The sequence below is a fragment of the Corvus moneduloides genome, chromosome 1 (assembly GCF_009650955.1).
Source record: "Corvus moneduloides isolate bCorMon1 chromosome 1, bCorMon1.pri, whole genome shotgun sequence".
NCBI lineage: Eukaryota > Metazoa > Chordata > Aves > Passeriformes > Corvidae > Corvus > Corvus moneduloides.
The window spans coordinates 131642354-131714442 of record NC_045476.1 but is presented as its reverse complement, the minus strand read 5'-3'; the positions used below and the strand labels follow the sequence as shown (position 1 = coordinate 131714442).

Below are 72089 nucleotides of genomic sequence, written 5' to 3'. Positions count from 1 at the left end.
ATCAACTAGTTTACAGGTGTGCATCACATTTTTTCTACTTTTTCAGGAGTTCAGATAGCCAACAGATTTGCAAAATCAAACTCTGTTAAAGTGCTTTGAGCTCCAACACATATACTTGCATCCAGTGGTTAAAATTGCATATTGAAAAGTATTTTTAGAAGACTCTCTAAGGAAAGAAGGTCTTCATATTCTGTCTTATTTCCTCATCTATGAAAGAAGCTGGTTAGTGTTCTCACATATGCCAGGCCATTTTTAACCAACATTTGTACATATGCAGCCAGCAATTACAGAAAGTTGCAGGACATCCAGAGACACATAAGAAAGCCTCTGCCTCTTCTGGTAAAGCAGAAATGGACTCCAACAAACAAATATTTATTCAGATCTGTGAGTCACAGATGCTTTAACGTCAGGTTACAGCTTCGTCTTCAAGCCTGCAAAGTTCATCCAGTTCATATTTGCCAACTGCAGCACTCTGCTGTGTGTGCTCTTTTGCTTTACTCCAAAAGCAGAAGCTCTATGACCTGATTCCATGTCTCTTTTACGTAAAGATATATAAATCACTGTTGCAGAGAATTTGATGATCATTTAAGAATGTAGTTAGTTTTTCCAATATACAAGATGAGGAAAAAAAGAAAGATTTGGCCTAGTTGTTATTTTTGTGCCTGATCTGAATTTGACATATTCTTTCAGGAACTTATCCAATACCTACTGAAGGTAGTGGAAGGATTGTGTTCTTTTTCCATAATAGATGCTCTCAAATTACTTTATTTATGATGTGCTAATGTAAAATATTTTTTCTTGTGTTCATCAACAAACAAGAAAATTACTATACATGGAAACAAAATTCTTAAAATGTGACAAAATTTAAAATTCATAAACCCCATCTTTTCCAAGGCAATTTGTCTACACAATCTTCAAAAAATTAGTCATTTAAAATACTCAGATGGTTCAGAAGACATGACTGTGTTCACAGGGTATAATTTTTGGTGATGTGGTATGAGAGTTGCTGTCTACGGGGTGTAATGATCTGTGACCATAGACAAACTGACCCCAGGATCATCAGCCAGCCACAAACACAACACTGGGATTTAAATGTGGCTTCCAAAGCCACAGACCTCCACCCAGTGGGCTAAAACAGCAACTCTACTAGATCAGCTAATAGAGGACTGATGAGCAAACACACGAGGAGATGCATCATGTTTTCACTGCAGCACATGTGTACTTCAGTGATCACATCATTAACAGGTACCAGAAGGTTAAGGAAAATAAAAGCTTCTCACACAGAGACAGAGGCTGTACAGAGGAAGACCTATATTTGACAGCAGCCTTGGGATATGCTTGGTCCCTTTTGAAATAGATGAGCATTCTTCCTGGCTAATGGCTCCTTTGGAGTCTTTTCTCAGCCCTGCCTAATTCATAATGGTTCAGTGTTTTCTGTCTCTGTAACTAGAGGTGGAGTACAGTGAGAGCCAAATAAACAGGAAAGCAATGGGTGTACTGTAGAAAACTGAAGATTCAAAAGGCAAAGCAGCAATGCTGCTAAACCCATGACTCTTATCTGAGGGAAGAAGGAAAGAAAAAAAAACTAACGAGGGACAAAGGTTATAATTTTCAGTATGTTGTACAACATTATCAGCTCCAACAAAGAACTCCTCCCCTGACAGGTTTCCATAAGAGCATATTAAAACTGGAGAAAGCAAAATGCTTCATCTGGGCAGCCTTCATCAAGAGCCTTTGTCAGACTTAACTCACTTCTGGAACTATTATAATCAAGTTACCCAAAGACAATATTTACAAATATTCAACATCAACCTTAAATATGAAGTGAGAACGAAGGTGAAAAACAAATCCTCTTTGTTGGAAACTTTGAAAGACTAAAAGTAAATTATGCCATGATATTGCAGAAATGTGACTGGCTGGAAATTTAAAAATATGAAAAATGTACTCACATTCTCCCTTGATATTTATGTTAAAAGCTCTAATCCCAAAGGATTTGCAATGAGTCTGTTCATCTTGTTCAATTAGCTCTGTGCTTAGTTTTATTGAGACATCTGTGTTCCTTAGACACATTATTTCAGAAAGCTTTCAAGTAATTTCAGTGAAAAACATATAAAATCAACAAGTAATAGCCAGATCTTCAATGGTATAAGATCAGAACTCCATTGATCTTGTCATTCTGGATCAGGCAGAACTACTATTAAAAAAATAAAAACAACTCTAGTTGTTTTTTCTCCACTCATCCCAGTCTTTTGACTGCCTGTTAAATTGTTATCTGACCATTAGACATTCAATGGCTACTTAAGCATCTAAGTTCTAGAAAAACTTTATTTCAAGTCAATTCTGGCAATCACAAACCTAGGACTACCAAAACTTTCTTATTTGGAGCCTGTATTTCCATTGCTAATGTTGCTATGGTACCAAACCCCTTTCTACTTGGTATGTACATATCTGCCTGCAATCTGACAGCAGTAAACTTGAGTTCTTCTCTCATAGCTCAACTCCTTCAGGGCTCATAAAATGCACATTCCTCCACTTCTCCCAAAATACCATTTGATTTGGTAGATGATCATACTTATCAACACTTGCCCATGTCCCCCCTTCCCACACATTCCCAAGCTAGCTGAAAGAGTAATTCCTGTTTTACTCAAGAGGCCAGTCATAAAGGTTCTGAGTGATTTTAACATTTTTCATCCCTCCTTCACCAGAAGTTTCTTCCCAGTCTATAAACAGCCAGGCTGTGGTATATTCTAGGGTTATCTGTGTGTCACTATGGCAGAGCCTTGCACTAAATTCTTGCATTACCACAGCATCCTGGAGCTGAGGTTTTAATTGCCATTCAGGCAGGGGCAGGGACTAGACTTTGAAGCCAGTCACAAAACAAGGATACTGAGAAGTGACATAGATATCTATTACTAAAACCATATCCTGATCTGGTGTTTTGGAAAGGACTGATCTGTTCACATTATCCACATGGATTAAATATCAACCAGAAAAGTCTTGAGAATTTATAACTTTGCCTCCAGTTTATATTTAGAGTCAAGTAATTTATTCCAGTAATAATAATTTTTTTTCTGGCTTATGGAGTTAAAAAAGACTATTTTTTCTGATTTGAACCTTTATAAAAATAGTCAACTTATTAATTTATTTTGGATTTTGTTTTTGAATAAAAGCTTCTAAATCAATCACTGAAAAATATGCACTAATATTTTATATACATAGAGTAATATACTTAATGTGTGTATATTGTAACAAAATAGTTCTCTAAAGCATTAGACACAGGAGGAGAAAAGGCAGAATTATTTTTACATAGAAACATAAGTTTTCCTACTGAAATAGTTTGGGCCATACTTTGCTTCTGGGTTAGCAGAGGAAATAACAACAAAAACATTCCTTTGGAAGTTTTGAATGATACCTGAGAAGTTCCAGGAATTTGCTATCAAATACATTCAGTATCTTCTGAAAGAAATTAGTAACATAACTCCGAGATCAAAAGTCTTTCTCCCTCAGGAATGGTCACTGCCTAGTCTTAAAAGGCTAATAATTGTGCTAAATTCTGCTTTTCCACCTGTTAAGCCACAAAAACATGACCATAAAACTCTTCACTAACACCGCTGTAATGAGACACTGTAGTTCAATGCCATGGAAGGTTTGATACCACTGATGGTTTCCTGCCCCTACAAAAAGGTTTAGAGTTTTTTCAGTTGATGGAAGTTTTTTCCCCTTTAATGAACATCATGTTTATGATGTCCTTCTGCTAGCTCCAGGGAATGAAACAGCTACAAATTAATATCATGTTCTCCAACAGAGGTGCTGGAGTAATATTAAAAGAAGCTGTCTCCTATTCACCACTATAAATGAAGTTACATGGTAGAACTGCTGGGCCTTTTCCATATCTTGACTTCCTGGAGTTCTCTTCAGTCTTGTGGTGAGGGTATAAGGCAATTGCCAAGGAGCTAATGATCTTGAATACAAGGGGAAGGGCCAGTAAAAAAAAAAAAAAAAAAAAAAAAAAGGAAGTGTTGAATTAACACCTATTTAGCTTTTATAATAATTCTCAGACATAATTATACTGCCTGGTGATAGACATACGTGTCTCATTAACAGCATTATATATATTTATGTATGTTTTGGCAAGAGAGACTGAATCCTAGAATTTTTCATAATGACAACCTTGCTGTTGTTAACTTCACCCTACATTCTTGTGATGGCACTTCATTCCAATATTTTCATACTTTTTTTCCTACAAATAACTCGGTTGGAAATACAAGACTGTTTTGAAACCAACTGCTATTTTCTGTTGAAAATAAACATCTCTTTGCATTTCTCAGTAGGAGTCATGCTTTGAATTTACTCATGGTTTTCAAACTATTCCTTCAGAGTGCCTCAGGTCCAAGCTTTCTCTGCCTGCAGCTTGATCCTCAAAAAATGGAGCACTTTACGAGCTACACCAAAAACATGCAGTTTCAGATTCCTACTGCAACTGCTATGGTACGGCAAATTTTCCCTACAAATCCACATGTGCTCATATGCAATGACTTCTTGACAGAGCTGAGCTGATGCTAAAACGTCCTTATGATGCTTTTACAGTGATTTCCTAATTCTGTCCCTCGTGACTTCAACAAGCCACTCATGTAACAAGCAACCATGAGAGCAAACTTTCAGGATAAAGTTTAGTGTAGAACACTGGTGTCAAAGAAAGAATTATCCTTGCTCATTTTTTCTCAAAGGTCCTATAATTAGTCAGATGGAATGTGATGGGTGAGAATTTCATTTACACTGCCTGCTTAAGGAATTTCAACCCTGACTAAGCTCTTCTGTTCCTTAATATTCTAGGATGGGTTTTTTGCCTCTTATGTTAACATTTCTGGAGGACGTGGTTTAGCAGTAACATGGTAGTTTTGGAACAATAGTTAGATTTGATGATCTTAGAGGTCTTTTCCAACCTTAGAGATTCTATGATTCTCTTCTCAGTGAATATTTTGGTTCCTCACCCAGTACAAGCCGTTTCACACTCTCCATGCACCTCCTCAAATGACTGAAACCAAGGCCAAAAATTTTTCAGGCAGGACGTTAAAAACGCTGCAGTGCCCATAATCAATACAACTCAACTATTCTAGTGGGTTCTCAGTAAATGGGAGCACAGGGTCAAGAGTCCAAGGATGTGAAATATTCCAGCAGTAATTCCCATATTATGTGGGAAGAGAGTAGAGAAACAACCAGAAAACTCCATCCCTCCACCCATTTGTGGTGGTACACAGATAGGTCTAGTAGTGGGCAGCAGCAACCATTACACTGTTACACTTCTCCTACTTCCTCACTGCCAACCTCAATGTGCTTCTACACTGCAGAAGGGAGTTGGAGCCAAGGTCCTGCTGCTTCAAGGAGGCCACACTGCCCTCTTTGAGAATAGCACAGCTTTGTCTTTTCACTCACACATGGCCCTTGGCAGGTGAAAGCCTGACAGCTAGCAGTGTTACAGCTGCAGGGTAGACAGGGGAAGCAAGAGTTCCCACATGCTAACAGACTGTGGCTGTCTTCTCTGCTGCAGAGTAGAAGGACTTTGACAGATTGGAGAGATGGGCAGAGAATTACTGTCACAAATTCAACAAAGCCAAATGTAGGGTCCTGCCCCTGGGGAGGAATAACCCCAGGCACCAGCACAGGCTGGGGGCTGATCTGCTGAAAAGCAGCTCTGCCAGGACCTGGGGGTCCTGGTGGACCATAACCTCTCCATGAGCCAGCAGTGTGTCCTTGTGGCCAAGAAGGACAATGATATCCTGGGGTACATTAGGAAGAGCACTCCCTAGTGCTCAAGGCAGGTGATCCTGCCCTCTACTTAGCCCTAGTGAGGCCACATCTGGAGTGCTGTGTCCAGTTCTGGGCTCCTCAGGACAGGAGAGACATGGAGCTTCTGGAGTGGGTTCAGCAAAGAGTGACAAATATGACCAAGGGGCTGTTATAATGAAAGGCTGAGAGAGTTGGGCCTGTTCAGTCTTGAGAAGGATTGACTGAGAGAGGACTCCATCAATGCCTGTGAGTATCTGACGGGAAGGTGTCAAGAGGATGGAACCAGACTCTGCTCAGTGGTTCCAGGCAACAGGACAAGAGGCAGTGGGCAGACTGATGCACAGGAAGTTCCCCCTGAATGTGAGGAAGAACTTCTTTACTGTATGGGTGACTGAGCACTGGAACAGGCTGCCCAGAGAGGTTGTAGAGGGTCCCTCAGTGAAGATATTCAAGAAGCATCTGGATACCAGTCCTGTGCCACATGCTCTAGGATGATCCTGCTTGAGCAGGGAGGTTGGACCAGACGACCCACTGTGGTCCCTTTCAAACTTATTCATTCTGTGATTCTTGACTTCTGTTTGACTGCTTCTGTCAGAAGGATCACCTGGACTTTCACAAAGGGCTGGCAGATAAATTGTTCCTGTAAGGTGTTGGCGGGGAATTTCAAACCAGACTGCTAAAGCTACTCTCATATCTCTTTACTCTTCCTCCCTGTTAACAGAAATTCTGGATTTATTTCATGAAGAATGATATTGTTCTTACAGAATAAGTATTAGGAGTTTTACAGTCTGCTTTTTTATAGGATTTTGCAATACTTGATTATAAGATATGTTAATAAATAATGAGAGGAAATTTAAACTAGTGAAATTTGAAAATTGCAAAACTACAGTGACATAGTCAGAAGATACTCAATCATTAACACTGCAGGAGTAGTACAAAGTAAAATACATTGCATAATCTCAACCTTTTGTTAGTCCAAAACAAATATCGCACAATTACACAGCAATAAAAAATAAATAATATATATCTTGGCTAATACAGCTTCTGAAAAGATAATTCATATATTGTCTGACTTGATGTGATGACAGCTGTAGTACTCTATTTACACATAGTTGTCTAGAACACCTTGTTTTAAGGAAGAAGAGTGGGTGGTGAAATTACCTTTGTTTAGTCATACTGATTTCCACATGATCTTCAAGATACTCACCTCTCATTAAGTTGAGAACAAGAAGGCTCATTATGTGGTGAAACCTTAGTTTAGATACTTTGGGATTATTGTCTTCACATTTTCAACTCATATGAATGTGATAAACACTGTTCACTAAAGATACAGCATGAGAAACTGGCCAGAATGCACAAAAATGGACTTAAAACCCTTTCAATAAATAGCTGTTTTGTTTAAAAGCAGCACATGCATATAAAATAAAATATCAATGTATGCCACACAGATTTTAGTGACACTTGTTTCAAACGTGTCCATGTCCACTTCTCCAACATTATGGCTCTCTTCTTCTCATTCCTATAGTTCCCCCAAAAACTTGAATCTGGCTTTTTAAATCAATTGACTGAATTCAGATTGCAGTGGTTTACAGGGACTAACTCTCCGTGCGCCAGATATAGCTCCTTCTGTCTATACAAAATGGATCTTTTTGCTTTCACTTTTCTCTACATGAATGCAGACAGTGGAGGGAAGGTTATATGTAGCAGACCATGTCTGGATGTCACTGTAATATTGATGACAAAGCTGTCAGCTTCTGCCCTCTGCTTCAAACAAAGCACAGGAACATCACATAGTGAAACTGTAGGATTATGAATTTTCCTCCTTCCCTGAAAATGTTCTTTGGTAGCCCAAACATCTGAAAGTTCAGGTTTGACCTATCTTTTGTTTTCTAAAATAAGGATCCATTGATTCCCTGAAATACTGCTTAAGAGAATGAATCAATCATCTCCTCAATAAAACTCTTTTGACTGCAAATTGCTGTAACTCATATAAGATGTTGAATAAAAGCTGGAACTTGTTTCTATTTACCACTGTCAGTTTCTGAAGGTTGGCCATAAGGAGTTTCTTTGTCCTACCAAGGACATTGACAAAGCCCACTCCAGTACTGATAGAGACGTGAGAAATAAAAAATGTAAGAGGATAATAATGAGAAGTACTGGGATGAGCAAGATATCCCAGACTATAAAAAACATAGTGGTTTTGTTATTTTAAAGTGTTTAATTTTTCAATAATGAGTAACGACAGAGTGGCATTCTCCATGCCCATGAGGCAGGAGAGAATCAGTCAGGACCAGGGGCAGGATACATGTATACTTGAGGCAATGTTCCAGCTGTGGGAATGAGTGGCAACTACTTCCTGCAGCAGGAAAAATGGGTGTATGAGGCTTGACCAAGATGCTGAATATCCTCAGGCCCCAGAAATATGTGCTGACACTGAATTCTGCAGCAAGATCAGTAAGCAGAGATGCAGACAAAATATCTAGATCTTCTCATTTTTTTCTCCTACAGGTGTGGAAACCAGGGACCTTTGTGCTGAAAGGAGGAGAGGAGCAATTAGTGGTATAAAAGTAGTGTAAGATGAGAAAAATGTGAAATGAGAATGCCAAAGTTCCCCTACATTCCCTTTAACAGGAGCTGGTTTTAGGGGAAGGAAGCATGCCAACTGCCTGGGAAAAAGGTGAGATGTCTTAAAGATAAAATTAAGAAGCAATACGGTTGTCCAACATGCATGTTGAAGGAAGCAGAAGCAACGCCTTGTCCTTTTCCCTAGGGGGAGTGGGTATACATTGCAGTCCTACTTTGTCTTCATTTTCACCCTTAGATTTTTTTTCTCACTCCTAGAAGAGGTATATAGAGTAGAAGTTAGAACTCTCTCCCAGCCCAGGCAGGACCAGTCTAAACACTATATAACTTTTTTTCTTTTGTTCAGTACTGTCATGTGCTTCATGTGACCAACTTGTCTTGTACCTTCACTACATTTGGAAAAAGTGTTGTGTGTTGGAACTACTCTGCTGCACTTTTCTTCAGTGCAGTTTGGCTTCTATGATCACTTTTTTTTTAAAAAAGGATGAAATAAATCTCCTTTCCCTGACTGGCTATTAGAGGGCTGAATGTTTTTTGAAAGGAAAAGTTGAAATAACAGTTGTAATGACAGAGTGATATAGAATGTGGGAGAAAGTTTATTTTGGTATGCAAAAGTGGGCCATAGAATTACAAGTTACAGGGATTAAAAATGATTTTAGCAAAAATGGTTTATTTTTGCCAGAAGATAATATAAGCTAGAGGTTTCTTTTAACTGTCACTCCAGTTAAATCTAATGTCCATGTTTCTATCATCTTTGTGTTTATTCTGCCTCTTACTTTTTCTGACATTCCTCCTTCTCTCACTTTCTCTGATTTCTGCCTTCTCTTGGCTTTCTGGCTATATATCTTCTTCATTCTCATCCTTCTTTGTTGATCAATTCCTGCAAATCTTTACTTCTTACTTCTCCTTACTCATATTGACCTACCAGATTCATTTTTTATGCAAAATCTATCAGCAATTTCATCTATGTACAAACAATTCCCAAACCATATTTTTTTTATTTCTTCCTCAGATTCTAATCCCTATATCCAGTCAGGTTTATACCTTTTATTTTGCCTTTAAAACACCTTCTGGTTCAGGGACCAAGTAAGAGAAATCACAGAAAAAAATCAGTAGAATCTTGCTTTCCCTTTTTCAGAATATGTATAATATATGATGACATATGCAGATCTTAAGCTTCTGAAATATAAAGGGAAGCTACTTGCTGAAGGAAGTGGCAGGTGAGTTTTTGATACATATCTGAGCATGCACATGTGAAGTCTCAGAACTGATACAAAAATATGAACAATAAGATTCCTTCTACTAAGTGAGCTAGTTTCTCTTCTCAAATGATGCACAACTCAAAAAGATATTTCTATCTTGGTGAAGGAGCAGGAAACCAGTTATGAAAAAATCTGACCTGAAGATTTTTTGGTAGAGCTTTGTCTGTTTAATTTTCAGTGGACCATGTCAAGAATGAGACCAGCCAGATGCTAGGAACTGTCATCTATTACCTCTTTATCTATGTAAGTTATTTATCCAACAGTATTTCACCCAGGTTGGTTTTTTTAATGCTTTCTTAATGAATGTTCTTCTTTGCAAACTATTTCAGCTGCTAATACTGCCATTATGTCATTAACTGTAGCTACAGTCAGCTTCTACCCTAATTCAAAGGGAAATGACTGATACAAAATTGATTTTTTAAGTCGAGCAAATATACCATCCCATGGTTATGACTAGAAGGAAGAGTAAGAGCACAAGACAGAGAATTGGGTTTGGATCCTGTCTCTTCTAGCCTGCCTTTCTCTCTGTCTCACACAGTTTAGTAGAGAGTAACTTTCTTTCTTCATTACCCCTGAATATAATTGTTTCCTCAGGATATAGACACCCTGGCTTTTTGTACAAAATAGTTTTCAAAAACTTTGATTCTGCCTAATGATTAATTCTGGTGGTCGGCAGTTATTTTTGCTGCCAGAGATAAACTGGCAAATTTTTCATCTTCTTCACAATGTCAGATGTGCTGGTTTTATTACCAGCAGGAAATGAAACACCAAATCAGCCACTCCCGTACCCCCACCCCTTCCAATAATGGAGGGACAAAAAGGAGTGATTACGGGTTGAGACAACAGTTTACTTACTATAAGCAAAAAGCAATGGAATATGGGCAGGAAAGAAGTGTTAGAGACTGAAAAAGGTACTTTGTGACTACACAGTAGCAAGATGGTGGCCTTGCTCTGGACCTCCTCAGATATCGTTAGTGTTTCATTAATGAAAATTCTCCAACTATGCTCTGTCTTCTTATCAGCTTTCACATGCCGCAGCCATGGTGGCATGACATGACAGGAAAAGGAGAAGTCTGCAGTGCTGCTCCCACCACACAAACTGTTGGGCAGAGCTGAACTGACTTCTACTGGAATCACTGGCAAACTTTGCTGCCTGGGATAGTGCCAGATCAGATCTATGGAGCCGAGCTTAATTGAAAGCCATTTAATTTAAAGGATGGGATGGAACAAGAAAGAACACCTCTGGTTATTAAAGCACAAGCAGAAGAAAACTCAGCTGGTGCTATAAATCAAATGGCAAAGAATGAGAATTTGTGTTTTAACTGCAGGAAAACCAAAATCATCCTGTCCCAATAGCTGTTTTAAGAACAATGCTGATAGCACTTGCACTTAGATTTTCTGACGGCGCATTCTCTTCAACATAAACCCTCGTCATGTGTCTGCAGCTTTCATAAACCTAGGTGTCAAGAGTAACAATGGAACAAGCTTCAGTGCTTTCACTGGACAGCTTATGGGTAGGTAGAGACAGACAGAATTATTTTCTTCGGGTTTATCGGACCATGCTTTCATTTGCCGTCATTTACAGAAATGGTTCTCAAAGTGTAGCATGCAGAACACTCACTGGTGGTCCACGAAGAATTAGCTCATCACATAATGCACATTTTGCTGCCTTTCTTTTCCTTTCTTCTCCTTTCTGAAAAGGCAGCTAGTGCTTTGCTAGCGCTCCTTCTCAGGGCAAGAAAATGCTGTACTACTTGCTGGAATGTTACAGGTTTCTGAATGCACTGGTTTAAAAAAGTTTATCAGTCCTCTCCTGGCATCTCCTGAAAGCTAACAGCTGGACCTCCTTAGCTATCTGGCAATCACCTGGTGCACAGCAATAAGAAATTATAATACTTGTGTTCTTTTTTTGAAACATGACATGGAGGCAATACAAAAACAAATCACAGTAATGCACAGTTATTCCAGCCTTGGTTTGTGCACAGTCAGCATGCTGAGGTATTCCAAGCCAAGAGGATTTTTTCCTTGCTTTTAAAGAAAGATTTATTCATAAGGGTGAAGAGGGCAAATTCCCAACATTTCAGCCCTTAGCTGGCTTTTGTCAAGGGTTTCTAATGCACGCACATGGTGAAGCTTGGCTAAGGTGCAGGGGAAAAAAGTTATTAAGTAAATTGTATGGATTAATATATACTCTTTGTAGTAATGGTCAGGTTTGCCAAACTTTTCATGGATGAGGAATGTGAAAGCTTAGGAATATATGCAGATCTGACTATACTTTTACACACACAGATAAATAGCATAGTCTTTGTTTTTCTACAATGACTTTACCATTGTATTATCTTACTTTGCCATTAATCCCACTACATAAAGTCAGTAACCCTTTCAACTACACAGCTGGAATAAAAGTAGCAAAATCTGACCTTCCGGGACCCTAGCACTACATAGCTAACATCCCTCCCTCCCCCACCCTATCTGTAGGGTAAGATCCATGCTTATCAGATGAGGCTTTCCTTCACATTAAATTTAGAAAACATCCAAGGGAGTGCACTCAATATGTTTAAAAATCATTTGGATTTATGTCTACTTCCTTTTTTGAATTTTTTCTGCATGAAATAACACACACTTCAGAGTTTGCTTCTACCTAGTGATTTTGGGGACTTGCCCAGCCTGTGTAAGGCTTTGAGATAAAGTGATAGCCCAATCCTCAGGTAAGACATATACTATTCCATAGCAGGTGGTGGATTCTAGTCTGTGTTCCTTGAAGTGATGCATTTTACATTCTGTGTTTGAAAATAAATGCATAATATTAGACATTTTTGCATTGCATAGTGTTAGACATTTTGCATGCCAAAATCACTGTCTTCAGCAGCCACAGTCCTGTGAGCGGGGGCTGAGATTTGTAACTCCTCTAGTTAGGTGTCCAAACCACCACTTTTGTTTCCCCTTGGGACTCTTACATGACTCTTGTACACCTGGCTGCGCAGCAGTAGATCGTTGCCTACCTACTTTTTGACAATGCTCTTCTGCACTTAAACAAGGCTTTATTTGGGAGTCTACCGGAAGTGTGAGAAAGGGCTTGAATCCCCTCTGGTCAAGGATGAAAGTAACTCTGAGGCTCCTACTTCTCGTATGGGTTATCTAAAAAATAATAGACAGTATGTAAAAAACCTAAACATTTATATAAGCAGCACTTGCTTCCAAAATTTTATCCTCTTTTCTTCTTCCTAGAGAGCAAAAGGAACAAACTCCATGCTCTGTATCTCTTCTCAGCCCTCTGTTTCTTCCCAGGAAGAAGGCTCTAGCCTTCAATATGTAGGATGTCAAAATCCAGTTTCCCTTTTACCCCTGAAAACAGGTGAACATGCTCTGCTTCTATGCAATGTCCTCTATATTATGACATTGTTGGTAGAAAGAAAGAATTAGTAATCACTTTCTTAGATGTAGAGACTTATAGTCTGTCTAAGTAGCTCTTTAAATAAACACATGACTTTCTGGAATTTTGCCTTTTTTACCCAGCTGTTGTACCATGTGGTGCATAGACTATTGTTTCAGTACCTCTCACTCTTTGTGAGGAAGTATGAGATTTTTCTTAATATAATGGTGAGAAATTTTGAAAATATATATCATATCAACAGCATTCTGAACTTCTGGTTAAAACTAATTTAATACATATTGTTTTGAAAGCACATAATTTCTATGAAAATAGAGAGCAAAACATGTACTGCAGTTTTAAGGACCAGTATTTTCTGATTGGCAAAGACTCCAAAGACTGTTTTAACATTGAAAAGGACATACCATAACACTAGTTAAAGTAGAAGAAAATATTTTAAAGTAAAGTTAGAATGTAATTGGAGAAAATTTGTTGAATAAATCTAACACAATTGTAAGAATTTAGAGTAGAAAGTAATTTCTGATATCACTGGGTTTACAGTAAATAACCAGCACTGTTTACCTTTAGAAAATAAGGGCCCTTGAAGAAGTTAATTTTTTACCCAAATCAGATATTTTATTTACATCATCCTTTTTAGTTTAAGGACTTTTATTGGTTCTGTTTCTTCTTAAAATGCAGCTGTCAGAAATAAAACTATTTACATTTAAAGTGAGTTCCACAGTATGACATCTTCAATGCACAAAACCAGCACGTGCTAAAGTAGAAATTTTCAAAGACTCTGAGTTTAAATTATCTTTTCCATTTACCTTGTTTCATTCAGCTGGGGTTTTACTCCTTCTGATGGATTTTCTCCTTTTTCTAACCCTGACCTCTCTGTTATATGCTCATGCACCTTTTGGAGAACAGGTTGAAGCTTGCAGGTATTTTTAAAGTTTCTTCACTGCTGAGGGGAAGTGACACTTCTTAGGATTGTCTATGTGCTGGTTTTGGCTGGAATAATTTCTTCATAGTAGCTGGTATGGGGCTATGTTTTGGATTTGTGCTGGAAATGGTGTTGATAATATATGGTCATTTTTATTATTGTTAATCAGTGATTACACAGCATCAAGGCCTTCTCTGCTTCTCATCCCATCCCTCCAGCAATCAGTTGGGTGTGTACAAGGAGTTGGATGGGAACACAGCTGGGACAGCTGACCACAACTCACCAAAGGGATATTCTATACTGTTTGGTGTCGTGATGAGCATTTATAGCTGGGAGAAGGAGTAAGGGCAGATGTCGGGAGTGATGGTGTTTGTCTTTCCAAATCCCTGTTATGTACAATGGAGTCCTGCTTTCCTGGGGATGGTTGTGGAGTCTCCCTCACTGGAGATATTCTAGGACCATCTGGATACAATCCTGTGTGATGTGCTCTAGGATGATTGTGCTAGAGCAGGGAGGTCAAACCAGATTATCTACTGTGGTCTCTTCCAACCTTGCCTATTCCGTAACTCTTGACTTCAAAAGATTGCTGTTAGAGTCCATAGCTCTTTATCTGTATAGCAGTATGTGCACCTAAATGGCACTATCTCAGAGGAGAGTTCCTTAGAAAGTATCACTACATGGGTCTCTGTGAAAAAGTAATTAGCATCCATGGATACTAGGATACTAGCTCAGAAGAAGAAAAAGAGAAAAAAATCAGATAACATGATCTCTTTCAAGCAGCAGGGAGAAAGTTATCCAATAATATCAGCAAGGTTCAATAATATCACCATCCACAGTGCATGAGCAACAAGCTGTAAAGATGACTCGAAAAAGAGAGGATGTTTGAGGGCAAATTGGTAAGCCAGTTGTGAGAACTGGGGAATTATCTGCCTCAAAAGCTGTATTGGCCACCATAAACCTCTGGAAAACACCTGAAGAAGAGAGTGGCATAAAGATAAGATATTAAAATACCTTTTATGGAGGAATAAAAAGCTGAAAAGAGCCAACAAAGTTGAAAACCTATGCATATATCAGTGACTCCAGACCATAGTTAAAACATTTTTCTGTCACAGAAAGATAATAAATGGATAAAAATAGAAGGAAAGATAATTTTAAAAATTAGCTTCCATTTTTCCTCAAACATTCCTCACATTTTTCTCAGAGGAGCTTCAAGCAATAGAAGATGAGTGGACACAATTCAGGTTGAGTTTATTCCCACAAAAGCATTACATGCCTGGGTGACTAAATTATGGCAATTACAGAAACTTTAATAAAAACTGAGTAAAACATGGCGTTTTTTTAAATTAAAAGTATGTCACCCCATTGGTCTTATGAAGAAACTTCATGCTTTAGAAAGAAAAGAAGCCAAGCAGGTAAGGAATTTGACACTTTCAAAGAGGGGAGGATCCTTCACTGCTGTGCATTCCCATCAGGCTGTCCCAGCAATATAACAGATGCTTCCCACCTATGACTCCAGAGTTGCCATAGGAATTACATTGAGACCTTTAGCTGGAGCTTTATCATACAAACAAGGCTACTTTGGTGCGATGGTTTCATGATATGGCTTATGGAAGGCAGTGAACAGACTCTGGAGATGGAAATGTCACAATGTCATCATGAAATCCAGCTGTGGGGCCCATGTAGACTTGTTTAGTAAGGAAATAAAAGTATTCTATGACTGCCAAAGACATCTTCTGTTCCTGCATCACTCTTGGAGTATTCCTTGCCCTCAGCTCACTGCTCTGTACTGTTCTCAGGCATTAGATTTTGGTATACAGCTCCAGGTGACTACACTGGGATTAGAAGAATGGATAAAACAGATACACTCACTTAAAACCAGTGTGTTTATTTTTGCTTTTGGACATACCCAAAATAATCAAACAGATATGTAGAAGAGGAATATTTTCCACTACCTGTGAGGGGAACAATCCTTCAGGAGATGGCTAATGACAAACATTTTTCCATGTCTGATATATCAGCAGGATTCTGGCATTGCCCATAGGAAAAAACCCCACATGTCTGTGCACATTCGACACACCCATAGGAAGACACTGGTTTTTTGCAGACTGCAATCTCAGTTATGTTTGGCACATATGTTTTTCACTGAAATATAGAAAATGTTGGTGGTATACAGCACACTAAACAGTACAATTTCTACTGGGAGGAGAATGAGATGAGAATGACAACAAGATCATGTAGCTGTGGGAAAAGCTGGAGCTTTTGAGTAAAGCTAAAAAAGTAAAAACCACTTCTGTGTAATAAAAATAGCAAACATGGGGAGAAGTTTACATGGCAAGATCTGCAGGTAGATCACAGTAAGTATGAAGAATTTATCAGCACATCTGATCGTGCAAACAAGGAGGAAATACATAGACTCTTTGAAGAATGGTGCAGAAAAAATGGGGCCAAAATAAAATCCAACTTAAAGCAGCCATCCAAGGGTCCTACAGTGCCTGAACAGACGCAGAAATGTCAAAAGTTTGCAGAACACAGAATGTTACTTAAATAACGCAAATTATTTAGTCGCCTTCTACATATATTTTAGCACATGCCTCTGTGTGTTCTGTTCTACGTTCTAATACAGCCATATGATCAAGTACAGACTCAGCTGCCATGGCTGCTAATGAAAGTGAATTTAAATACATTCAGTTAAAGAGGAGACTTTGGATGTTACCTGGGTGAAAAAAATCTCCCGTCATTATTCAGGGTCCTTGTTGGCTGAAAATACCATCACCTTAGTGTTGCCAATGTCTACAAAATACTGTAAAACAGCACTCCAAGGCTGTAGCTGCAGATGTATGGACTGCAAATTGACCAAAACCTCAGAGAGTTTTGGGCTTACAGACATACTTTCAAACTTTTTTGACAAAAAAATGCAGTGGAGCAAGTCCAGTGCTAGATTTCACAGACCAAATCAAATAAACCTGTCCTGCCTCGGATGAAAAGAGGATTCAAAATTATGGAGTTAGAGCTCAGGATGAAATCCCACAGAAAATGATAAAAGCTGTAAGCACTGCCAAGTTCAGAAAACACACTCTCAATTGCTATTATCTGTTAAGAGCTCTTTATGTTGTTTTTCATTGCATGTTTTCATGATGTTTCTGTAAAGGCCTGTCATATGTGTAAGGAATGCAACTACTACAATGGTCCCCCACTGAAACACAAAGCAGTATATCAAAGACATAAGAAAAATTCGTCTGGAGGAAGAAAATGTTCAGGTTATTGTGTTACTAATATGAAAAAAAAAACAACCTAACAGGAAAAAAATCACCAAATTATAATAATATTAACATCTTTGTTGTCAAAGTCACTGGGGATTTTGGGAATTAGAGATTAAGGCAAAACTTGTTTTAAGTGGGCTCTCAGGCACTGCATGATTGCACAAGAAGGAAGTTGTCTGCCTCTCTCCTAGGCTGTAAATGGCCAGGATGCCACAGTGACTATCTGTGGATACACGGGGTTATTACCCTGTGGACATAAACCCTGTTGGCATGGTAGACACTTTCTCAAAAAACTTAAAGAGAACGCAATCTCCTAGTTTACGAGAGGTTCTCAGCCTGGCCATAATCATTGTGCAATGACATAAAGGTACACCAAACCATGGCACCACAATAACATGTGGACTTGATGCCTCCTGACAAGAGTGATGTCATTCCTCCTGCTGTAATCACAGTTTAGAGCAGCTCATGTTACATCTGAACTGTGGATTCAACAACTGCTTTCAAGCTCCCACACCCCAACTACATCTACTCTCCATATCGGTGTGAAAGCTACATACACATCAGCTTCTCCATGTTCCAGTTCCTGTTGGTGAAAAATCAAAGTGCAAAGGCCTGATGGAAAGCATGATTAGGAAACTGGAAGACTGAGACATGGCACTAACTGGAGATTTTCAGTTATCAGTTCTGTTTCATTCTCAGATCCGGATAAAAGGACACAAACACAGAGGAATAAATAAATAAAAGGATAAAATACAGAGAAAATGAAAAATAGTGTAGAGGATTGATGTGTCTTTCCAAAAACTGCAGACCAATTCATAGATCATGAGAAAAGTGGGAGAGGAGCAACATAGAGAGAAAAAGAAACAAGTCCATTGAGAAATAAGAAATTAGGCAAAATCACATTCTTTTCATCATGGTCCAAACAAAACTAGGCTCAGATCAGGAAGAGACTAGCAACAATGCTGAATATTGTTGTTCAGATACTGACATTTGACATAATCCTATTACAATTGCCAGAGACTGCCAGATTGTGCTGTGTTTATTCATTTGTTCATAATATTAATCCTAAATTTCCTTAAACTTCTACATCAGAAACAGGTGTGATGAAAATCATACAATGTCATTACACAAAAAAATAATATACTAGGGAAAATGCATGGAGGCATTCTGAAAGAATCTGCTCTTCCTTCTATTCTTTCCTATATTCTGTAAGAGTGTGTCCTCCTTGCTGAAACCCTAAATGATATATAAAATAACTGTGTCACAGTGAATTTTAAGAAAAGTATTTCTTTTGTGTCCGGCTTGTGATGGATGAATCAAAGAGAGCCAAGGATTTACACAACGAGTTTTGAATAGCTTTTGTGATGCTAAGTCTTAACATTTTAAAAATGCCTTTTCTTCCTCCCTCTGTTCTCCCTTGTCCTCACAATATAGATTCCTTTTTCTTTTACAAATTTCTGGTTTTTGCTTTCAAATGCAGCTTTTACAGCTTTGGTACCACCTTGGGAGGAAGAATAATTATTCAGGAATGAAGACCTACTCTTTGTCTGACTGTAGCATGATTCTTTCTGTGGAAAATACGTGGCCAATTGACCATCATTCCTCTGTGATTTTCTGTGGCTATCTCCTTTGGTCACAATTCTGATTTTTCTTCTTGGCCAGATGCAAGTAAGAAAACATAACCTGAACACTAATTCTGATGAAGAGTTCCATCTCTCAACACCAAAAGACAGGCTCCTATCCACATAGCTGGATACATGAAGACAGATTTCAAGTACATAATGGAGCTCAGGTGTAAAGCATATGCACTTATACAAATATATTCAAACTGAACGAAAATTCAGTTTAGATCTGTTTTTTACCATCTCCTTGAAAACTTGTCTTCTTCAGGGTACAAATAGAGAAAAGAAACAACAAAAAATTCTCAAAAGAACATAAATTGTAAATATTGATAATTTTACTTTTTTATTTAAATGCATAGATGTTGCAAAATAGATCAAAATGATGCACAGTTTCATAGCATTAGAAGTTAAAACAGGGATACAAATTTATATCTCAGGTATAACATATATATAGCGTCGTATGACAACATGAAAGAAATGATACATTGGTAAGTTCACTGCAACACGTGTTAGACAACAAGCTTTCTTCTCCAAAAAACCAGATACAACCCCACCCACACAATTCAAAAAATCTAAACAAGAAAAATGAAAATATATAATGAAAGGGGGGGAAAGAGGATTTCACTCTATAAACACTGAACATTTTTTTTGACATGGGTTCAGATAAAGAAGCACAGAAATACACTTATTTTCCAACCCCCAGGATTTTTAAGCCTCAGAAAAATCTTTCCTTGTTGCATATGGAAAAAAGCATCTGTAGATGGCTTGCTTCTTAAATGAACCCCGCCTTTAAGCACCGTTTCAATTACATTAGAGCACCCTACATGAAACAAAGCTGTTTAACTCCTAAGAGCTATTGATTCCAATATTACCATTCACTCTTAAGGAAGAATTTTGTTACTTTAAACGTCACATCTAACATACTTCCTGACTTATGATGATCTATTGAAGCTGTAGTGAGTTAGCAGCATGATGAACAGCCAGTGATTTGAATGACAATTGCTGTTGTAAGCTAAACATATAACCTGAGAGATATTCCCCCTCTTTCCTGCTGGCCAAAATAACCCTAAGTATAATTCATATGCATTTTCAGTATGAGGAATTTTAAAGAATTTACAACCTGATTACCCAAAGATAATATGCCAAAATCTTCTTCCACTCTGAATTTTGTCTTTTGGCAGAAGACAAAGAGATAATGAATTGCAACCATTTCAGTCTGGATTTCTCACAGATCACATTCAGGGGAACTCTGCAGAATGTGGATAACAATCAAAACCTTCTACGTGTTCCACTGAATTGTGTGAATTTAAAAATGCATCACCTTGTAATTATTTTCTAACATAAAATAACTCTATCCTGAGGGCAAGTTGGTAAATGAAGGTTAAGCAGAAAGAAAGTATTGAAATTACCAATAGTAATAAATTTTATTTATCATTTCTTGAATTAACCAGATAGGCTGTTGCCTATCTGTTGAACCAATCAGATGGGTAATTGCTATTTTTTCTTGATTTTTAAAATTATTTTCTATTGAAAGAAAGCAGTTTGAGAAGGTTATTGCTATTTCAGGCTTCTATTGACAGAATTTCAACATTCTTCTTGTAAATTTAAACAAGAAGGTTTGTGCACATTGAGACAGTCAGACCAATTATGTATGATTTGAGAACTAGAGTATACAAATTTTCAATTCTGCAGTTTAAAAAAGCACCACAAAAATTTTGTGTGCTTGGATTCCAAGACCGCCTCATTCTAGAATAGGAAAGCAAAAGAGTTTTGTCTTGAAAACTTAGCAATAATGGGCAGATTGCAACAGTAATTTGGGCCTTTAAAACTTTATTAGCGATCATCATAATTTAGTATCTGAGTAATGAGGCTTCCCACACCCTGGTTTTTAAGAACTATATCTGACTTAACACTTCTAAAAATTCTTCTGACATCTGAATAACTCTGTTTTACCGCATACTCATAAAACTTTGTATGTTAGGTAGCCATCAGCTAATAAAACTTCAATTGAGTTCTGTACTTACAAATCATGTAAAACTAAGAAACGGAAGAGTTGTGCACTGCACCTCTTTTCTCAAAGGAAACAAAGTCATGTGTCTTTAAAGTCAAGGCCGAAAACTTTAGATTTGCATTTGTTTTCAAAAAATCCTAAAACCTCTTGGATTCCTATGTAATGAGTAGCAGCATTCTCCACCACGAGAGGGCATCCATGCTTGCAACCTGATCCTCGGAGAGAATACTTGAACACATATATCCACCTACCAATCCATCTGCCTACAGATATAGATATGGATATAGACACAGATATATTTCTTTCCGTGCAGTCACAGTACTTTTGCTCTGGGAGGTTTCCTCTTTCAGAGCCCCATGGTATTTCCCAGTGCTGATAAGTGATGGCACACGAAGTCTAATTTTGCTGTTCATAAAGCCCTCATGGAATCCAATTCTTTCATTCCTGCAGAAGTTATATTAAACCTCCTATGGTTTTCACTGAGACCTGATCCAACTCACCTCAAATTCAGAGGGAAACAAACTGATCTCAAAGAATAGATCCCAAAGATACGTCTGCAAGGTCAAGCCCAGATTTTCTGAAGTCATTTATTTTTCAGAGAAAGGATCTGGAATCACTAAAACTTGCTCAGCATTAATCTGAAGTCATGAATCTCAGAGGTCTTACTCCCCCCATAGCTTGTTCCACAGGCACTTGCCTGCTGTGATGAGGGGAGGGTGCTGTTTGTTTTGGTTTTGGAATACATTTGCCTCTCTGATACACATAAAACTCTTATTAGAGCCTGAAATAACTATAAAAAGGAACCTTGAAAGCAAATCTGACCTAGTGGTAAGTTATATGCTTAGCTGAAAAAGATCTCACAAACACTGGAGTGTATATGGTAATATTTCCACAAAAAATCATCTGTAACTTCAGCACCAGAACATAGAGGTTAGCACCAAAAGGTATCAATTGCTACCTATCATGTTAGATGTTTAATGAGGCAAAAAGTCACAAGAAGATATTATAAACAGCTGCACTCAATAATTAATTATATCAATTTTGTTATATATTTTTTTACTTTTATGCCTCTCACAGTATTTTGACCAAAAATATTTTTTGCCTTAATTTAGCTTGTGCATACTTTTACAATTTTATATTTAGAGCAGAAGTCTGAGCTAATTTCTCCGTCTTTAAAGGCACACCCCTCTGCTGAGAAGAAATTAGTACTTCAAGGCCATCAGAATAACAACTGGAGGTAGTTTGCCTCAGCATGGCCTTGAACTCATCAAGAACTTTCCTCAGCATGTATCAGAGCTGCCAAAGACATCTGAAATCTTCTGCACATTTCAGTGCTTTTTTTGTAGCAGCACTTGGTGTCAGGTAGTCAATCAGGAAACACTGGCACTGGCAATCAAAGTAGAGCTTTACTGGCATTGTTATTGCCTGGCCCAAGAGAAAAAATGATAATAGAAATGGGGGCAATTCAAATAGGCAATACAGAAAGGCCTTCTACTTTAAAGTGGAAGGGGAAATTTCATGCGGCAATCACATATCAGATGATCTGTAATCCTCTCTGTTAAATGAAAAATATTCAGCTAATGCTTGAGTGCTTGTGGCTGCTTTTATCAGGAGCTGCTTGTACGAAATAGCTTATATCCAGATCATTTTTTGCTGCTGTCAATTACAGTGTGATTACAATAGTTAATACCTAGCACCATTATGGGATGTTGTGAAAAAACCTGCATACCTGTTTGTTCAAAGCAAAGTTTTCTATATTCACAGAAAACAAAATATTCCACAAAATCAAGGTATTTGTAGCAACTTAAAAAGTAACAGATATGATAACATATATACCCGTGATAACAATTTCAGCTGAATGACAGAATTATAAATTAATTTACAATGTCTAGTCCTGTTTGGAAAGTGTACCATACAACATACAAGTTGCAAGTTTCAAAGTGCATAGTCATTTATTGTTAGACCTACTGTTGTAGGCTCCATGGCTTAACCTGAATTTTTTCTTATGCTCTGCTTCCTATCTTATATTTTAAAAATAAAAATACTCAAAATGGCTAGATGCACTGCTATAACTGTGCTGTCTTTACCTCTATAGAAGATTTCTTATGCAGAACGAAAATGCATTTTTCACCTGCATCTTTGTCAAAAACTGTGCTGGCTGAGGGGCTAGTGACCCACCAAGTAGTATTGTCTCACTCATTTGTTTCAGTGTGTACATAGATAATGCAAAGAGGTTGTCTTTCACTCCCAAAACAGGACTGGATTTTACTCTGCCAAAGTATTTGACTGATTGAGTACTGCTCAAGTCCAAACTCCTTTGAAAACAAAAGGAAAAATGTTTATATTGTACCTGTTAAAATAAAAGTTAGTAGAATACTGCAAAGTATTATCCTTTTACAACATGGACACATCTAAAGGTAATGTGCCTGTCTAGGTCTTGTCCTGTCAGATACAGAAGTGTCACTAACCAGAAATATCTGAAGAGCCACAGATCAGCTGCTGATGTTCTCTGAGGGATCAGGTTATGGGTAGATAGAGAGGAGCTGCTACATTTCACACATTATAGATCCTGTTCCAGATATCTTGCTGGAGAAAAAGAGTAACTAATGTGAAGAATTCAAACTCTCATCTTTTTATATCACCAATATGTTACTTCATATTCTGGTGACAGACTGTTCTAAATACCTTCAAAAGACTGAATTAGTGACTTAAAGATACATATGCAGCTCTACATATGTAGCTCTAGTGAAATTATCCTCTGTTGTTCCACTTGCTCTACTCAGTATTGCTTTTCAAAGTTCATAAATTTCAGAGGTCTAAATGTAGCAGTGCAAGCAGACTAAACACTTATATTTAAAGTGGACTACATTCTGCCCTGTAACATAAAGCCAAAACTCAAGGCTCTTTCAATGACCTAGTAGTTGAGACAGACAGCTGATTTCTTCCTTTTCATAATCTGTTTTTCAAGAAAAGTACCTGTATAATATTTTAGTTTTAATATCTCTATTAAGCACCCATAAGGCATTCAGGTTTTGGCAGGAAGGTTTTTGGAAGATTTGTTTTTTAATAATGCACACAGGTATTTTCAGGAAACAGCACAATATATATTATAGGATATATATTGCTTTAGAAATTTGGAATTTTTGCAACAAATCTATATGAACTTTTAAAGCTTCCTAATGTCTTTTATTTGGAATTCTTACCTACTTTTAGGTCTGACCTCACCTGATCCTCAACTGAGTTTCAGTCAGAGGGATAACATATATACTGGTAAACTTATAGTGCAAAAAACACTATGGATGTCATGTATTGATGTATATTGCTTTGCAGCAATATATTTCTTCCTGTAAAAGAATAAATATACTCCTGCAAAGCCCCATTATAGAACTATGACTGTGTTCAGAAATACAGGAAGGTACAGTCAAGCTATGCTGTTTTACCAGTATTTTTAAAGTGGTGTAGCTTTCTATCTAGATAAGACTTTAGGCATGTGAGTTAACAGCCACTGCAGCTTGGCCAGTGTGGTTCCTCATTCTCTCTAATATTCCTGTCTGCACACAGACATGTGATAGCAGCAGCCGTGTGCTGAACTCTTGGAACACCATACACGAATTGACGCTGCGCATGAGGTAGGTAATATCCTGCAGTTTCTCTTGCACATATGTCTTCCTCTGCTCAGTGTCCCATTGACATTGCAGGTGAAAGCACAGGTGTAAACGGGAGGAACCATTGGGAGTGTGAGGACAACTTGTTGCTTTGCATGTCACACTCCATTTTTAAAGCACAGTATTAAACAATGACCCTTCTCTTTCTGGAGCTATTATTTTTAAAAGGAAGAAATATTTTATCTTTTGATGTGCTTTTAATATAATCTAATCTTCAGGAAGCTACACTTGATAAGATTAAAATGAGTTTTAACTCATTAACAAAATGTTAATCTAAAAGGGATAATGTGAGTCTTAAATCCCAAAGTGTTAAAACCAAATTATACTGTACTTTGAAAGCTAATTATACAAAAGCATACAAAAAGAAAACATCAGAGTATTATTACAATATCTCTCTATATATAATATGTGCAAAATTCAATACACAAGCTTCTTGTTACTCATCTGTGGGTTTTCTTCAAAATAATGTAAACCTTAACTTATTTAAACCAGTATAAGTAGTTTGATGTTACTCCTGGGAAACAAAGATTGTCAGTACAAGAACCTCCATAGCTTGGAGGACAAGCTGAACATGGGACTCCTACTTTATATGGTGCTTCTCCAATCCAATTGCCCCTGAAAATAAAAAATGAAAAAGAATGCTTAATAATTTCAGAATGGAAGAAAAAAATCATTAACCATACTTGTTCTTAGTGATTAAAGTTAACGTCTCCACTGATATCCCATAAATGTTGTTACTAAAAACATGACATTAGTATATTTCTGTAGTTTACTGATAAACACTGATCTAGCAATTCCCAAAAATGAGCAGGAGAATTACTATATCAATCCAGGCCAGTAATATCCATTCCACATCCTTCAGTCTCAGTGGTGATGTCCCAGCCTTCTTGCTTTTGCTACAACCAAGTGATTTTTGATGCTCTGATCCTGTGACAGACTATTTTTTACTGGAGGTCTATATTTATGAAAAATAGCAAAATAAGCATTGGTGCAAGGTTTTCCTTGAGCACCCTTTTGTCTGGCAGTTATCTTAAAAGCTTGTACTTGGAAGACGGAAAAACAAACTGAGTGAAACCTTATTCTTAGGTTGCACTACCCTAGGTTCGCATTGTGAAGCTCTGAGGCTGAATTCATTATTTGAGAAAAGGGAAGATAAAAACTATTTCCACCAGTAATGTATTAAATGGAACTGGATTGGGGCATTTCCAGAGGTCTCATAGATGTGAATGAGAGGAGAAGATGGGCTCCTGTCTGGTGAATAGAGGTGTGCAATAGACCCTAGGGGGAAAGGGGTACAAAGTCTGGGGAGTGATCATATGAAAAGAGGTAACTCCAAAACATCTAGGAACATCTGAAAAATGCATCCTGATTTTTAGGAGTTTATATAAACCACAGGCTTTTAGAGAATCATGTAACACTCATGATGTAGGCAGAAAGTTAAAATTAGATTTTTATTTAAACGTTATGTCTCACAGAGCAGAGAACTTTCCTTTAGTTTGCATGTGACGTGGAATAGCAGTGAGTAATGCAATTATTTATGAAACATTTTGTCATCCCCCACCTCCCAGCCAGTAACGCTGGATCAAAAGCCCTGGTCTCAGTTGTGCCTTGGAAGAAAGTAGAAATCTCAAATAATTTGCTCATTCCTACTTCTCTTCCAAATGGGTACAGCAGACTAAGTGCTCAGGAAACATATTTAGTCTGATAACTGATATGGAAATTCAGAGTTTGCTGAAAACTGATTTCTGCTTCATTTTCTACGCAGCACATGGCAGATTTGTGTAAGACTGCTAGATAATCTGGGGCCTTTCTAAACTTTGCAATTATCCTCCTTAACTTCAGGGTTTTTTCCCTCAGTTCAGAAGCATAAATATTTTTCAGTGTTACAGCATGGCATGAGTGAAAATTACTGGAGTTCTAAATCCTAAGTCTTTGCCAAGTTCCAATCTTAATAACTCAGACTGGGGGTTTTTTTAACTCCCTTCCTCTTTAGAGGAGTTTCTGATGTGCTGGTTACTCAGAAAGGCACAGACTTTACTGAGTGGCAAAGAGATTTCTGTGTGTGTGCCCAAGGACTCTACGCCCAATGTCCATAACTCAATTAAATCTTAGAAATACAAACTTAATCCAGGGAAGACCACTCAATATAATTTTTGTGACCCTGCAAGAAGTAAATGCAAAAATCATGATTCCACTTCCTATGACTGAAAGGTCTACATAAAATCTCACACAGAGAAAGAGCTTGTAACTTCAGGCTTTGGTTTGCTGTTTGAGAAGCAGTGGGACTTTTAGGCTCAGAAAATATAAAATGTCAATAATACAATTGTAACTTCAATTGTTTGTGTAACTGATACACAAACACTAAGTCAGTTTCCAAAAATGCCTGATTTATAAATCTATTTTCTTCCTACATATGAAAATGAGAGAAGTATTCTGGAAATTTTGTAATTTTTAATATTTGTTTTCAAATAAAGATACATAAAAAAATTCTCTTAGAAACTTTGATTTCATCTTTTCCATGTTGTTGAGCTTTAAGTCAGATACAGTTTTTGCTGCCTTATCTTTGTTCCCTCACATTCATTTCTTACCATCCTTTTCCAGTAAATATTAAAGACAAAAGGACAGAGAAATCTCCTTGATTTCCAAAGATGGTATTTTTCCCCCAAGTAAATTTTCTTAAGAAATCCTATCTTTTTTTAAGTTGCAAAACCTTTAAAAATTCTTTTACTCATGTAACAGCTAGAGTAATGACATATTCTTGCATATTCTTTACCACAAATGGACCTGTGCCACCAAGAGTTTATGGAAAACATGCTCAATTGATTACACTTAGATTCCTATACAGAGCTACGTCTTTGCCGAATGTACAGTCAGAGAAACCAGCCACTCACACTGTCCCTGCGGCTTTCGCAACAATGGTCCAAACCAGACCGCAAACTGAAGCTCTCCCAGAGCCACACTTCACTGACTCATTCTGCACCCAAATGTAAGCTCGGGATGATGTCTAGGAAATGCTGGCAGAAAACTAGTTTCTGCATTTCAACCCAACACAGACCTCTGCAAGTTATGGGATATAGGGCCACCTATGGGTGTCTATGACCTGTATTTTAACAGACCCTAACATGGCAGGCAAGATGAGGTAGATTTGCAGACACGGAGCTTAGGCTGATGGACTTTATATGAAAGCAATTTATGTACCATGGTCATAAGCAAAGGTATCCTGTGGGCAACAACATGTATCATAGAATGAATCACAGAATGATTGGGATTGGAAGGAACCTTAAAGATAAACTAGTTCCAACCCCTTTGCCACAGGCAATGCTCAGAACCCCCTCCTGTCTGGTTTCAAATACCCCTAGAGATGGGTAGTCCACAACCTCTCTGGGTAAACTGTTCTAGTGCCTCACCACCCTCACAGTAAAGAATTTCTTCCTAATGTCTAATCTAAACCTACCTGCCTTAAGCTAAGGCCATTCCCTCTTGTCCTATCACTACATGTCCTTGTGAAAAGTCCCTCTCCAGCTTTTTGTAAGACCCCTTTAGGTACTGGAAGGTTGATAAAAGGTCTCCCTGGCGCCTTCTCTTTTCCAGGCCAAACAGCTCCAACTCTCTCAGCCTGTCTTCCCAGGAGAGGTATTCCAGCCCCGATCAGCTTAGTGGCTCTCCTCTGGACCCACTCTAACAGGTCCATGTCTTTCTTGTGCTAAGGACCCCAGAACTGGATGCAGCTCTCCAGGTGGAGAGCAAAGCAGAGGAGGAAAATCACCTGCTGGGCACATTTCTTTTGATGCAGCCCAGGATATGGGGTTAGCTTTCCGGGCTGCAAGCGTGCCGTGGTAAGTCATATTGAGCTTTTCATCTACAAACACCCACAAGTCCTTCTCCTCAGGGCTGCTATCAATACATTCTGTACCCACCCAGTACCTGTGCTTGGATTAACCCAATCCAGGTGTGTTTGGCCTTACTGAACTTTATAAGGTTTGCACAGGCCCACCTCTCAGTAAATCAAGAGCCTGATCTACAGTGGGATTGCTTACCTGAGGAAGTCTAGTTCACCATGCCTATGTATAAAAGAGTGAAGAAATAAGGAATTCCAAGTAAAGTGAAGTGAGCACAAAGAAGGAAGAAAAAAATTAATAATAATAATAACAGCAATAACAGAAAACAAGTTTTTTGTTTTGTTTCACACACATCAAGTTCATTCCTTTTCTTCCTTGTGTACTGAAGTCATACATTTCTGCATGTTCAGATGGAAAGCTTGAACAAAGGAGCAGCCCACAGAAAAAGCACAAATAGAGCTCATGCTGCAGAAAAAGGAGTAAGCAGTCCTATGAGAGGACCAAAACATGCACAAAGTATAAAAATAAACAAAAATAAAAGAGAGCAACTCACTTTGGGGCATAGTTGCATACCAAGTAAACAGCTCGCCGCCAAACAGATCCCCAGACGTTCATATTGTGGCACGTGTGGATTGCACAGCCGATGCGATTGGAAGTGGCCCAAACCATCTGAATAAATATTTATTATTGGTGAAGTCCAAATTGAAAAGGAATATACATATACATATATTTATACATATACACATACATTTATTTGAGAGAGAGGGGTATAGATACATCATAGGAAAGTCCAGCTCTGGACATGAGATTTTGAATAGAGGAAAGTAATTTATATAACCTGTGTGTAATGGGTGCACATGGGTCCATAACATCGCATCGGGCACCTAGGGTTGCAGTCTTGAGGATAAGGGAAAGCATAATCCTTCACTTCATCATACCATGGCTTTACCAGCTGCAGAATAGACCGATACCTGGGTTTTTTAAAAATACAGTAAGACAAATATGTCATTTTAGATCTCTCCTCACATCACTGGGGCACAGTATTATAATATTCTTAAGCCAAATGAACGCTGACAGATATAGAACATAGACTACTGGATGACACTTGCATCAGTCCAAGATCTGAATCTCAAAGGTTGTTCAAAGGCTGACAAAATAATTGTTTTGTAGGGTATCCTCTTACCTTCCAGTTCTTACAGACAAGTTCTGGCCCAAAAATCTCAGAAGATAGGAAGGTCCATGGTCCCAAATGCATGTAGCAGCCCAAGCTTCAGCAGATTTGGCAAGAGTTTCATCCCAAACCTGACAAAATAAAGTATCCTTAGCAGCAGAACAGAAAAAAGCAGATAATGATCATAGTGCTAGAACAAAAGAAGCAAGTATCTTAACCCACAAATATACTATTGTAACATGTCAGATCTAGAACTAAGAAGAGAACTGTGGGGCAGCATGCACAGAATCCAGTGGGATTTGCCCTATTGCTGGACAGAATTCCTGCCCACATCATTAGAGGAAGCCATGTATTCCAAACTCTCCCTTGTTTCTGGAAAAGCCCTTCACCAAACAGGCATTCTCCTACCATTTTCCCTTCTGTGTTGATGAGATCCATGTGTGGATAGGAGTGAAATTTTGGCTGGGACTCAGATAGAAATTGAAGGAGAGGAACACAGGGAAGAACAATTCAGCATAGGTATTACATACCCCACAAAACCCCAACACATTTGAAATAGGACCTCAGGAATATCTATAGCCAGAGACAATGTGTGTGGCAGCTCTTCATATTTGAGGTCACAAGGTCAAGAAAAGGGATTCCACAAAGGCAAAGACTTTGGATAGTTTCCAGGTGCAGTATGGATTTCACTACTTTATTCTGCACAGGAACTGGCATTGCTCACTGCCTGATATAAAAAGATAACAGCTCTGTAAGGACAGACAATTTGACTTCTTAAGTTCTCCAATGTTTGGAACATGACAAGTGAACGTAAACACTGTCTCCTTTATATGCTTTGCCTGCTCAATTACATTCCTGATTTGTAACTCTACTGTTTCCTCCACAGCGAAACAGGTTTGTCTCACGAATAACAGAGATATTGGCAACAGAACCTACTGCACCACTGGAGCTCCTGATAAAGAATATCTCACTGCTACATTCCAAGTGCACACAAATCCTAGTATATCTTAGTGTTTAAGGGATACCCAAGTAGGCTGTAGGCTCTGGAATTACATGTATATTTGGAATTCCCTGAGTGGAGTGCTCAGGTGCAGAACAGTTGTAATGAACTGCAAGTAGAAAGGCAGGAATAGAATGTGGTAAAATTGCCTATGCAGACCATTAGTGCTTTTTAAACACAAACACAAACTCATAAATCTTGAGTGGCTATGAAATAAAGAGCATGCTCTCTGAGGCATGAAAAAAGAGGCAAAGTCAGAAATTAACTTATCAAAGAATGAAGTGGCCCTCATCACACATATTTTCTGTACTATGAGCTACTAATAATTTCTAGTTCAGAAATTATTAGTAGCTCATAGTACAGAAAATATGCGTGATGAGTTCAGAATTCAGTTTTAATTTCACAACCCTGCAGAGTCAAAAGACTGATCTTTGACTAGGACAGTAATTCATGCCCTGACTAGTACTTTGTGCAATTTCTCTTAGTGAGAAGGACAAAATTTAGTAAATTTTATGAAGTTGCTAAGCCACTGAACCAAGCTTTTGAGAATATGGAGTGGGTAAGGTACACCCTAGATTAAAGGTGAAGAAGCACAACAGAGACCAGTAAGACTCCTTACCACAAATCATCTTCCATTCAAGAGGAACCACCTTAGGGATGGTAAAATGGGTGGTGCTCAAAGCAGAGAAGATTTATTTTACGCCTGTTCAGCAAATCTTCCAGAACAAAGTCAAAGCAAATTGCTAGTACAAGGACAAAAGACAGACGTCTTAAAAAGAAGCATGCTACAAAGGAATAGTCTTCAAGCCAGGGAACACTTAGACCTCAGCTCTGAAAAATCATGGGAGTTTCTTGGAGGAGTTAGAGATAAAAAATCCAAAATCCAGGATATGCTCTAGGGCCCAAGGCGAAGAAAACTGTGCACAGACATTTCTTCCGCTTTGTATCTCTGCCATTAAGTTTACTAGCTGCATGTGGCCTGTGTATAAAAACCCCTTTATAATCCCTGTGGTATACTGAAGTGGTCCCAAAAAGAGGGCTTAAAGAGTAGGTACAAACACAAAAGTGTGCCTAGGGAGTGTGCCTGAGAGGCTGGGGCCACAGCCGGTGTTTGGAGCCTGCCCAGGCCCAGGGCAGCAGAGGAGCTCATGGATCCAGCATGTGGGTCCAAACACAGATGCCTGGTGTGCATCCATAAGGGGCTGCTCTGCCAGGACTGTGACACCCCATAAACACCCTCCTTTGCTGGGATTAATCATGCTTCTGGCACGAGTGCTCCTGCCAGGAGGCTGAACATGAGGTTTGCGTGCTTGCTCCCAAGTGACCTGGCTGCACTCCCACAGTAATCTAAATGTGTACTGTATTCGCACAAATAGCACCGAGATCCTGATTTCCACACTGCACATTTTTGTGTACTAAATTGCCTTTCAAAACAGCATGTTAGGTGTTTGAAAGAAATGTGAAGAATGGATTAGGTTTTCACTGTTAACACTCTCTAACAAGGCACAGCCCCTGCCTTCGACAGTGAGGGCATTTCTAGTTCACTTTCACTTCCCAGCTTCATTTCTGCTTATCAGGAATCATCTGCAGCATTGGATTGGTAAAGTTTTGGCAAGTTGTTTCAAACTCAGTTAAAATGTTGTGAGTTTGTCATGTATAGTACACTCTGCTTTCCATTATCTATTCACTCTTGATCCCTCTCTGGACAGATTAAATTTTTGGCAAACATAAAAAAAAAAAACCAAAGAGAAGGAAAATAACTACTGACTAATGAATAAGGGGGAGGGGGGAGCATATGCAGCATCTTTAAATTTCCTCCCTTCATCCATTAGCAGGCTGGTGAAAAGCCTCTATACAGAGTCCCCTACTGCTATGTAAATAATTTGTATTTCAGGGGAGAAGTTGATTGCCTCACCTTCTTTATTTTATTTACTTCATATTCTCAGAAGAAAAGGTGGTCTCAGTCCTTATAGGACGAGCAGATGATCACCAGAAGAAGAGAGTGCATAAGAGAGACCTTACAGAGTCTTTCAGTACCTGAAGTGAGCCTACAAGATAGATGGAAAGGGACTTTTTGCACTGGGATCAAGTGATAGGACAAGGCTCAAAGCTGAAGGAGGGTAGGTTTAGATTAGATATTAGGAAGAAATTCTTTAGTTTGAAGAGTGGTGAGGCACTGGAATAGGTTGTCCAGAGAAGTTGTGGATGCCCCATCCCTGGAAGTGTTCAAGGCCAGGCTGGATGGAGCTATGAGCTATGAGCAGAAGATGTCCCTGCCCACGGCAGGAGGGTTGGAACTGGATGATCTTTAAGATACCTTCAACACAAAACATTCTATGATTCTATAAAAAGGCAAATGACTAATATAGGCTGAAGGTGAAAAATATTATCTCATAATGACCCAAAATATTGTAAGAGACTGTGCCATTAGTTCACTCTTTCAAAAAAAGTCTGATCCTGAGTCCACACTTGTACTAATTTTATCTCAGTTCAGTCCCCTGTTTTGGGCATATAAGAGAACAGAGCAAAGACATTTTGACTTTTGAAGCCATGTGGATTCATTGTTGTACATAGATAAACACCATATCAAGAAATACAAATATATCCTAAAAAGAGAAACTGAAGTAACTTGAAAGTAAAAGGGACAGTTTCTGTATGAGAAGAAATGAAAAAGCTCAAGCTAATTAGCAAAGAATTGAAAAAAACCAGAGTGATAAACTCTGAAATGATGGGCAATCCAGTGCTCCTATTAAACATCTGAGAAAGCTGCCTGACATGAATGCAAAATTGTAAAAGGAAAAAAGGAGAAAGATGTCCATACTCAGTGGGTTAAGATCTAAGAAGGTGACTCATCCTGAAATGCTGATTGTGCAAATTCCCAGTGCCAAACTATGATCATCCACTCCCTGGGGACAGCTAATCTTCATTTGCTAGGTTGCAAGTAGTTGAGGAAGAAGTCACCTTCTATCCAGTATAAAGATCCCCCCCCAAACTTCAGATCACTGGTTTGGTCCAGCATGGAAACCTTCCTACTTCTCAACTAGGTCTAACTGAGCCACAACAGAGTTAAAGCGTGTCACCACGCTTCCACTGACAACTTGAAATGAACATTCTTTGGCCAATTTATTTTTCTTTCTTGAGCCAAACATTATTTTCCTAGAAAGCTGTCTGACTGTGCTCTCTGTACTGCTCCCTGAAAAACAACACTTCCAAACTACATCTCACTTGAAAATTGTCAAGAGGACTGAACACAAGGAACAGGACAGTGCTTCTACATGGGGAGTTTCAACACCAGAGACCACTTTATGAAGCAGCTCTGGGGTGTTCTCTGCACTCACACAGCACATGCTTATTGAGAGTTAGGAGTAAAATCTTAGCATTAATAAAGTCAGCAGGAATTTTGCCAGTGAGACAGAATTTCATCCTAGATTTTGTTTGTTTCCCTCTGTAAACAAATAGTAAAATATTTAATCTCCAAAATGTGTAATAAGCAGTAGATTGTAAAACAAAATCTCTTTCATGTTCAATGAAATTTCTTGAAGTCCAAAAAGTGGTCTTCCTTCACCAAGGAAAGCCTTTTAATGTTGTGGGACACAGTTCTTTCATACATTCCCTTTTTATAGCTGTCTCTCAGTTGTTCTTAGATAATTTTCATGTAGAAAGGATGAAGTTGTCCTTTTGTGCTTGGGAGGAACAGAAGGTCCTGGTCACAACTATGCTCTCAGGTATTAAAACAAGGGTGAAGCTAAATAAACATTCTGATGATGAAAAAGAAAAGAAACAACTACAATATTGCAAAGATCTGTCCATGATATTTGTTGAAAAATAATTGGCTGTTCCCTTTCTACTTTGATACCTATGTTTTAATTTGAGGAACTGCATACATAACAATTTTTAACTATAACTTGGGCTTAGAAACATGGTTCTGCTCATTTTCATTGCAGACAGAATTGTAGTCCTCATATCAATCATTTAAATGGAGTAGCTTTTTCTTGACACTCTGCTCAACACAGGTCTTAGGAGGCAAACCTAATCACTCAAATGACCTCTCCTCTACTCTGCAAGTACTCTGAAATTATTATTAATGGCAACAGATAGCAAGAATTTGTGATCTAAATACAAAGGGAACAGAATACACAGTCATACACTGTATTAATTATTTTCTCATTCTGTGTGGATATCTGTGTGTAAACTGGATGTTTTGAGAAGCACTTATATTTATAGCCCTCATTGACAAAAAGAAAATATGAAGGAAATGTGGTAAGTAGGAGTGCTCCTTCCATGACAGCACCAGCAGAGAGATTGTGAGATAGAAGATGTGGGCTAATTGTGGAGTCCATAAAGATATGTTTTTTACCTGGTAGCCTAAGGATTGTGCTAATGATCATTGTAAAACACTCAAGGAATCCAAACCTGTGCTTTCACTCTTCTTTTGCCATCATGATCTTTAATTTTTCCCAGCTCATTTTTATTGCCAGTAATAGGGAAGCTGTCCTCACTTGCAAAAGAGCACAAGAGAACCTCAGCAGAGCATTGCTCTGGACATTAAATACCAGCAGCAGCCCTCAGTACCTCACTGCTTGCATTTGGTTTGTTTGTTGTGGTTTTTTTTGATGTGACATACCAGCTAAGATAATATTATACATATTTTTCAATGGTAAAACGAGTACTTTAAGCAAAGCATACACACCCTGGTCACTCACTACCTTCCTAGGAATTCCCTGAGTCAGGGCTGCTGCCCATCATGCCAGGACAGCTGTGGTGTGACCAGACCCTCAGCTGGCTGCCACCAACTGTACAGCTGACAAACACCGGGTGAGGTGTGAACACAAATCCAGAGCAAATAGGTGAAGTTCATTGTTTTAACCACTCCCTTCTGAAACAGCGTCTTCACACAAGCGCAGTTACATGAAGAGATGGCAAATGAAACACTGGGATATGCAATTTGAGGAGAGCTGTATGGCAGCACTGCTACATTTTGAAGAAAAAGTGGCAATTTGTTTGCCAGTCTTGGCATCTTGTCATTTATATATGTTTACTCTGGACTCAGTGATATTCAGATTGTTATTTCACACAAACAAATCTACAGTGATTCTTAGGCATCTCAAAAGATGGCCTGTACAACCTTCTTTTAGCAATGATTCGTTAAAAAATTAGCCCTTCCACCTCAAACATATTATTTTTGTCTCCAGTAGCCCCCTGTTTCTCCTTGTTTGCCTAGTTGAAGATCAAAAGCTCTTACTTCCAAGCAAAGCGAGAAAGAAAAAAACCTTGACTCGAGCAATTTCTTCCTCTGAGAAAAACACTGTGAAGCCAAGGGATGAAATCCAACATGTCCAGTCCATCTGTGCAGCTGCATTCCGCAGCTGCTCGTGCAAGTCCCAGAGCGGATTAGCAGATGGAGGCTGCTACCCTCCAACACACAGGTCTTGTCCTCCCGGTCACTCACCCTTGCACCGCTCACACCACTTGCGTGCGCGGTGGCTCTCCCAAATCCCTCAGCAGTGTGCAGGGCACACAGGAGTCCTTTGCTCCCCTTCTCTTTCATATAGTCAGACCTGTAGCATTTTCAGGTTTAGAAACTTTCTGTAGGACCCCCCACCATGTCCACTACCCCAAATCTGGCAGAAAGCTTAATAAAACAACCTAACGGCCCTTCTGCCTGCATGCTTTTACAGCAGAATGACTCAAAGAGCCTCATCTTTTTGCCCTCACTTCTTTCAATGCATACTGTGTGATGAAAACATATGAGCTCATTGGAACTTACAGAGAGATGTGGCAAACTTTATATATTTACTTGGGCTCTGAGATCATTTGGACTCTAGACTCACTCTCCCTCTCTCTAAGAATATGAATTTTTTTGTTTTGATCGCAACAGCCACTTCTTAGAAATTTTTCTATGCATATTGTAATTGGTGCCTACCACGCATGCAGGTACTTTCTCACATCCATTAGGTAATAATTAAAAAGTTTACACAGAAAATTCCCAGTCTACCCTCTAGAGAAAAACATCTTGACGGGAATTGCAGTTCTGTATGTCATTCTTTTGCAAATAAATAGAGGGTTAATACATCAAGCTGCTTGTCCAACAATCCACTGCAACTCAAAGTAAAACTGTGCAATGTTTTATAGTAAATTTACTCTCATATATCCAAACCTCCAAACATCTGAGTCACACTTCTGAAAAGCTCAGTAATAGAAGGTCTGGCTTAATCAGGGCATCACCAGACATATTCCGAAGAAACCTCATTGCCAGAAATACTTTTCTTATGAAAATTCAAGTCTGTGTTTTACATAGGAGTTTCTATTCCTGGGTGTCTATGTGGTGCAAACACAAAATGCTATCACTTGAAGCTTTACCACTGTTAGTAGTCAATTTTTTTCTTCTAAAGGTTGTCTGCATTTCCTTTCAAGTTTGGCATCAGGCTTTTAAACAACAAGAAATAAAGAAAATTGGTACACTGTCAGATTTAATAACAATAAGCTTCTCTGACATGCTATTATTTGTTTAGCTTTTGGAAAAGCTAAACATCACAGCTATATATCTTAAAATATTCAGTGCTTTTATAACCTACTGCAAGACTTATTTTAATTGGCAAGAGCTTATCTTAGAAGTGGTAACAAAAAGGACCAAACTCTGTCTAGTTCCATGTCACCCTGACAATTGGTCAGAAGTCTGAAAAGGAGCATGTCTGACCTCATTTTAAATATGATCAGAAAAAATTGTATTTTCTTAGAAACACAAAATGTGAACGAAAATATATTTGTTTTTTGGTGTTTCATTTCTCTTATGTACAGAAAAAAATCTACCTTTTACTTTTCTTTGTTACTAACCACTGAAGTTTTTCATTAAAAGTAAAAAATGTTCTTATTTCTTTAAAAGTTTTCAAAGAAAATACTTACTATTTTCTAAGTAGCTCTAGCTGAAAGATATGGCAGCATGACATAAAAGAAAACACATAGCAGCTTCATCTTTCCACAGAATAAAGAATAAGAACAATAGTTCTTTATTCTCAGACGAAGAAAGCTCAATTTAAGATTCTTTCTCTTGATACAGATTAACAGATACCACTGACAGATAGATAGATGTGCAAAACCAGTTCATAAAACAGACCTCAAACCCCATCCCAGGGCACATTCAGATGCATTCATACATGGAGGGGCCTGAGCTGAAGGCAGGATTCTGTGTACAAAACGCAAGCAAGGGGCTATCCTGGGGCTTCCATCTTTTTCTGCCTTTAGGATACACATTTTAACAGACCTATGATAGAGTATTTATTGTTTCAGGTATAGAAAGAGGATAAAAATGTTGTGAGGTTCAAGGTTACTACCATCTCCATTCATGTATGAAGCAAAGTACTGTGTACTTTGGATCAAGATTCTCATGAAAAATGCCCTGTCTGTGTTTTTAGCCACGAAGTTCAAGAGGTGCTACATTTAATAATAAAGGAATGTCTAATTCTGAGTGCTCTGGGCAGGCTGCTTTTCTATCTGAGACTTTACTAAGTTGTTTTTTGTTTGTTTAAACTCCTAGAAGGCTTTCTGCTAATACTAAATTTAAATAATGTAAATATTCTTTTCTAAAACACCATCAAGATGGATGTTTTAAAATTGTTATGCATAAAACATTGGAACAGAGCTCTAGTACCAAAGCAAGTTTAACACAGTCATTCTCTTCCACAAAATTTATCAACTGCAGCATTTTTGGGGAAGTTTTTCAGATTTTTCAAGGAGCGCTTTCCAGGAAGGGTCTTTTACGTTCAACTCTTGAACAGATCTATCATTCACTCTGCACATAACAGATGGCCTTTGTACTTCTTATCAGTAGCATCCACCTGGATTTGACCCTAAATGAACACCATTTACTGAGACTGAACAGGCTCTCCTTGCATTCTATCAATGAAACTGCTGGAAAAATGGGCAACATCCGACATCTCAGTGATAGCCAAGGAGTACAGTGCTGCACTATTGACAGTGGTGCACTAGGAAACATGTAAGTGGCTAAATTCACCTGTGAGGCAAAAGAGAGCTAGGTAACTCTATTTTGCCAAAATCAGCAGAAAGTAAGCTACATTTACTCCTGCTTTCTCACTTTACTGTCAGTTGCCATGTTGTGCCTCCACTGCAGAAAAAGGTTGAGTATGCTGTGAAACAACTGCTTCCTTTCCAGACTGTGATGCAGACTGACACAATTAACTGTAACCATGTGAACCACATCAGTTCCTCCCATATTATTCCAATTTTCTGAGAGGATCAATATTCCAGAATTCATTTGCCCATGATCTTCAGACATTCCTAGTGCTGGGTTATGGTACTAGGCAGAAGGGACATACTCAACTGGCTAAACAGAAAAACAAGTGGTAGGAGGCAGAAACTGGAACCAGTGAACACATTCCACCATTATAACCCTTCTCATTTGTTCTTACCTCACTTGTGAATTACCAGCATAGAGCAAGCTAAAAGCTATGGCAGACTAGGATAGGAGGCCCACACTGGGGAACCTCCAAGCACCTTGAGCTCTCATCTGCCAGAAGACTATACTTACATTTATTTTGTGCTCTGGCATGATGAAAAGCATATTAAGAACTTTGTACCCTGACTCGTCATCTGATTACTTTATTTCAAACTTCACCATGTATACAGGATTTAAGGGAACAGGGCTGCTCAATGGAAAAAGTAGGCTGCCAGTAACTTCTACAGTAAATTCTTCATTGCATTATGGCAGTTGGGTCTTTAGACATGCATAGTTAAAATGATGGGCCTAATCTTCTTTGACATCTAAGGGTCTTGCTCACTAATTTAACAAAGGAACTGTAAATGGAGTGCAACTGTAATTTGATCCAATATGCAGAAGTATTGTAATGATATGCACATGCAAATTTAGGAAAGATAATATGCATCTTAATGCCAAGAAAATTGTCAGTAAATATGACAAGGGTAATTTTTGAAATGAAAAAGGATAGAAATTCTATTTGCAGTTAAAAAATGCATATAAAGATTAATTATCTGAGGTTTAGTGGGAAATATTTAGGTTAGACATTTGGAAGTAATTTCTATTCCTAAGGTAAAATATTTGCCAAGAGATGTGACTGAGACAGCATCACTATATGTGTTCAGGAGCAGACAAGATGAAAACCATATGTATGTAATGCAGAAGGAAGTCCTGCAACAGGCCAGGGATAAAGTACATGAATTAAGAGACTCTATCCAACTCATTAGACATAAATCTTGAAGGAACTAGCCCTGCAATCCTTACTCACAGACATGTATGAGTTCAGTGGGACCATGTAAATAAGCCAGGGCAAATGACTCAAGAACAAAATGTCCTTAAAGATTTAGAACGGTCTGTAAGAAACCACACTGAAAACAGGAAAAAAAAAAAATAGGTAAACAGGTTGAGAAGTTTATTTATCAGAAATGCTATTGAATTGGAGAGAAAACCTAACTCACTCTTTCCATGTCCATACAAAAGGCTTTAGGTACTAAGCAAGACTTTGGAAAACTTGAAGTAGGTTTGTTGGGGTTTTTTGGGACTTTGTCTTACCTGTCACTTACTGCATATTCACAGAACATTTTTAAGACCACCTTCACAGCAAAAGAATTTTATCAAGACTTTCAAATTTAGAAGTGAAATAGTAAGGCAGTTATTTGCATTTGTGAGCACTAAGTGGGTTATACCTTGCTTCTCTGACCTGACTTTGGAAGTTACCTGCAAATTTTCTGGGACTGGAAGTATCCAAATACATCACCTCAGCAAAGTGAGTCATTCCTGGGCCACACAGAGTGCACAGATTTCCAGCATGACATACCTGGACTCCTTCACAGGACCATAGCAGCTTCTTTTAGAACACAATTACTTTTATTCTACAACAATAGGTTGTTGTAGGTCCTTTGTTCAGTCTATCATGGTCTTTTATGTGGATTTACTAGAAATTAATATGCGGAGATTCTCCATTCTCTTGCAGTTCCTGTGCCATCAGCTCATGAGAAATATGAAATAACTCCTGGGTAGCTAAACTAACTCATTTCAGGCTAGTCTGGAAATCTTTTACTACTTTGAGTCCTACAAAGAGACTCAAAGTGACTCAAAGTGACAAAGTTCAACAAGGGGCAGATTTTCCCAAATATAAAAGTGCAGTTACATATCACTGAACAAAAAAGAACTGAAACTGTGTCTGAACATCTTTGGTACATTAGCAGGCTCAAGTTTATTTGGAGCACTTTTTGCACTTAAAATCTTCAGACTGCATTCCACAAACACGTTTTTGAGTGTGCAATCCTGCCCCCACTATTATACTTCAGACATGCTACTGCCAGTCCACTAATAACTATGTTGATCCATACTGGGCTCTGGACTCATCCTTGCAGAGCCAGCAGTGAAACTACTACAACTTGTCTTTTGCTATGGCTCTTCAACAAGTTATTCAGATCACCTCAGAGCACTCTTAAATAAAACAGATTTTCTCATTTTGCATGGGAATGCCACAGAGGATGGTGTTCAGTGCTCATCAAGGCCCACTTTTATCAGTTACTGCTTCTGCATACAAAGCTGTAAAGGGCATGTCTGTATGTAAGCACCTGCTCTACCAGCTTTTGCAAAAACACAGTGATGTGGGATACAAAAAAGGCCATACAGACTTTGAAGAAACTGGCCTCAAGTGGGGATGACTGTAGGGAAGGTAAAAATAACTTCTGATTCTCATAGGAACAGATATTTCATGAATGAATGTTTTGGAAGTCTTTTGGAAGTCTAAGGATAGTACCAATGCACACTAAAAGAGGTTTTATGAGACTCAAATTTCAGCTGGCAACATACTGCAAATATTTATTGGCCTACCAAGTAGCTGAGATGTTCCAGAAAGGCAACACAGGTCTCTATAGTACAGAATTAGCATTCAGAAAAAGGGATTTCTTTGTTCACATGCTTCCACTGGATCTACAGATGTACATGCTTTTCACACTAGAGAGCTGCTGGCAACTCTATGTCTCACTTTTTCTGAATCATGAATTTTATGGAATCTTTCTGCTTTCTCCACAAAAAATATGCAAAGACAAGTAGATTATTTTCACCCTTTGTGAGGCCAAAAGTATGGTGTCATCTTTCTTTCTGCAGGTATGCCCTCAGCTTTTAGAGCACAAGCAAAGATTGTCTTAGGATAAAAAAAAAGGTCAAATCAAAATAAGGACTCATTAATTCTGCATTATAGGTGTGGAAGTTCTTGTTTTCTTTCTCTTTCATTTTGCTTCACATATACACTGACTAGATATGTACCTGCAGAAAAACTTCCAACTGAAGGCATCAGCAACTCCAGAACCAGAACCAAAAGGAGAACTACTTTAAAGCCTAACACATTGGGTGTGCCAATGTCCCAACAGAAAGATTTACTAAAGTGTAACTGGCGTAAGACACACCAGTTTCTTTCACTGGGGACTGATACAATGCCTCCCACCATGTTTGACTCCCCAGCTGTCTTCTTTCATGGGGAGCTGCGTACAACAGGCTGGAGCAGCACCCAGACCCACCTGTACCAAAGGGAACTAAAACACTACCCAGCTGTACTTATATGAACTTCTCCTGCCTAACCCGTGTGCATTCAAAGCTGTTCTTCAAGACCTCTCGTCTGAAGTCCTACAGCACATAAATCTTCCACACAGTAAGGTCAGAGAGAATAATGCCCAAGGAGTGTGAAGTATCTATAACAGCACTGAACATGTGAGAAGCAGACTGTATCAGGGAGAGGAACAGAATGTGTCAAATAGAAAACCCCAAAAAAGGTTGGGTGTGGAGAACTGGAATCACAAGAACCAAACCATGCAGCCAAACACTGAGTTCTTACCAGGGAAGTGGAAATAAAAGCAAATGGAACTGTACAGAAGTGAGAATGGGATACAGTAATTAATGAGAAGAACGGCTCCTAACAGAATTAGGAAAAAACAACAAAACACAATTTACTATAACTGTGAACAGAGAAAAGAAGAAAAAATATCTTTTTCTTGTGCTTCAAAACTGCTTAGTTTTTCTCTACTTCAACACACTTACAAAAGATTTCCACAATTCACTGCATCTGTAAGCAACTCCAGCTCTCTAACATGTGACATCCGTTTTAGTCGTTGTTAGGGAAAATGGGATAGGCCATTTTCTTCACTACCCCAGCACTTTTCCATTCAGGAAAGGAACACACACTCTGTAAGGTCCTTTCAAGTACAAATGCACATTGTCTGCTGGTAATTACAATGTGTTTGTTGTCTTATTTATGAAAGTAAGTATTGAGAAACATAACATCTTTTTTATATAGCAGCAGCAACCTCATGTCCCTGTAAGATACAACAGATTCTGTGCCACACACTGAAATTATTCAGAGACCAAAGAATGGACAAAGCAAACTCAGTTACTGATAATGGTTTTTCCAGTCTTGGTATGGCTTACAGCACCGGGTCATCTTCAAGGCCTCCCTACCAAAACCCTTCTGTAGTCACAGAGGTAAGAAGTTCAATAGATGGTGCCATGACCACAGCGCAGATGGCAGAGCACACCATCTGTGATGCTGCTCACTGAACATTTTTTGCTCTGTAGTTAGATGGGATACACACAGACTTACACAATTTTGAAAGAGAATTGGTGGCAGAGCAGTGGCTGCTACTTGGGGATTCAAGCTCAAGTTGCATTTTGGATCATTACCTACATAGCTTGAGTTGCTGATCCAAATTCTGCAGCATGAAGTCAAAAAGTACTTTCAGACTGGAAAACCAAATGTAAAAGAAAGCCTTTGGTCCTTGCCCTTGAGACTACTGATGGGGCCGATGCTGCCAGGAACACAGGGACACCCTATGGCTGGTTGTTACTGGCAAAAGCAATAGTGAGAAATGCAAGGAAAAGAACAGCATGCCAGCTGTAAGGAGCTTGACTTCAATATTGATTTTGTATCTATGTTGCAGCAAAGCTGCAGCAGCACACCCACCAATATAGATAAAATCTAGGCATTTTACGTATATGAGTTCATTAAAATAGATTTAATCCAGGAAGCTTGCTTTCTATTTTCAATGGTTTTTTACTGAACAGGCTAAGAACACTGCACTTCCAAAACCCTTGGAATATGACAGGGTGCTGGCTTCACTTAAGCAAACTGCAGGAGCACATTTCTAAAATACACAAGCCAAGGAAGGGCATGGTAGGCTGCCATTCCCTCAGACATTACAACAAAGTTTATTTATGCAGAATCAAAGGAAACATCAGTGGAGAGCACAGCAATGAAAATGATGACTGAGCTTGACTTCTGACCTCTCTGGTTTTTCTGTCTCTGACCTTTCCACTCAACCAGACTTCAAACTCAGCCTATGGTCTTCATCCTGCAATATTTTGAGTGCACTCAGCATTCTGAGGTGCTGCCGGGATGTGCTGAACAGATTGTATGATCAAATCCAGATTTAGGTATCATCTGTGATAGAAACATGTCCAAATTTTTAGTCATTAGCTGCTACAAAGAAGGAGCTGTTATTACTGATATCCCCTTTCTGTCAAGCTGATGGTACAACTTGTCTGTACTTTCAAAACAGTGTGAATACATTAATTACAACATAAAAAAAAAAATTGTTGGACAACCTATGTTTAATATTAGAGGCCCACATTATGCATGCATGCAAAGCTGGAACACAAAGTAGCAAACACTGCTTTAGCCAGTAGTGCTCAGTATGAGATCACAGTGAATGTGTAACTTCTATCATACCTGCAGGAACAGATATTTCCTGTAAGTATTTTCCAATAAGAAGAAAACATGCCTGCCACATACTTTTTTTGAGCACATTGAAATCCTGCATACTAAAGAAACAATTAAAAGCAGCATTGTATTTGATGGTATTAGATGTACACAAAAAATATCCAGTAAGTAAAACACATGAACAGGAGACAAACAGTGCATCAGATTAATTACTTTGCAAACACAGTCTTACCATATTGCTTCCATAGATATTATGTGTGAAAGAAAGTAGAAATGGTCATTGGGTACCTTTTTGCCCACATCAGGGCAATGACTTACAGTGTACTCCACAAAAACAAAGGGGCTAATGATTAGCACTTCAAACACTTTGGTTCACATGTGATCACATACTATTCCTCAGGCCAACAAGCAGTTAACTCACCACTTCATTTACTTCATTGGGACTACACATGGAAATGAAAATTGAACAGGGTAAGTAAGAGGTTCAGAGTTCAGTATTTAGCTTTTGCTTGCTGAAGTTAATGCAGCTTGAAAAATGTAAGGACAGAACATTTTAGTGAGCAGTAATAGATAAAAAACATTTATTTAGTTAACTAAATCATGACAATTTGTTTAAGAAAATCAGATCACTGATTTATAGTTTGTTTTGCTCTGAAATAAACACAGTTCACTTACCATATATTCCATGTTGGAAGCAGGTGGGAAGACTTTGCCTCTGACTTGATTATGATAATCAAGAATGGCAATCATGTCATTCTGCGAAATGTAGCGCTTCCGCCTGGCTTTGGGAATTTTTGCAGAGTCCAGATGAGCTGCCAGAGCTGTCTCGATGTCAGTGAAATTATTGTCTGACAGGAATAGGTCAGTGGAGTTGGGTAACACTAATGCACTTGTTTCACAGAGAACGGAAAATAAGAGAGTACAACTGATTGCAGCAATTACTGTCATTCTGGGGCCAAAGGAGACAGATAGGCCACAGAGGTACTCTGCTTTAAGTCAGGGCAGCAGAAAGCAAATCTGTAGAAGAGAAGATATCAAAGATGTGATTCTGTACATCTGGGCAGCAAGACAAAGTGAACTGGCAGGCTGTGACCAGAAAAATCATTCTGTCTGTCAGCTCAATCATAAAAGCAATCCACACAGAACATGTGTTGCTGAGCAATTTTTAGTAACTGTATTAAGTGATGATGGTCCTACTACTACAACACACAAAATGAAGTATCATTATACCACTAATTACATGGTCAGAGCTAGTAGTATTCCTCAAATAGTGACAGTGCTATCACACCAGATCAGTCCATAAACCACACCATAAATCTTATATGGGGAGACTGCAAGAAACCTCAATCATGTTTTCCACTGAAAATTAAAAATACATCCTAGGCTATGCCTATCCCGTAGGCGTGGACTGTTTTGACACAGTGTGGCAAAGATAAAACTAGTAGGCAAAAGAAAACATATACAGCATGAAAGCAGGACATCTTAGAAATAGCATTCAAATCTTAAGGTCAGCAAAATGTGATGAGCACTGATAAAACTGCATGCAAAGCAAACTTATGGAGCTGAATGGCTTACCTCTGGATAATACCAAGAAAAAAAGAACACAGTCTATTGTTCTCCCAGTATATATAGCACTCTCCTATGTGATGATATGAACCTTTGTGAAGAAGTGTCTCTTATTACAACCCCCCAAAGAACAAAACTGTGCTGGTTGTGAAGCCAGCAGGAGCTGCTCGCAGCCTTTATATGTCACAGCCTGTGCGAGCCAGCCCGGGCAGTGTCCCGGCGGGTCCCTCTCAGCCGAGGCGGGCGGGAGGGGCTGCGCCGAGCCCACGGCAGCCATTGGGTGGCACCCTGGAGGGTGGGTGCTTTGGGGACTCAGCTACACCCCCGGCTGCTGCAGCACAAAGAGGCAGCGTGCAAGACTCTCTCTTCGGCATTTCCTACCTTTTTTTTTTTTTCTGTCCGTGGCTGGGTATTTTTTTCCTTATTTCCCGAGCATCATGCTGGCCCGGGAAGCGCTGTTTCACGCAGCTCCACGAGCCCCCACGGCGCAGCGTGAAGCGCAGAGTTTGCAAACCTGAGTTTGTTGTGGCGGCCACAGGAAACGGAACCCGTGCACTGCCGTGCCCCCGGCCCGGGCCGCCCCGGCCCGTCCCAGCAGCGCGGTGTCCCCGGGCCCCGCCGGGCAGCGGGCGGGCGAGCGGCCCCGCTCCATCCATCGCCGGCACGGCAGCTGCCCGAGGGCTGCTCCGCCCTCCGCTCGCCCCCTTCTCCTCCTCCCTCGCCCTCTGCCCTCCGAGGCACGGGCAGCGCTCCGGGCGGTCGTGGCTGTCCCAGAGCAGTTACCTGAACGTCTGCCAGTGGTACGGGAGCGGCAGGACCGAAAGCTCCCGCCAGTGCCAGGGAGACATCTGCTTCCCATTAGCTAGCCTATAGCTGGAATTATTTAAGCACAGAATGGTCCAGCCACTCACACAGCAGTGCTAAGGGCATAACACTGAGGCCATGACGAAAGCGAGCAGAGAAGCAGCAGCAGCCAGCAATTGTATACTGGGGACAGCGTATGGGAGCTACACAATGTCACGCTGACCCCCAGCGGGGCTGGGCGACCTGGGGCAGCCTGTAAAATGAGACCCTTAAAAGTGTAATTACAGTATTTTGTGACATCTTAAAGGAGCTAGGAGACAGAAATACAACAGGTTTAATATTACACCAAAACTTAGGAGTGCTCAAAAGTTTCAGTAGCTCTGTTAGAGGAGCAATATGGGATTTAAGTATTAAGGAGGTGCAGTCCAGTAGTTGGAGCGCAGGGCTGGAAGCCAACACTCACGCTCTCCTTTTGGCTCTGCTACTCACTTGATGTGTGGCCTAATCCAAACCATTTAATCTCTGTGTGCAATCTCTACAACAGTATAATAGTCTTCTACAGGCATGTCGTAAGAATCAAATGACTAGTGCTTGATAGTGTACTTTGTGATGAAAGGTGTTAAGTATAAGTTGTCGTAATTAGTTATATTACTATATGTATACCCAGCCTGTCCAAAACTGCTACTTAAGCTGCAGGTATTCCTTTGCATGATTATACAAGAAAGTTGAACACATAATTTGTCCTTGCAAGACTAGATGTTGGATGATTCGTTTCATTCAATTTTCTTTCTTCTGAAATGAAGTTCTTATTTGTTCGTGTTAATTTCAGGAACTGTCTTCCCATTGTTTGAATACAATAAGAATTCTCAGCTCCTTTGAATTGCCGCAGGTCCTTTGATTTCATCTAAGCTGCAATAAGTCATCAAAGGGAACACACCAACTTAACATGTCAGGAAGTTCAGAGGGCAGATTTTACTAGTTAGTCACATTTTCGATTGCTATAATTATTTCCTCATACTCACGGCAGTACTTGGAGTCTCTTGTGATACAGGGCACTATACAGAACAGGAAGGATATACAAGCAAATGTGAAATAGTCATAGCTTTCACATCTGTAAAACTGAGCTGTACTTTCCTACAAACAGACCAGTTATGAGAAAATTCTTTTATTTCCCTTACCATCTATAATTATTTGATTCCATGTCAACAGGCAGTCAGTGCAACTACTCACCTAAATGTAAAAAAGAAAAGGTTATGAGCAATGCTAATAAGCTTTATTGGAAAAAGTATATTGTGAATGTGAAAGGCCTTAGAGCATGAGAGTGTCTCAACCCAAGTGTGTTGTACTGGTCAGTTGTCAAGGAGTTGCAAATAGTGAAAGAGTGATAGTTACTCTCAGGCTTGACAAGTAAGCTAACAAAGAAAATCACATGCGCATGTGCATTCAGTTTTCTTCTGAAAGAGTCAATCACCAGATAATGCAATGAAACTTAGCAAGCAAGACCAGTGAAGCCACACTAAAGTTCTCATGAAGGTCTGTGCCAAGGAGAGGAATGTCTAAAATGAAGAGAATGAAGAAAAAACACATCAAAGACATTAGCAGGGAGAAAAATAAGAAGTGGATGGAACCATCTGCAACATACACAAAAAGAACTATTTCCTGACTCTTCAGCCATCTCAGAAAAGACAAAGAAAACAATTAGACCTGTGATAAAAGACCATTATGGGCCAGAGACAAAGCATTAGTGAGACTTTGAATGAGTCAAAATATCTGTAAACCTAATTAAGACAGAATGAGCCAGCCGAGATGGCCACAACATGGTTACTGAGCAGCCTGGAAAAAAATAAAGGGCAATAATTCTTGTACTTAATGTCGGCAAATGTTACCAGTGAGAAAAGTTATATAATCAAGAATGAGAAGGATTGCAGAAGAAACTAAGAAAGAAAAATAACTCAGTTTATCTTCTGAATGATTCAGTTCTAGGAAATGGAGTAGATTTCAAGGTTTCAGTAGAAAATATCTACATTTCCACAGAACCAGTGTTCATGCATAGGGAAAAAAAAAGGAGAAATGACAATATAACATATTAGCATAAGATCTAAATTTTGTCTGGGCAATAGGCTGTATGAAGGCATGGGTCAAAAAGAACAGGATATAAGTTTATGAAATGCAGCATCTTTATGTTCACTGCACAATAAAAGTGATGATTCAAAGTAGGCATGGCTCTTGTGCAGTGTATTCCTTTCATTAAGACTATAAATTCTGAACTTCTGAGTAATGGGTGATTACCCATTGCTCAACAAAGTAGGATGAACTTCATCATATTGAGTGACATTTATTTTAGTAAATGAATTATGAATGTATAAAAGCTGAATTGTTGTAATTTAAGAGTAGTGTATTTACAGCAAACTAATTTTATGCTGATTCCTAATATTAGGCAGTTAAGCTTGAAATATTTATTGCAATTTATTTTACTTCTGACTAACTTGAAAATACCTGCCTGGGATTTGAGATACTTTTGATATTGTATCTATAGTAGCAGACAATAATTCATACAGTTGAAGTCTAAAATGCGTATTTTTTTCCTGTCCTGTATCTCCAAGTACAGTAAAGTTCAAAAAACCTGACACATCCATATTTCTCCCTTGTTTTTTTGATACTCATCATACTGATAGCCATCATACAGAGACAAGAATAATGTGGAGAGCAGTACCTTAACCTGAGCTCTGCCAGGTCCCAGACTACAAATCTATTCCTACCTCTGGATCATCCTGGGAAAGAATGCAAGTTTTCTGCTGTATTTTGTATTTCAAGAACTAAAAAAGGCCTTTTTAGCACAGAATGAAGTGAGAAGAGGAAACAAATTATTCATTCAAGAATGCGCTGGGAGTATCTACATCCTTCTGGCAGCATGGTGACAGAAATGTCATCAACTACAGCAGTGTTGTAGGTGGAGTTTGAAATCACGAGTCACCCAGGCCTATAATGGTAGTTGTAAGTTTAATATTATAACAACTAACTATAATTGCCAAAGAGCTATCCAAGCTCCTGAAAAAATAATGGCAGCTGAGGAGCAGTGGAGCCTACTCCTTTCAGCTTACCGAGGCAGATTTTCCATTCCCTAAACATCAACTTCTAGTTTCATTTAAGATGCCCAGACACTTGAAATGTCTGCTTCACAGATATGAAGGGCTTAAGAAGCCAAGGAACTTAAGAATATTTGTGCCTTTTTGAAGGTGAAATGATGAAATGATGAAATCTCAAATCACATCAGACACACACCCTGGAAGGTTGCTTGAATAACTCTCCACATCACTGACTGTATTGACTGTGTCCTTGTTAATTACACTGGAGGTTTAAGCACTCAGATTATACATAGACAGTACTTTTGGTGTCTTCATCTTGAACTGAATCCTACCTAGTATATCAAATTGTACCAAAGATAAAAGCTTCAAACAAAGAAGATAGAACACGTACTATGTGGACAATCATATTCTCAGCATTATACATTTTTTCCAAACAGGTTTAAAATATAACTTTCATCAAATCACAAACATTAATATCATTAATATACTGTGTAGCCAATTGCTGTGCCATTGGCTACACAGTAACAAAATCAGCATATGGAAGATTCATGAAACAATTTCACAGAATTGTTGAGGTTGGAAGGAACCTCTAGAGATCATCTGGTCCAACTCCCCTGACAAGGAAGGGTCACGTGGAGCAGGTAGCACAGGAACAGTCCACATGGGCTTTGAATGTCTGCAGAGAGAGAGACTCCACACCCTACCTGGGGAGCCTGCTCCAGTGCTCTGCCTCCCTCAAAGTTCTTCCTCATGTTGAGGTGGAACTCTTATGTTTTAGTTTATCGCCATTACTCCTCATCCTGTCACTGGCCACCTCTGAAAAGAGTCTGGCACCATCCTCTTGACACCCACCTTTGAGATATTTATATGTATTGATGAGATCTCCTCCCGGTCTTCTAGACTAAACAGGCCCAGCTCCCACAGTCTCTCCTCATAAGAAAGATGCTCCAAATCCCAGTTTGCTCAGGTTTGTCTATTGTTACTGCAAGTATATCAATAGCCTAGAAAAGAATTAGTAGAAAATGAGGAACAATTATTTATAATGAGAGGAAATGCTAATTACATGTATCAAGAACTCTGCTCTGCCAAGGAGTTCCTGCTGAGTAGAGTGGATGCTAAAGAGCTGTTGCCAGTCATAATATAGCATTTCTTAGAAATGAGGTAATTAGCACACTTTGAGGCACTGATAAAATCAGTATTCTTCTCACTGACACATCAGCAGAAACTGCTGGTCATAGAGGAGGGAAACAGAAGGGTTAAGAATTTACTAGGCTAAGTGTACTTGTCATTTTAAGCATACATTTTCCAGACTTTCCTTTGGTTGTTGTGTCACATTTCACTACTCTGGGCATTGCTTAGGAATCTTATCATAACCAGTATAATGAAAACAGATGAATGCATCAGCACTTAATTTCTTTGGATAGATAAATTATAAAACAAAGTCTCCCTAAGCATCAAAGTAGTGTCTTCAGTGCTTGTCTTGTGGGATCATCATAACCAAACATAAGCATTTTTTGTTCTCTCATAGCTCCTTGATGATATAGTGTCTTTCTTTATATGGTGTTTTAAGCATCTCGGTAATTGAAAATGGAGTTGAAAAATCCAGTTTATTCCAATACTAAAAAAAACAACATTTCTCACTCCCAAGTGCAGAAGTTCATGTTTCATTTCTGCTGGATTGAGGCACCCTTTTTAGAACTTTGAAGAGTACTGAAATGAAAAAGAATAATATTTTAGTGGGTGTTCAACATTTGTCATCTGTCAATCGGGTTCTTACTCTAGCATTATGTCATTTTAAACACTTCTAATATTTCTTTTTCTATATAAAGCAAAGATATGTAGCAACTTGGCACTCATTTTGGAGAATGGGTGTGTATATTCTTCAGTATTTCTCCTGACCTTTAGAGTATTCATCCTAGGAACATAGCATCATAGAATCATTTAGGTTGGAAACCTCTAAGATCATCAAATCCAACTGTTAAACCAGTGCTGGCAAGTCCACCACTAAACCAGGTCTGTAAGTGCCACATCTACACATCCTTTAAATATCTCCAGGGATGGTAACTCCACCACTTCCCTGAGCAGCCTGTTCCAAAGCTTCATAGCCCCTTCAGTGAAAAAAATTTTTGCAATATCATATCTAAACCTCCTCCAGTGCAACTTGAGGCCATTTCCTCTTGTCCTGTCATTTATTACTTAGGAGGAGACCAACCCCCACCTTCTTACAACCTCATTTCAGGTAGCTGTTCCCCCTGAGTCTCCTTTTCTCCAGGCTAAAAAACCCCAGCTCCTTCAGCTGCTCCTCATAAGACTTGTGCTCCAAACCCTTCCCCAGCTCTGTTGCCCTTCTCTGGACACACTCCAGCACCTCGATATCCTTTGTGCAGTGAGGGCCCCATAACTAAACACATGATTTGAGGTGCAGCCTCACCAGTGGTGAGTACAGGGGTATGATCACTGCCCTGGTCCTGCAGGCCACAGCATTGCTGATACAGGCCAGGATGCCATTGGCCTTCTTGGCCACCTGGGCATAGCTGGATCATGTTCAGCCAATGTTGACCAGCACCCCCAGGTCCTTTTCCTCTGGGCAGCTTTCCGGCCTCTCTGTTGCAAGCCTGCAGCACTGCATGGGGTTATTGTTAACATATTTAACCTCATAATTTGCCTCAGCCCAACAATTCAGCTTGTCTAGATCCCTCTGCAGAGCCTTCTTGCCCTCCAGCAGATCAACACTCCTGCCCAGCCTAGTGTCATCTGCAAACTGTTGGAAGGTGCTCTTGATTCCCTCATCCAAACCATCAATAAAGATATTAGACAGAACTGGCCCCAGCACTGAGCCATGGGAACATCAGTTGTGACCACACACCAGCTGGATATTAACTTCATTCACCAGTACTTTCTGGGCTCAGCCATCAAGCCAGTTTTTTTACGCATCCAAGCCATGAGCTACCAATTTTTCAGGAGAATGCTGTGTGAAATGGCGTCCAAACCTTTACTGATATCTAGATAGACAACAACTGCATCCTGCCCCATTTGCCAAATTCCAGTTAGCTGGGACCTTCCCAGTTAGCCAGGACTCCTGGTAAATGATGGAAAGTGGCTCAAAGAGCACTTCCCCCAACTCCCTCAGCATCTTTGGGTGGATCCCATCTGGCCCCATAGACCTGTGTGTGTCTAAGGTGCTGTGGCAGTTCACTGACCATTTTCTCTTGGTTTGTGGGGGCTTCATTCTGCTCCTCATCTCTGTCTTCCAGCTCAGGGGACTGGGTACCCAGAAAACAACTGCCTTGCTACTAAAGACTAAGGCAAAGAAGGTATTACAAGGAGATTTGCCTTAGCCCTTCTTTTGTTGCTTTGTATTTATAGAAACATTTTTTATTGTCTTTTATGACACTAGTCAGATTAAGTTCTAGCTGAGCTTTGGCCCTTCTAATTTTCTGTTTGCTTAACCTCACAATGTCCTTGTAGTCCTCCTGAGTTGCCAGCCCCTTCCTTCAAAGGTCACAAACTCTCCTTATTTTCCTGAGTTCCAGCCAGAGCTCTCTGTTCAGTCAGGCTGGTCGTCTTCCCTGCTATCTCATCACTCAGTACATGAGGATGGCCTGCTTCTGTATTTTAATATTTCCTTCTTGAAGAATGTCCAGTTTTCCTGGACTCCTTAGCCCTTCAGGACTGCCTCCCAGGGGAGTCTGTCAACAAATCTCCTAAACAGGCCAAAGTCTGCCCTGTGGAAGTCCTACATGGAAGGGCTGCTGATCCCCCTCCTTATTTCTCTGAGAACTGAACACTCTAATTTCATGATTGCTGTGCCAAGATGGCCTCTGACCACAACATCACCCACCAGTCCTTCTCTGTTCAAAAACAACAGGTCCACTGGGAAACCTTCCCTTCTTGACTCCCTCACCAGCTGTGTCAGGAACATATATGTACTCACAATCCAGGAATCTGGAAAGCTGTTCACCTTCTTCCTTCATATGCAAATTCTGTGAGCAGAACAACCTTCTAAATTATGTTTGAACATGAACGTTGCTTAAGGAAACTAAATTTAAAGCTGAGAAAAGTTTCTAAATATTTAAAGAATATGGGGTTTAGTGACCAGTTCACTGTATTCAAAGCAGAAAATGTCACATCAGTTTCTGGATCAGTTGCTCACGTTCTTTGTGACTCTGGGCTATGTAGTTTATTGCTTACAACTTCAGGCAAGAGTCTAAATCTGTGTCCTTAAATGCCCTTCTGTCTCTTTTTCTATCATCTATTGGCACTAAAGAGGTAACCTTTTTAGATCTGTGGTAGAATAAAGTAATACCTGAGTATTGCAACTTTTAAAAAATTTTTTGTTGTGCAATGTCTGCTTGGATGTCTGTTTCTCATCTTCACAACATTTTTATTTTTATGTTGCATACTTGCTCAGTATTATGTTGTCATATAGTCTGACACAAGTTTCCCACAGAGCACTGTCTAAAGAAATGCAGGAACAGTTTCTTAAAACATGAAAGTTGAAGTGATGAATTATTAAATGCCTAGTAGCTAATAAGATAAATAATTAAATGCAGTAAAATTTCCTCAGAAATACAGCAGAAAAGTTGAGCATGAATTTCATCTCTTGATAAGGATGAATAAATATAATTTTAAGAAAAGCAGAAGGTATTTTCTTTTTTATATATGTACTCTTGGGCCAGAGGTATGAGAAGCATTTATTATTCTGGAAAAGTGAAATGGCATAAAGCAGTTATCAGCCTGTACTACAGATATTTTAGGAAAACAGAACTCCTAGAGAGAAAGAGTCTTTTAAAAGATATCACTTTCTTATGAAAACTTAAATGAGAGGATGAAACTTTTCAAGCATTTACAACAGATTTGAGACTGTCAAGTTAAATATGTAATTTCGAGGTTTTATAGAATCCTTAATTCAAGACTGAATTGTAGTAAGAATTGGAGACCCAAAATGGAGAATGAGATTGGTAGGAGAATGTGACTTTAACATAAACAAAACCTGCTAAAATATGCAAAACTGAAGCTAACGGACACAATAGTTTGTAGAGTACTTTCCAGGCTCTTCTTCTGTATCTTCTGAGACCTTATTCTAACATCTTTGGGGACCTGTAGACAGTCTTCTAGAAACTTTGGAGTGACTGTTGCTGGGAAAGGGTAGCTATTCCACAATTTTTCTTCTACCAAATCTATCAGCTGCTAAATACCTTTTCAGCTGTTTATGCTAAAAAGTGCATACATCTTTTATCTTGGCTGCCTTCTGATTTGGGAATGACAAGCAGCTGCATCTGGGAAGGAGGAGGCCTTGTTCCCAACAGGGCTCTGGAGGGAGCCTAAAGGCTGACATTGTGGGAGACCACGTCCTCACTTGGAGCAGCTGTGCGTTTGTTGAGGAGCCAGGTTGCTGCATTAAGGAGATGCAGAACAAAGATCAGGAACACATAGTGTCTGGGAAGATGACACAGACTCAGCAGAGGCTGAACCCCAACTGCATAGCAGGTGGAGAAGCTCCATGGTGTTTGACTGATTGGAAGTGAAGAAGCTGATAAAAGTTGGAAAAAATTATAGACAGGTGGAGGAATGAGCCAATGGGATCTCAGCAAGGACAGATGCCAAATCATTCAGCTCGGAAGAAACCTTTGATACAACCTGGGCCTACTAGGATACTAGCAGGGAGCAGCTCTGTGGAAAAGGACCTGAGGCCTTGGTAGACCAAATGAATATAAACTAGCAGCATGTCCTCACATCAAAGGTTGACAGCTTCCTGGAATGTATTAGCAGAAGCAATTATTCACTTTTACTTGACGGTTTTTAGGCCACATCTAGAACACTGTAGTGCATCCAGTTTCCTCCAACACACCCTATGCAATAAAAGAAGACACCAGTAAGATGGAGTGACTTCAGCAGAGGGCCATCAAGATGATCAGGGGCTGGAGCATTTGTCCTGAGAAGAGGTTAAGAATAGGCCTTATTCAGCCTGGAGGAGAGATGGGTTTGAGGAAGACCTGAGGCCTGTCTAGAAGAAGCTATCTGGAAGTACCTGAGCAGATGGAGGCAGTATCTTCAGTGTGCTCAACAGAAGAACAAAAGAAAATGGACATAAATTGAAACAAGAAGTTCAGCCATAATATATTAAGAAGCTTTTCCTTCACATGGACAGAACAGCAACAAAACAGGTTGCCCAGGGAGTTTGGACGATCTGTGTTCTTGGAAGCTTATAAGACCCAACTGGCCAAATCCCCAAGCAGCATGATCTGAGCTTAGAGCTGACCCTGCTTTGAGACTTCCAGCCCGAATTATTCTATGATAGCAGAGCAAAGCCAGATCAATTTCTTGGAAGAAAAGCAAGACAATACCCCTACAGTAGTGAACTTGTGAAGCATAACCCCATCGGAATATCCAACATGAGGTCAAAAAAGTCACCACTTCAAAGAGACTGTCGGACAAAAGAAAAGTGAAGCAGGAAACATCTCTTGTTTTCCAGAAATTACAAAGGCACCATGTAGTATGAAAGCAAGTACAGCCCTAAACTGTGCCCTGCTGTTGAACAGACATTTTATTTTAGAAAAGTCTAGACTGCAGCTGTAAAGAAGTAAGATTAGAAATACTCTAAACATGAAGACAACATTTGCTCTACCAGACAGAACCGAATGCAGCAGCAACCAATGTCATTTGGTCTTCATTTGTCAAGAATTACTGCAGAAAGAGTTGCCTCCTGAGATTGGAAAAACCATTTGATGAAGCCTTTATACATTATAAGTGAGATGCACAGGCACAGATCATCACTATAGATGAACCACAGGAAAAAAAGCTTAAAAACATGCCAAAATCGCAGAACACACTTTAAATTTAGTCATTTGTGAGAAAGATGATTCCTGCTTACTGAATGTAAAGGTAAATCAAAATCTTAAAAAGGCAAGGCTTATAATTGTTTCAGAATATCTACATGAAAGGTTTATAATAAAAAAATCAAGGAGATAGGGACAAAAATGTGGTTAAAGGCAAGTAAAACTAATCAAAGGTAGAAAGTGAAAAGCAAAAATGACATATGGCATAGAAGTTCTACAAAAATGTCAATGTCAAGCCTTTGTACAAACTCAGAAAAATTCACCATGAAGAAATACTTGTTTAAGCACATGATAAAGAAAAGGTAGATGTGGAATTAGTATGGGATGATAACATCTCAAAAGATTTTTGTTCTTTCATGAGGTACAGACATAAGGCAAGAACTTAGCTTTTGTATTCAGTAACTACAAGACTGATAAGATCCAAATCCTTCCTTCTTCGTTTTCCATGTCCATGGAGCTACTCTTGCCACGCTAGTACATTGGCATCATTCAGTTTCTGAGCTGACTTAAAGTGTTCCAGCAGTGGAACAAGTTTACCCTTGGAAAGGGAGAGCAAAGTCCCTGGCTCTGCCCTGTCCTTTAAGAAAAACATTCATTGCTATTGAACTGTTACTGAATATTAGTGTTTGTTTTGCTAAGAAAAGGTCAAAGATATTGACTTTGTCTGACTTTGAACTTCATCTCAACCCTATGACACTAGAACGAAGGGGAAAGAACCCTCTATCTACAGAAGGCTTCTTCCCATTTTAGGAAGAACTCATTAACTCTCTTCGTACTTAGGTCGAGTTACTCTGATTTCTGACATGATTTCATGTTTTGTTTCGCAAAACCTTTGAAGAGCCTGCTATGCTGTGCTTTCAGGGCTATGCTTTAGATGGTAAAATTATTTGCTCACAATGTGTTATAGTTTAGTTTTGTCCATAGGCAAAGTAGTCAAATGTCATTAAAAAGCATTCATTTGAACTACTCTAAATTTAAAACACCACTAGTTGTCAGTGAGAAAATAGAGAGTACTTATCCAGATACAGTTATATTCTGGGAAGTTGCCATCTAAAGGACTTTTTTATAGAGGAAAAAGCAACTCTGCACGTTTCTTTGACTCCTGTGATTCTGGCTTAGCCTGGTGTGCTTAAAGATGGTAAGAAATGTGAACACTTACCTTTTGCATAATACTTTATGCCCCATGATAAAGAGCAGATTCATGTAAATTGTCTATTTTTTTTCTTCACTCTCTCTCATTCAAAGGAGAGATTAGGAATCCAAAAGCTTTCGATTTTTTGTCCAGTTCTGAGGTGGGATTGTCCATGCTTTAGTCATTCTCACATAAAGATAGGATAAGCAATCACAGGCCTTTCAGATGAGGAACGTAGATGTGTGAAGGATAGCTGTCTGCAGCTTGTGCTACATTTACTTTTCCCCCTTCATTTAATCTGCTTCACATGGTTCAACAGCCACTGTGACATGAAAATATAACAGTATTCATCAAGGTGTCACATTTACATCAGAATAAATGAGATTCATGTTTTCCTTTTGCTGGTTATGGTTAAATATTGTCTTCTGTTGGGAAGTGCTGTTATAAAAATTTCTAGCAAGCCTAACCCTAATGACATGGAGACAAAAAGACAGCCACTAGCATCAGACAAATTTTTTACATCGATTACCTCTGGAATTTTTGCCTCACATGAGTTTGTTCTTGAGTGTTGGCAGTTTAGGTGCAGATACCCCCAATCACATTGGATCTTGGGTAGATCAACTTTTTCCATTTGTTTTGCATTTTCTATATAAACTGAAATATGCAGCCCCTGGACCAAATGTGGTTCACAAATGGTTTCTTAAACAGTATAGAAAAGCCTTACTTTCAACACAGAGGTGGAAAGTACACAATATAGACCAGATCAAACAACACATAGTGCTGCACTTGAAGTAAGAGTTCTTTCATATTAAAGAACTTTCATATCTGTTTCTATGTTTCTTTTTAAAATTGATAAAAGAAATGTAGCTCAGTCCTGTGATCTACTTTAAAAACTCCAATGAACTACCTCCATTTTAGGCAAAGTGTGTGAGAGTCACTGCCTTTTAAAAACTTTGTAACATCTTAATGTGAACATTTATTAGGGAAGAAGGATAAATGGCACTTTTTATTTTCAGTGAAGCACTGACTGGAAGAATTCTGGGAAAACCATATCTTACGAGGCAAACAGGATGGATAAAAGGCATTTCTTACTGCTGAATAGAATGGTGGCAATGGTTTTAGCAATCTCGATGCTGAGTTAAAACCTTGGACTTGGGCAAAAATGTTTTATTGTTAATTTGTTTCAACTCATTTTGTGGCACTTATTCCTTGGGGCTGAAAGAGTTTAAGAGAGATGCATTTCAATTATTTATATCACCTGGATTAAAGTTACTGTCACTGGAAGGGCTACTCTTGTACTCCTTCATTTTGAGAGTCATCAGTAGTTTTCCCCTAAATACATATGTGTTCAATTTGGGAAGAACTGGCAAAGACTGAAGGAGACACCTTCAACTCATGTCAATCTTCTGTGTCCTGTTAGATTATTTACACTTTTATGAATACAGGCAATACAATGGCCCCTTTGACCTCAAGCAAAGATCTCTGACAAAGATCTCTGGTAATACAACTAGACAAAATATTTTAAAAAAGAGGAATGGTGGTGTTGAGTTTGTTTTTACAGCAGGTTTGCCAAGTGATGCAAATGCAAATTGGAATTCCACATTCTGTATTAACAAAAGACAGAGCACAATATTATTCTTTAATGCCCTTATGAATGTTTTTTTTCCAGCTGTATACAACAATTCTGATATTTTGGTAAGAAAAGTACATTCCTTTCTTCACCAAAGTCCAAGTTCATAAAATATAATCAATTCTGATGTTAAAATCCTTTTAATTTAGTAAAACAAAGTCATTGTTTTATCAGACATTTTGGTATAGTGCTAATCAGAGTGATTTCACGAAATTATTTTAAGCACTCACACAAATTACTAAGTGGAGGTAGAAGCAGCTCATATGAAATCAATTAAGGTTCACTGATTACACTGGGGTTTCATTTGGACTCTGTGCTTGCATTGTTGCTGTGTGTTTTCTCTTTATTAATTTGCTAATAACTATTTTATACTGCATAATGACCCTAAACTAGGAAGATTATCAAGTGGTTTATGAGCCTTATACACAAATAGTATCTCTCAGCACTGAGATCTTGCTCAGTCTTTAAGAGTCATCTCAAAGGATGTGTTCCAAAGGTTTTAACTCTTCAGGCAAGTTATTTCACCAGCAATTTTGTTTGCAGTTTCAGTTAACTGACCACCACAGATGTCCGCATCACCTGAGTCACACTAAAAATTAGGGAAACTAAAATTCCTAAGTCAGATCCCAGGAGTAAATGACAGCAACCAGATCTGCCAGAAAGTCAACTACTGGCCAACAGTTACTTGCAGGTGCAAATTCCAGATACAAATAGGAAGATGAGCATCTAGTTTTCAGGTCTACTAAACTCAAATGTAAATCTGACAATCCAACACAATTATCTTGAACTGATTTTTCATCAGTGTGTGCCAAATCCAGCTGTACCAGCAGTACAAACTACTTCTAGCAGATCACAGCAGGAAAAAAAAGTAAAGTAGCACCACAAAAAATCCTAAAACAAACCAAAACAAAACAGAAAAATCCTAAACCAGTAGATTAAAAACTAGAGCATTTCCTCTCAATTATCAGTGGAAATGTAAGAAGGCTGAATACAACCATCCAAGTTAGGATACAGCTAAAACATTCAAGAAAATAACTCCACTCCCCTGCAGAGTCCAGTGTGATCTTTACTGACTATACTTAGTCAGGTACTCAGTTACAAATTCTATAGGAAAATCTGATCCTCCAAAATGCTGCTGGGTCAGTGATACTTAATGACTTGCAAGAGCAAATGCAACTGATTAAACCACCGTTTCATGTTCCGTTTAATCTTACTTTGGGCCTTTTCTCATGCCTCTGCATTTGTCTAGCAGTGAAAAGCATTATACTGGAAGTTATATGGCGACCATGCAGGTTCTTTTCGTTATTTTTAATTTAGGGTTGCAAGTTGCTGAGGAGCCCAATTTAGAGTCCAAGGCCTCATTTCTCAAATAGGCACAATACTGGTAGATTGTGCTGTGTCAGCTTAAAGATGGTACATTTAAGGACATCTGAGGATGAGTGAAATCACTGCTGATGGGAATGATTAAACTCTGACTGTTGTGTTTATAATCACTGCACTCTGCCATCAGTGAATGGTGGTGTCATAAATATAGTGACATACAAAATGAGATTTTATGAGTATTTTTCTTACAAGCTTTTCCATTCCAAAACATCATTTGAAATTATGTACAGATTCAGAAAAGCATTCCTAGATTTTCAGTATGATTCTTTAGAGCTATAAAAATAAAAATGCTACAATACAGGTGCAGAAAAAGATAGTCAGTTTTTGCATTTTCTTGCTTATATGTTGTAATGTTTTACTTTCCAAGACATAAAAAAGGTCCAATTTTCTCAGAATAGTCTTCAATCAACACAAAGATTAAAAAGACAGTGTTAAAACAAGGTACACCAACCCACAGACAAATAGTCTCTTCCTAACACAGGCCTCAGTCCTTGTCAGTCAGGATCTGATCTTGCACCCCCCTCTACCTTGTGGGGCAAATTATCAGCCTGGGTAAATTAGCAATGCCAAAAGATTTCCCACAAAAATATATTATTGTTGTCACCCACTCATATTTACAAGACATTAAACTGAAAGTAGTTATGAACTCAACATAACCAGAGCTAGCAGAATTTTTCCCTGAGAACAGAGACCATATGTTAATGATGCCATCTGGGATACACTGAAGCTGAAACATGTCTGTTCTTTAAATGCAACCATAATTTCATTCCAGATGATTATGGTAAGTTTAGATATGGTACAGGGCAAAGAAGATGGAGGATATTCATTCCCTTCTTCACGATCAAATTAGCTTGATTTCTCTCTCTCAGAATTTTTAAAGAAACTTATCAACCCTTACAAAACAGAAGCCCCAATCACTGTAAATCTTATATCCTTTCAGCAAAAGATTTGTTAGTTAAAACTCTCAGAAAGTCACATTACATTCACAGGACTATTTAATGCAATGCAGTGAGTGCTGGTACACGGAACAGTGTACTTGTTCATAAAGTAAATGTACTCAACTGTCCAGAAATCCTTGCCAGTTTTATATCTTGCCAAGAGAGATCACTTCAACAGATCATCATTTATATTAGCAGTTGGACAAATGAAAACAGTGTGACGCATGAATTGTCTTAAGGACAAACACCCTCTTACTAAGATAACTGGAAATACCCCTGTCATTTCATTCTAAAATGTTTCTAAATAGATAATTTAAAATAATAAAAGGATATAAGCAAGATAAAAAAAAATGTAATTTATGTTACACCAAGTTTCGCACTCAGTATTATTTCTTCTGTTCTTTCATGCTTTCATCTCTCTTTGAACTGGAGGAAACCTGAGTCTTTCACTAAACTCATCAGTTTACCATTTTGAAGAACAGTGCTGTTGCTCTCACACCTGTGGTAGCATTAGTAAAAAAGAGGTCTTTTTGCTCTTGTTTTTGTACTTAATTGCAACTTCGCTGCTTCAAAAGCTGAAAATTACTTGAAAAGATAGTTTAAACACACTCTGTAATGAAGTTAGCAGATGTATGTGTTAAAATATGAAAAAAACCTCAATTATCCCAAACTAATACCAAGGGCCATATTCAGATATAAACTAAACCAGCATTAAGAAGAGTAAACCATTTGAAAATGATGGTACTATACTAACATTGCCAAGTGAAAACTAGAAGGACATTTGATTTGTTCACACTCCATGCCCACTGAGAAACTGAGTGGTAAAAGAAGTCTGAAGTTCCTTATTTAAAATTAGCTACCGAACCCTGGGGAATTGTGGAAGAACATCTCTTATCCATATCTGAGTATATTTAACTGGTCCATTTTTTTGGTTTTTCATTTACTATCATGAGTTCATCCCAAAATTTGCACATCCTGTCATAAAGTAATGTTAGCTTCATACAGAAGAAACTACTGGATAATACTGTTACTGTCAAAGTCTGCATCTCAGGTAAATTTGGTAGCTGTTTTAGGAAAGCAAGGGAAAATCTTCTATTTTCTTTAAATAATGCCAGCTTACTGTAATGACACAAGATAGATTCCTCACAATCTCAAATTTGGAAAGGAAAAGATAGAACTGAATATGCAGTTCTACCTTTCATATTTTTCTGAGAAAATAAAATGTAACAAAATGTTATTGTTGTCAATAATCCAAGTAGAAATGATTCAGGATGCAAACACAGGAATCAAACCTATGACTAAGGTACCATTTTTAAATTCAAAGAAAGATATTATTACAATTGAAACTTCATTGCTATTTTCGTCTGCACCAGATGCAGCGTTTCTGTGGCGAATAAAAAACCATGGGAGTGAAAACCCCTGAGAACTAATTAACTAACTAACTAACTAACCTTATCATCGCTGTCTTTTACTCATCCCACTAAATTCTGCCTGGAGAACAAGACACATCTCTTTGACCTTAAAAACATAGAGGTCTAGATATAATTTTACCATGATTGAGGGATGAATGGGAAAGGATATCATATATCAACGTATCAGTATGTCCACATGGACTGGTTACATGACCCAATTTCAGTGTTTATTTTATGTAGGACCTTAGAAGAGGATTCACGTAAGGTGAGGGTCTTTGCCTTGTCTTCCCTTCCTAGTCAATGAAGGGACAGTAGCCTTTCAGAAAGGGAAAGGGAACCTAAGAGAAATGACAGGGAACCTATGTAAAATTCACCTTCTTCTCAGTGTTCCGAGTCTCCCAGGGTATTCAATAGAGAACCGTAGATGTTTCAAACTTCACGTAATGGGCTTTTCTCCCAGTGGTAGTACAGGTGACCCAGCAGTCATATTGTTCTGTTCTGCTGATCCCTGGGGAGGATGACACTCAGAAGCCCTCCCTAGCCCTATCCTTTGCTTTTCTGTTTCCACAAGACCACCAGGCAAGTGACTTGAGTCCAAGTCCCCAGTGGGGGTGATTCAGGAGCTGGACCCCACGGTGAGTTGTGTCATGTACTCACACTCTGTCTGGTCACAGCACCAAATGAAGGCAATCAGAATATCAGCAGAGCTGATTTCTGCCAAGACCTCTTTCATTGGCATATTTCTTCTACTTTTTTTTATTATAGGTTAATCCAAAAGAGCCTTTTAAAAGAAAGGTTCTTACTGTATTCTCACTGAAGGGTCTATTTTAGCCAGCACTAAAAGATGAGGTATTTGCATGTACAAAAACATCTAAAAGACCTTGAATTTTTTTTAGAGAATGTAGGCAAAAGTATTTTTATATTAAAGTATTGCTGATATTTAATATCTCTTTGGCACCTAGCTTGTTAAATAACATAAAATTAATTGACATGAGATGACAATCAACACTTGGGTTAGGCCAGAGAAAGAATTGTGAACAAGTATAAGAATTTGGTAGCACCTTTTTGTCCTCTGGATAATGTGGAAAAATTATGTACACGTGAAAGACATAAAGTTCTTTATTAATATTTTTGCCCTCACTGTTCATAGATGGAATAATTATTTAAATCCAGAGTGCTAAAAGTATGAAAAACGTCCTGTATCATATCCTAGGTTATGAGAAAGCCAATGACACAGAGATCAAATGGCAAATTCTACCTTCTCGTTTTCTTGAGGGGGCGTTGGGCTTTGGGCTTTGGAGAACTGTGTCTGGAGAGCACCTGCATGAGCCATCTGGTGGCAATCTTACGGAATTATATGTTTAGGAGGCAAAAGCAGGAAGCAAAAGGGGCCCAAGTGTTTTGCCATTTAAATCACCTATGTTCCTGAAAAATCCCTGCTTTAAAAATAAAAACGAAACAGAAAAAAACAGTTTTGTTGCAAACTTCAGACTGGCCCAGACTGGAAAGATAATTTCCTCCAAGGTTGTCATCTCTTGCCAAACAAGAAAGGCAATTGAAAATATTTGGAATATACTTCTGTGTCTTCAAATGTAGAGTTTGAGTTTTGATTTGTATTTATATGAACTAGATATAGCTTGTGGATAAAGAAGATAAAGGAATCAGATCTCTAGCCCAGGACTGTCTCAAGGGCTGACTGATTTCCAGACATCTAGCTAAGGGATCATGCAACATTTTCTTTCCATTTAACAATTTTCCTATCTCTTTTCTAAAAAGTTCTGTTGAGTTTTTTTAAAAAGTAAGTGAAAAGGAAGTTGTTATATTTTGAGTTTTATTTAGAAATTTGGTCATAAGATCAACGTTAGGCTATCCCAGGCTTATGTATGTTTGGTTTGGCTCCATACTCGAACAGGCACAAGCATTTTCTTCGTGCTCTGCCCTAGCCACCCAGACACATTATCAAAAATCTTCATTAAAGTCCAGGTTAGCCATCACTGTATGACATGACCCACTGAGGTATTTGGCAGCATCTAGGACCTGCCACCAGACCTGATCTCTAAGTCAACCTCTACAAAAGCTCCTTGCAGTGCTCTAAGAAATGTCTGAGTTCATAAAATATATCTGAGAAATGCTTTTTCAATGGAGGCCATTTCTAGTTTATTCAACATTTTTTATTCTAGGCTCTTATACTATCACCTATCCCATCAAACTATGAGCCCATATATGAGCAGAGCATGTGTACCACATGGCATGGATTTTTTGAAATGTAATAAAAAGTTACGGATACTTATATGCTTACACCTTTATTTACTAGTACTCTAATGATGAACTGTGAGGTGGGATTTTATAAATTGCCCCTTACTGAAACACTCTTTGGGGGAATTTAGCTCTTCTCTACTACACCCCTGCACTGTGGATCAGTCTAAATAGCCTACCCTAAATCTGAGCGTCACACTTTCTGCCAGGAATAAGGTTTTCTGCATGCTGACCAACAGCCCCACATCCCTACGAACTGGAGCCAGTGGGGAACTGGTGTGTCCCTCCATTTAGCATAGCCCTGACACATTTTATTCCTCCAGTTTAGCAGAAGATCCACAGGAACAGCTATCCTAATTTCCTTGTAAAAGTCCATACACATCCTGCACTCACCTGCACTTCTATCCTCTGTGAGACAAGCTTTTCTCATGCTCGTGGTGTTCCGTATCAGAGGTTCACCACTGTATGGGATATTCCCCACATTGATTTTCCGTCTGGTACATTCTTATTTTCCTCCTTGAGCACTCAAAGAGTGCTTTCAATAGATGGGTGATCTCTCATTGGAGTGCAGCTTTAGCAGTTAGCATAGTATGGGAGACGTTTTGAAGCCGACATAGAATTTGATACGGCAATATGCTCTGTGCTCTGAGCTCCCAGGGGCACTGTTGCATCACGTTTTTTGAATGGTAGCTCAGGAGTCAAACTCAAAAGGAATTTAATATTTAGCTCTCCTAGACACCCCTGAAATACTTAGTCTTTAAGCCAAGCTAGTTACTAAAAATATATATGGTTTTTAAAAGTTTGAGAGTAGCTGTAATCAAGTCCATTACATACAATGCAACACTGAACTTCATCTTAAAACTTGCTCTGGAAGGTTTCATGCACCCTTCATACATTTCTCTCTAGAAATCTTCCATGCTGCTTCAAAATGAGAACAGGCATTGGATGTTTTGTCTGTAACATTTGGCTGTCCGTCAGAGTGAGAACAACATTAGGTGTAAATCACAAGAGCACTTGTTCCAATTTAAATATTATTTTTGTAATGGGTCTTAGACTATTCCCTCATATATCAACTGTTCCCATGCAGACCAGCACAAGAACATCTGTTTAAAAACAATCTGTTTATTTTATTACATCTCCCAAAGTTTTGCTTGTGAAAGCATACAACAATACTGGGAAAGGGAGAAGCCACCTTCTTTCTTTGAGTTCACATGTATGACTTAGTTTGATGAAACAAAGCCTGGCTGAATCAGCTCTGCCATTTTGTTCATGTGCTTTTTGAAAGCAAAACAAATGAAAGAGAATCTAATATGCTATTTCTCAAAATTAAAAAGCCCAGGAAAAATGTGTGGCAAAATAAACACTCTAATGAGCTACTTTTATACTTTACAACTACTTTTATATGATGAAGGTGGCTGGTTGTGTATGCCAAAATTCTACATAGGATATATGTTAAAAAACATTGGCTTCAGTGTTTATTGCTGATACATCCACAGTTGAAAAACTAATAAGTTGCAGGAGTAATCAGTGCTGAAATGTTACGCATACCATTTTGTAACTAATTGTTGCTGCTCTTTAAAAAAAAAAAAAATAGCATATGCATGAATCTTCTTATGTGGCAATTTTGAAATGCTTTTATTAAGCCATACAGCAGTCCCAAGAATTAATCAAGCAAATCACTTTTTACCTTGCAGGAAGGGGGACTAAACTATAGGTAAGTTCCTACCTACATGCCAAATATGTGATGTCCTCCACATAAAGACTGTTCATGTCTCAGTTACACAGAAAACAGCCTGGCCTGCTGTTCAGCAACAAGTATCACCCTTTGCATGAGTCTATAAAGTGGTTCCAAAAGGCTCAGGCTAAATCAATAGAGCAGGGAATGTTAAACAGTTTTACTGTTTCCCCAGCGTCTACAGCGATAAAAATAGGTTATAGAAATATGCTGGTTGCAACAGAGCTTAATTTTATTTTCAGGAAATGCTTTGGAAGAAAATAAATTCCATTAAAATATAACATTAAATAATCATGGTTACTGTATATATTTATTTGCTATTCCAATCACATTCTTACTTCCTTACAGTTCAATTGGTATTCCTGTGTCCAGAGCATTTAGTGTAGCTGAGGTTCCAGACCAGAGGTTCTCTAGCTATGGCACACTTGCCTCAAGAGGACCACACATTTACAAGCCCTGGCTGTACATTGGAGCAGCAGCTGCTAACATCTTTATTGCTGGGTAAGGTCTCAAATGTGCTACATTGCTGATACAGCACAGGAAGGACATTGACCTGTTAGAGCAGATCCGGAAGAGGTCCATGGAGATTATTAGAGGGATGAAGCACCTCTCCTATGAGGAAAAGCTCAGAGAGCTGAGGTTATTCAGTCTGGAGAAGAAGAGGCTCTGGAAGGACCTTATAGCAGCCTTTCAGGTACTTGAAGGGGCCTGTAAGAAAAATAGGGACAAACATTTTAGCAGAACCTTTTCCAACAGAACTAGGGGTAATTGAAGGAGGGCTAATATGGATTAGATGTAAGAAAGATGTTTGTTAAGTGAGAGTGGTAAAGCAGTGGAACTGGTTTCCCAAGGAGGTGGTAGATGCCCCATCCCTGGAAACTTTTGTGGCCAGGTTGGATGGGATTCTGAGCAACTTGATCTAATTGAAGATGGCCCTGATCATTGCAGGGGGGTTGCACTAGATGATCTTTAAAGGTCCTTGCCAACCCAAAACATTCTATGATTCTATATTTGGTGCTGTATGTGGAAATAGCTCTTCCTTTTCTCCAGGTCCTGAAGAAGGATGGCCATTGCCAGACCTAGACTTTTGGCTTAGGACTAGCGAAGAGAACTGAAGAGGACCACCGAGGGGTGAGTAAGGGAACAAGATGCAGATGCCCAGTGGATTGGCCATCACATAGAGTCAGAGTCCTGTCTCCTTTGGAGAGGAGAAAGAAATAGGAGTTGGGAGTGAGAATAAGGGCACAAAGCTGAATTCTTCTCACATTCAGGTCATTTAGATGCTTTTTCAGTGGTCTTGACTGAGTATGTTCTCTGCAATGGAAAAAACATAACAACAGATGGATGCTCAAGGACTCATAAATACTAGATCATTTTGTTAATGTGCTAAAAAACATGACTGCCGTATCAGTCCAAAATAAACTATTTTTATTGAAAATGTATTTTCAGAACATAACTTTTGGTTAAAGTTTAGAAAAATACACATCACCCCCCTTTGTGGAAGAAATGTTTTTTGAGAAGGAATCCTCCCTAAACAAACAAGGGTTATTTGAGACAGTTCCTGCAACTCAGGGTATATTCTACATGCCAATTTTTGTGATGGGGAGTTAAATGGGTTCTTTAGAAAAACACCTGCAAAGTCAGACCAAAGGCACAAAACGTGACTTGAGAGATTTTACTGGTACTGCACAGACTGCTGGTGAGGCTACTAGGTGCTGCAACTTTTAATCCTTGTTTAGCTGAAGGTGGACAGTGTCTATAAATACCATATATGCACACTTTACCTACCTCATTGCTTTTCTTTTTATCTTTTGGTAAAACATTGCAGTGAGGTAGCACAGGGACCCAGTACTTTCTGACCTGTCAGCATATATCTTCTGGTAGATCATGATTACTCAAGAAGTTTGAACATTTTGACTGCCTCAGAAGTGTCTCATGAGACTCCACCTGGAGTACTGCATCCAGTTCTGGGATCCTCAGCACAAGAAAGACATGGGGCTATTGGAGCAAGTCCAGAGGAGGCCACAAAGATGATCAGAGGGCTTGAGCACCTCTTCTAACTCTCCTCTATTATTCTATGGTTATTCAGTCATTGCCTTGGAAGGAAAAAGTCATTAGGAAAAAGCTGTTCATCCTGCCTTTTAGCCCTGGAAAGCCAAATAAGTAGCTAAGTGTACTATATTTGGCCTATGAATTTTATATTACATCTGCCTGCTTAAACACCTTGGAGGATGTCCTAAGCCCAGATCTGTGTTACTAATGCCAGGACCTACAACAAGGACATTAGCATAAGAAAAGTCAGGGTTTCTGCCAAAAGACATTATCTGCCACACTTCAGCCAAAGAACCCGAGTTTTATTCAGAGAGACAGTAAGGAAAGCTTGGGAATTTTAGGTGGGTGAACTTGGAATGAGTCTACTGCAAAACATAATCATTCCCATATGTCTGAGAAAGGGAGTGAAGGATTTGCAGGGTAAGAAATACGGGTCAGAAAACCAGTAAGTAGGGATATATAGTAGACAGGAAAAGGCCTTTTCTGTGGTTGTATGGATAAAGACTTTTTCAAACTGAAGTTGGTGAAACCAAAAGATCTTTATGATGAGGAGAGATGTATTGAGAAATTTATGAAACCTATATATTGTTTTATTAAAGAGAGATAATAAAATCAATTTTTTTAAAAGACACAGCAAAAGAGAAAAAGAATTTCACTGGTTCTAAGATAGACAAACCAAAGAAAGAAGATATCAACACTAACAATAGTTGAAATTGTCTAATTTGTAAAGAAATGACTGTGTGTTGTCTGTGTAGGAAACTTGATCAGGTTAGTGGTATGGAGGAACAAAAAGAAATGAACATTTTACATACACATTCAAACAATTTGGGAAACAAAATGAAGGAAGCAGAGTTATGGAATGGGATTGGAAAAAGACTTACAGAAACACAGAGTCATACACGGATTATATCAAAGTCACCCAGAAAAGATAAGAATAAAACCAAAAGAGGTGAACCATCACTAGGATTTACTGATTGAAGAAGAAAAAAAAAAAAGAGACAGAGAGAGAGAAAGAAAAAGGAATTTTGCCGATCTCAAGCTCATAGAATTTTAGACGCCAACACTGAGGGAGGCTATGAAGATGAATCATTATAGTACTATTTCAGAGCAATGGCTCTTTAAACTCTAACAGTGTGGGAGGCTTTGCTTTCATAGTTATAGATTGGAAAACAAATTCTATTACTCATAATGAGGCCTTAAAAATGTGAAAGTTTCCACAGAATTACAGAGTCAACTAAGAATCACATTACACACCTAGTCTGAAGACATTTTAGATACTTTGGAATCGGAAAATAACCTTAACAAGGTGTGTTCATTGACAGGTTCAGTTTAAAACAGAAAAATCCCACTACCTCTATTCCTCTACTATAAAAAGGGAAATTCTAGTTAATTAAGTCATCTGGCCTAAACACAAGACATTTATATAGAGGAAAGCTTTAGGCAAAGTTTCATAAACTATCTAGAACATGCTTTCATTTGAAAAGAAAAACGTGCAAGGAAGAGCATCGGACCTAGCTAAATGAATAAACAAAAAAAATATTAGAAGTAAGCAGAGAGATATAAGGAATGGAAAAAAGGAATGAGCAGCCAAGAAATCATCTTTTGAGGTCAAGAAGTGTCAGGATAAAATGAGAATAGCAAAAAGTCAAGCTGAGTTAGACCTTTAAAGGATATTAAAATAAATAGGAAAGAAAGGCACTTTGGGAATATAAATAAAAACAGAAGAAATAAAGAAGAAACAAGAAGGCCAAGGTTGAGATTTAAGATAATCTAGATATGGGCCCCATACTAAATGAATAGCTTGACTTAGCTTTCAATAAGATTATTTCAGTATGAAATGGAAGAGGCAAACTGAATAACAGAAATCAAGACAAAAAATTAATCAGAACGGAACTTGACTTAGAAATCAGACATCTTAATGTAGTCAAGATTAGATAATTGCATGATCACCCATTTCGACATTTTCAGATAATTAGCATGTAGTTTAGGAATTTCTTTGCTGGTGTAGAAAGTATTCTTAATGAAACACATACTGTAGTTCAAGCATAACTATGCTTGCGTAAAGTATATGATATAATATCTTATTGGAAATTATGAGAAGAAATGAATTTGCTGAATAACTGGAGAAGGCAAGAATTTTTGACTAAAAGGAAGATCAAACATAGAAAATAAATAGTGAAAATATCTACAAGTACTGAAAATATGGATAACAGATAATTCAGACTGAGTATAGACTTTCCCAAAGTTTACTGTTGGTACAAGACTTACTCATTTATGCTCTTGACAGGAAAAAAGAAGTGTGTGCTAATGCCATGTTGTTGCTGATGAAAAATTGGATGATTATGAGAGTAGGAGAAATTGAAAAGAAAAAAAATTAAATAGGCCAAGGAAAATTGAAGATCATCCAGTAACAATTACTGAAAACAATGCCAAGGACAAAGTGCTTTCAGACATGGCCATGAAAAAGGTGTAAGAAATAAAGTAGTCAACAGACAGCAGGGAAATAATTTTACGTATCATCCTCTTCTATGAAATGCTGAAAAAAAATCTAGTTGTCTGCATCCACAAAAATTAAAATCAGAAGACATGCAAAAGCTGATGGATGAGAAAACCTATACTGAGTGAAGATAATCAAATCATTTGACCTGTTTACATTTACCAAAATTGGTGGCAGAGACTTCATGTAGAGAAGATCAGAGTTCTGGAAGCATACAATAACTTGAAGTGTATTTCAGGCTGTCATCTGATTCTCATGCACACTTATTAGAGGAAATACCTGATTACTTTTCTCTCGCCTCTCCCACTCTTGTATTTGAACACATTGAAAAGGCACTTTTTTCTAAAGTATCATTACTTTTTGCTTTAGGGTAGGATTTTCTAAATGGGAGTGTAACTGAGCCATCAGATTTCGCTCTTAAGTGATGCTTCTGGAAATCTGATCATTGTTATTATAATGTCTAATTTCACTATTGTGTTTGAAGGTTCACCCCTTTTGAGAGTGGCTGTTGTCATGGAAAGCCAAAATCTT

General features: G+C 38.6%; 1 protein-coding gene across 1 annotated transcript; it reads right to left on the bottom strand.

The window, feature by feature from the left end:
• Positions 1-19144: 19144 nt before the first annotated feature.
• On the bottom strand, positions 19145-46000 carry PI15 (peptidase inhibitor 15). Its single transcript, XM_032127802.1, has 6 exons — positions 45804-46000; positions 44904-45245; positions 29526-29644; positions 29181-29313; positions 28896-29011; positions 19145-25118 (listed from the first exon to the last, which is right to left on the bottom strand). Exons 2-6 carry the CDS (start codon positions 45174-45176, stop codon positions 24983-24985), a joined length of 777 nt encoding a protein of 258 aa, XP_031983693.1. The 5' UTR covers positions 45177-45245; positions 45804-46000; the 3' UTR covers positions 19145-24982.
• Between the last annotated feature and the right edge of the window lie 26089 nt (positions 46001-72089).

Bases quoted from the DNA above. Each gene is read 5' to 3' on its own strand.
- PI15 (XM_032127802.1), bottom strand. From the start codon at position 45,176: ATGACAGTAATTGCTGCAATCAGTTGTACTCTCTTATTTTCCGTTCTC. The intron at 29,645-44,903 runs GTAAGTGAACTG...TTATTTTGTCAG, and splicing joins CTTCCAACATGGAATATATG to GTTTGGGATGAAACTCTTGC. The intron at 25,119-28,895 runs GTGAGTTGCTCT...TTTTATTTTCAG, and splicing joins GTATGCAACTATGCCCCAAA to GGGCAATTGGATTGGAGAAG.